We start from the raw sequence: 63,022 nt of genomic DNA, 5'->3' as shown, positions 1-63,022 counted from the left end.
ACGAAGGGTGAAGGAAGAAAGTCGGGGCAAAATGGCAGGTCAGCAAAACTCCCCTTCTTGGAGCAGAGTGCTCCCACACCTTAGACACCCTTACTTCATTCTTTCTTTTTAATTTTAAAACATTTTTATTATAAAAGTAATACAGATAAAAAAAATTGAGAAAAGACAAAGTCATCCATTTACTGCCTACCATCCCACTATAACCACAGTTAGTAATTTGATTTACTTTGTCATCTTGTTATCAAATGTTTGATGTGTTATTTCAGCCATGATTACACCCACTCATACACTTTTGCATCTTGCAATTTTTACTTAATGTATACGTTCATGTTTTTAATAATATTAATTACTAATTTTATTATTATTATTTTTTTCTGAGACAGAGTCTTGTTCTGTCACCAGGCTGGAGTGCAGTGACGTGATCTCTGCTCACCGCAACCTCCGCCTCCCAGGTTCAAGTGATTCTCCTGCCTCAGCCTCCCAAGTAGCTGGGACTGCAGGTGCCCGCCACCACGCTCGGCTAATTTTTGTATTTTTAGTAGAGATGGGGTTTCTCCATGTTGGCCAGATGGTCTCAATCTCTTGACCTCGTGATCCGTCCACTTCGGCATCCCAAAGTGCTGGGATTACAGGTGTGAGCCACCGTGCCCGGCCCTGATTTTTAATAAGTACATTATGTATCATTTGTATACATCTGTTTATCAACTATTTCCTAGACCCAGGGATGGCAAACTATGGCACCACATTTGTAAATGAAGTTTTACTGGAACAAAGTCGTGCCCATGTTGTTTATGTATTGTGTATAGCTACTTTTATGCTTCACACAGCAGTGTTGACAAGTTATGACAGCGACAGTAGGTTTCCAAACCTAAAATAGCTGGGCGAGGTGGCTCATGCCTGTAATCCCAGCACTTTGGGAGGCCGAGGCGGGCAGATCCCAAGGTCAGAAGTTTGAGACCAGCCTGGCCAATATGGTGAAACCCTGTCTCTACAAATACAGATTAGCCTGGTGTGGTGGCAGGCACCTGTAGTCCCAGCTACTAGGGAGGCTGAGGCAGGAGAATCGCTTGAACCCAGGAGGTGGAGGTTACAGTGAGCCGAGATTGCGCCACTGCACTCCAGCCTGGGCAACAGAGCGAGACTCTGTCTCCAAAAAGAAAAAAGAAAACACCTAAAATGTTTACTTTCTGGCCCTTTGTAGAAAAAGTTTGCCAATCTTTACCCCAAACTTTTAAGTGGTTTATAATTTGGGCTACTAAAAGTAATGTCACTCACAACATCTCTGTGCATATAATTTTTCATACTTTGTACAATTTGAGAGACATTAACAAAAGTGGAATAACCGGGGCTAATTAATGAAAATATTTTAAAAACTGATACTATCCCACACTATCTCTCTTGTAATATTCAAGCTATGATATAATAAGGATGGTGGTGATAAGAATGAAAAGGAAGGTCCAGAACTCTTGTGGGTAGCATGTCTCCTGTCCCTGCTACTCAAGACATGTAAGTTTATACTCTGGATGAACATATTTTGAATTTTGATTTAAAGTTAACCAAAAAAGAGAAATAACAGTCATTGCAACAGGAAGACCAACTGAAAGAAATCTTTTACTTTCTACTGGAGAGGAAAAAGCAGACAGAAGTAGATGACAAGGTATGTATAAAATGCCATTCCAAGATAGCTGCAGTGGCCAAAAGGCACTGGGAGAGTTGTGCAAGAGAAAGAGATAGCAGTTTCAACAATGAGCTAGCAGTGGGAGCAATAAACAGAAGCAACTATGAGTGTGGGATGACAAAAGCAGCACACAGGTTCCACCTGTCTGAACACATCCTAGGCGTAAACCTGTATACAACTGTAATTAAACTGTCTCTAGATAAGAAAGTTTTTAAAGAAACCACCCTATATTTTTTAAGAAAGGAAAAATCTTCTACCTGGGGAGGTTTTTTTTTTTTTTTTTTTTTTTTTTCCCGGCATCTCACTCTGTCACCCAGGCTGGAGTGCAGTGGTGTGATCTTGGCTCACTGCACCCTCCACCTCTCGGGTTCAAGCGATTCTCCTGCTTCAGCCTCCTGAGTAGCTGGGATTACAGGTGTGCACCACCACACCCAGCTAATTTTTTGGTATTTTTAATAGAGACGGGGTTTTACCATGTTGGTCAGACTGGTCTCGAACTCCTGACCTGGTGATCCGCCTGCCTCGGCCTCCCAAAGTGCTTGGATTACAGGCGTGAGCCACCGCCCCCAGCCCTGGGGAAGTTTTATTCTTCAGAATGAAAACCTTATGGAATAGGGAAGTCAGCCCTCACTAAGTCAACCCTGACTATCTCTGAGATAAAAGATGAAGCAGTCTGGTGAGTCTCAAATCCAATCTTGTATGAATAAAACAAGCATCAGGACACATAGATGTCATCTTCTAAGAGAAATATTCTGAGGGTCTGGCAGCATAAGTCCATCAGTAAGTTTATAAAAGACTATTGTAGAATCAGACTCCACTATGGCCAAAGTAAAAGACATCTTTTACAAATCTGGATCACCTAGCAATTTTCAAGATGCCTTCAAGATCTCCCTTATCCTGTTATGGCTGAGGGAAGCAGTGATGGGGGTGGGCACCACAGTCTGTAACCCTTCCTCTTCTATCTCATACCAACAAGGCAGATGAGCTGGAGTTCTGGTAATCTGACACAGTTTACTTCATGTCAGTTTTGCTTTCTACGAGGTCCAGGTAAACCAAGAATGCTATATAAACATGGGTGGCATCTTCTATGTCTAATTCCATCATTTCTCTCTTTTTAAATTTAATTTAATTTTATTTTTTTTGAGACAGAGTCTCGCTCTTGTCCCCCAGGATGGAGTGCAGTGGTGTGATCTTGGCTCACTGCAACATCTGCATCCTGGGTTCAAGCGATTCTCCTGCCTCAGCCGCCTGAGTAGCTGGGATTACAGGCACCTGCCACCACACCCGGCTAACTTTTATATTTTTAGTAGGGATGAGGTTTTACCATGTTGGTCAGGCTGGTTTCGAACTCCTGACCTCGTGATCCACCTGCTTCGGCCTCCCAAAGTGCTAGGATTACAGGCATGAGCCACCCCGCCTGGCCTAATTCCATCATTTCTAAATATTTAGTTAGGGTGGGTGCCCATCCAGGCGTCCTTGGGGGCCCACAAGGGAGCTCTGCCGCCGTCGCCAAAGGGGCGAACGCTGGCTGGACCCAGGCTGCTGCAGCCAGGGGTCAGCTTGAAATCGCCATGCTCCTCCACGCCAGCTGGTACGGCGCTCCTCCACGCCAGCCAGTGCAGCGCTCCCGTGGTGCACACTTCATTGTAAGACTATTCTTGCTGGTGCTGTTTAAGAAGTCCTGTTCTCTTCTCTGTTTCTCTCCACACTGTCTCTCCCACATGAGCCTCAGGAATGGAGGTGCTGGCGGGGAAGGTCTGAGGTGATGACAGGAGGGAGAGAGTTGATAATCCTTCTGCAGCGGCCCCCTGGGACATGAGGACAACGCTGCCCTGCTGGGGTGAGCAGCCTGTCTAAGCATCAAGATCATAGAACTGAGACAACGGACATCCCTCTCTGTGCAAGAAGCCTTCCCCAGTATCTAAATCCAATTTTTTTTTTTTTTCCTGATAAAGTAAGCTTAAAAAAATAAGCCTCAACCTAAATACATTTTAATGAGCTACTCGGTGGACTTGGCTTGGCAGGGTTTTTACATTTGTTGTTCAAAGCTTTCTTTGAACACAACAGTCAAGGTATCCTTGAAGACAGAACCCTCAGGGTTTTACTAGCCAGACTGACATCCTCAGAACTGGTTTCCTGGCTTCTCTCATAAGGGATCTATAGATGAGAATGAGATAGAGAACATTCTTTTAAAAAATGTCAAGAGTAGCTGGGCGCAGTGGCTCACACCTGTAATCCCAGCACTTTGGGAGGCCGAGCTGGGCAGATAACCTGAGGTCGGGAGTTCGAGACCAGCCTGACCAACATAGAGAAACCCCATCTCTATTAAAAATACAAAATTAGCTGGGCATGGTGGTGCATGCCTGTAATCCCAGCTACTTGGGAGGCTAAGGCAGGAGAATTACTTGAACCCGGGAGGCAGAGATTGTGGTAAGCTGAGATTGTATCATTGCACTCCAGCCTGGGCAACCAGAGTGAAACTCCATCACACACACACACACAAAAAGTCAAAGAGTATCTTAAACTAAAATGAAAGCACAGTACTAGTGCCAGCTCTGCATGGCCTCCTCTGGCCCACTGATGGTCTTGCAGGCTCTGGTCTTGCAGGATGGACCTCGCAGAGCACCTGGTGCTGTGTCCAGCCTGGACCCTGACCAGCTGTGGCCATGCAGTATGTGACCGAGTGGAGGCAGCACCAGGGCCTCCACTGTGAAACGGCTGCTCAAAGGGAAGGCCCAGAGCCAACAGCGACAGGTAGAAGCTGTGGAAGGGCAGGTGCAAAATGCCAGAGGTGACAGAGGAGACTGCTGACCGAGGTGCAACTCCATGCCCTTCTCCAAGGAGAATAGCTCCAGTGTCCACAACTGTGTGTCTCCTGCAGCTCCGACTATATTTATAACCTTCTGCTCCTAACACCTGCCACCTCACACATTAGTGGCACTTATTTGAATACTGCAAATTACTATATTAATCTGTAAGCTTCTTGGGTATCAAAATCTCTCACATAACACCTGCTCCAGGTACTTAGGGATCCTGGGACTCCAGGTACCACTCCACACACCTGCTCCAGGTACACAGAGATTCCAGAGACTCCAGGTACCATGCTACACACCTGCTCCAGGTACCACTTCACACACCTGCCCCAGGTACCACTCCACACACCTGCCCCAGGTACTTAGAGATTCCAGGGACTCCCGGTACCACGCCACACACCTGCCCCAGGTACTTAGAGATTCCAGGGACTCCAGGTACCACGCCACACACCTGCCCCAGGTACTTAGAGATTCCAGGGACTCCAGGTACCATGCCACACACCTGCTCCAGGTACCACTCCACACACCTGTTCCAGGTACTTAGGAATTCCAGGGAGTCTGGATACTGCTCCACACACCTACTCCAGATACTTAGGGATTCTGGGACTCCAGGTACCTCTCCACGCACCTGCTCCAGGTACTTAGAGATTCCAGGGACTCTGGGTACCACCCCACACACCTGCTCCAGGTACTCAGGGACCCCAGGGACTCCAGGTACTGCTTCAGGTTCTTAGATAATGCTAAATGCCCTAATTTCTTAACAGTTCACTTTCTCCTTTGCTCCCCAAGCCAAACTCCCAATCAACATATCTCCATCTCTGCTAGGTACAAGACACTGTTCTGGACACAGGAGATGCAGGTGTGAACAAGACAGACAAGGTCTCTGCCCTCATGGAGCTGGTGCTCCTATGGAGAAGAGAGATAAAAACAAGCCAACCAATGCATCAGATTATCTCATGGGACTAAGAACTCAGAAAGACACAGGGCAGGGCACCACGGCAAGTACTGATTGGACACCTTTTCCTCGACAAGGTGACATGTGAGCCACGGAGCAAATGTTGAGAAGCCAAATTCAAGGAAAGAGGAAGATGGAGGTGAGGTACCCATGGGGAGCAGCCCGCGGAGTGAGGGGAGAGGCCCCGGAGCTCACAGCTCAGAGGTCATTGTCAATGGGACGCAGCTGCAAGGTGCAGGGCGTTGAAGGCACAATATTACTGTAGCTGTTGGATTGCTTTGCTCTTCATTAGGGACCTCCACAAACGTTACCTCATTTGAAATTCATTTTGCTTCTCACAATAGCCCTGGGAGGTCGAACAAATGAGATTCAGGAATTGACGCAGTCCACATTATCAGTAAATAAAATGAACCCTTATAGCCCTCTCGAGCTGTAGTTTTTAAATGAGGACACTTCTTTCAAAAGATTTGCTTCACTCTAAAAAATCCTGTGAAATTAGTGTTTATCTGTAATTAGGGCAGTTGCAACTGAACAACACAGCATCAGCTGTTGTCTGTTTCCCAGCTCAACAAAAGACTGTTCGGATTTGAATAAGGCCCACTTGCCTTGGTCCAAACGGCAAGATTTACGTTAAATTGGATTTCGGAGGCTGCATTCGTGTGTGACACTTGACAGGGAAAAGCGGCCAACACAAACAGCCCTCCTGGCTCCATCCAGCCTGACCCAGTTACGCAACACAGGGGCAACCGCAAACCTGAACACTGGCAACAAGGCGGAGGCGGCACGCAATGGTCCGTAAGTAAGGGCACCAAGTCCCTGGAACCCAGGAAGGTTGCACCTACAAAGGAAAAGCTCAAATGACAAACACTAGGATAGACATCCCATCACAGCAGCCTGAGCCCAGCTTTGTTCTCAAGGCCTACTTCCAGGCTTGTACAAGAAACGAGGAGATGACTTCTCTCCCAATGTAGTTGCTTTCCTGAGCTGTAGCTTGCATTCTCCAGACCCAATCAAACAGCACTGATTTTTTTTCTTTTTTCTTTTCTTTTCTTTTCTTTCTTTCTTTTTCTTTCTTTCTTTCTTTCTTTCTTTCTTTCTTTCTTTCTTTCTTTCTTTCTTTCTTTCTTTCTTTGAGAGAGAGTCCTGCTTTGTTAACCAGGTTGGAGTACAGTGGCTCAAATTCGGCTCACTGCAACCTCCACCCCCCGGGTTCAAGCGATTCTTTTGCCTCAGCCTCCTAAGCAGCTAGGGACTGCAGGTATGTGCTACCACACTTGGCTAATTTTTTTGTTTGTTTTTTGGTGGAGACTGGGTTTCACCATGTTGGCTAGGCTGGTCTCGAACTCCTGACCTCAAGTGATCCACCCACCTCAGCCTTCCAGAGTGCGGAGATTATGGGAGTGAGCCACTGTGCCCGGCCAGCACTGATTATTCTTAAAGTCCAATGAAACGACCAGGATTTGTGTGCCAGTCTGTGCATGCAGGCAGGGGGCGGCAGTGGGATTGAGAGTCTAAGAGGTAAAACTTTCCAGGGGCCTCGCTAGGAAGGACTGTGTTAAATACGTAGCAGCAACCACATTCTGAGTGCCTTCCATGTGCCAGACTCTGAACAAGCTTCTCTTACATTAGGTATTTAATTTAATTTTTAAAGTTCTATATTCAATAGCAAATAGCAGCAAAGGAGAAGGAGAAGTCTTCCAAGAAGGCTTGCTTTTGGTGGAACTTCTAAAAGAGGAAGATAAAGACAACACTTAAACAAAAACATAACTTCAGATGGTGAAATTAGAAGTCCTGGGTTGATTCTCAGATACACCCTTGCGGCAGAGGCTGCCTAGTTGTCCTCCAATATCGAGGCTCTTCTAGAGCAGCAGAACCCAAAGTTTTACCTGTGTGCATGGTCACTTAGGATGAGACTTCCTTCTCCCAGCCTCTCTTTCCGCTAGGTGAAGCAATTGACTAAATTGCGGCCAATGAGATGTAAGATGAAGCCATATATACAATTTTAGGAAGTGTCGCCTACAGGGACAGGGTGGGACCTTCCTCCTTTTACTTGTTTTGTTTGTTTGTTTCTGTTTTTGTTTTGAGACAGAGTCTCACTCTGTCGACCAGTCTGGAGCTCAGTGGTACGATCTCAGCTCACTGCAACCTGTGTCTCCTGGGTTCCAGGGATTCTCCTGCCTCAGCCCCCTGAGTAGCTGGGATTACAGGTGCATGCCACTACGCCCAGCTAGTTTGGTATTTTTTGTAGAGATGGGGTTTCACCGTGTTGGCCAGGCTGATCTCGAACTCCTGACCTCCTGCCTCATCCTCCCAAAGTGTTGGGATTACAGGCGTGAGCTGCTGCACCCAGCCCTTTCCCTCCTTTTTACTGCCTAGAATGTGGACACAATGGCTGGAGCTTCAGCAGTTATCTTGGACCATGAAGGAAAAATAAACAATTTTTTTAAAAGTTGTTTTGTTTTTGTTTAGTTCATGGTCTCTGGAGTTCAATTTCTGTTATTCACAGCTGCACCTAATTTTGTTAAGTCTTTCCTATTAATTGCGTAACTTGGAGTAAAACTGGCTCAGACCTTCTGTTTCCTCATCTGTGAGACGGGATTGCATCTTCATATTGCATTATGCTGGTGGCTTTCAAACTTGAGCATGTGTTAGAATCCCCTTGGCATATTAAAACAGAGTGCTGGCCCCCACCTGCAGAATTTCCGATTAAGTAGCAACCTGAAAACCGGTAAGTCTAACAAGTTCCTAGATGCTGCTGCAGCTGCTGCAGGTCAGAACCACACTGAGGCCTGCAGCCCCCGCAGGGAATGACCTAGGAAGGTCTAAATTGCCATACTCAGCCAGCGTGTTTGGCTTCTCTCCCATTTAACAAGATTTATGCATCCTGTCAAACATGCTGCCAGTCACCTCTGGCCTCTTCTATGCCTTCTCCTTGGCTTCAGGGACCCTGATCCCCACTTTCTGGAGCAGTGAATCTGATGCAAATGCTGTTTACAGAGGGATCTGGCGGTGGTCCATCCCCAGGAGGGACTCCCATGTGACAAGCCCGGCCTCTGACCCACTCCTCCACTGCAAGGAAATGATCCCCACTCCAATGCGTCACGGAGCAGCCCATCACATGGGTCATTCCACGGAAGAACTACCTTCTGGACCCTTCCTTCTGCCACCATATGCCATTCTGCTATTTGCAGAGGTGAGTGGGTAGGGACAGCTCCTCACCAGAGGCTGCCAGACGGTCAGTCAGAAGCATCGTTTTCATACTTAGGATTCCCGTGGGAGACAGTGGGTGAATCTCAAGGCTGGGATCCCTGTCTCCACTGGCCGCTTCAGCAATGCCCAGACCACCGCTCTGCCCAGTCAAGGAACCTGCCCTCTCCTCCAAAAGGAAGCTCCCCTGCCCTCAGGGAGGAGCCTCCCTCGGGAAGGGCTGATGCCAGGCACAGTGGCAGCCCAGGAGGCTTCCCCCTCCCTCATAGCCCTCTTGGAAGGGACTGATCCTCCTCTCAGGGCTCCTGCGCACTGGCAACATCCCAAGCCCTGCCCAGGACAGCACCATCAGTGCAGCTCTCAGTCCCCCGCCCCAGCCATTTCCATCAAGGGGTGGGTATTACCTGTTAAACCACTGTACGGCATGAGGCAGGTCTAAGGGGCGGAGATGAACTTGTGTGCTTTAACTAGTGGTTAAGAGGGCAGCTCTGATCAAATCCCGGCTCTGCTACTTTTTAGTGACATGGCCTTATAACTAAGGCCTGGCCTGTGGCTGAACCTCTCTCTGAACCTCAGTTTCCTCCTCTGTAAAGTGGGAACAATAGTATTGCTTATAAATGGCATCAACCAAGGTGCTTGGCTGTAAGCAACAGAGACCAACTCTGCTCAATTCAGCAAAAAAAGCATTTCTTAAGAGAGTATTGGGTGCACACTGGTGCCAAAAGACAGGCACAAGAATAGAATATTCCTAGCAGCACCATTCAAACATCAAATGCCCATTCACAATAGAACAGGTAAGCCGGCTATGGCCCTTCACACCAGACAACATGGAGGATGGAGAAACCTCAGCTACGTACCGCAGCATGGATGACTCTCACCCACACTGAATCAAAGAAGCCAGACACGAAAAGAGTGTGCTCTCACTATATCATGCTGTTACTACAAAGCTCAAAAACAGGCAGAACCAGTCAAGAGACCCTGAGAGAGTCTCCAGGGTGCTGGCCCTGTTCTGTTTCTTGGTCTGGGTTCTGATTACAAATGAGTGGGTTTGCTTTGTCAAAATTCATTGAGCTCCACACTTAGGATCTGTGATCTTTTCTGATGTATCTGATACTTCAATGACAAAGTTAACTTTGAAAAAAAGCAGGAGGCGTGTTTGGTTGTTCATGGATGCGCTGGGAGAGTCAGAGAGCTAGGCCTGAGAGCCAGAGTCCAGAATACTGCCCCTAATTCTTTTTCTTTCCTTTTCTTTTCTTTTCTTTTTTTTTTTTTTTTGAGACGGAGTTTCTCTCTTGTCACCGAGGCTAGAGTGCCATGGCACCATCTCAGCTGACTGCACCTTCCACCTCCTGGGTTCAAGCGATTCTCCTGCCTCAGCTTCCCGGGTAGCTGGGATTACAGGCGCCTGTCACCACACCCAGCTAATTTTTGTATTTTTGGTAGAGATGGGGTTTCACCATGTTGTCCAGGCTGATCTCGAACTCCTGACCTCAGGTGATCCGCCCGCTTCAGGCTCCCAAAGTGCTGGGATTACAGGCATGAACCACCGCGCCCCGCCAACACTGCCCCTAATTAAGGCACAGAGCTGGTTCAAGGGAGGAAAGGTGGCAGGCGTTGCAGCCAGAGGGGCTGGACTCAAATCCCAGCTCTGCCAGTCCTTAGTTATGGGACTTTGGACAACTCTCTGGGTCCCTCTGAGTTGTGTCCTCATCTGTACAATGGGGTGCCAGCCCACAGCTATCCCACCACTGTCCACACCAGCACTGCCTGGGAGCCCTGACCACACCTGGCAGAATGGATCCCGGATGGTGCCTGCCCCTTCACAGGTGAGCTCAGGGTGAGCACATCTGATTGGCCAGCCCTGGGCACGTGACCACACTACACCCTGCAGCATGTGGGAGTCAGTGTGGAGTTGCGTGCAGGGTCTGGCTGGGGGGTTCCATGGAGCCCCAGGGTGGGCTCTACCCCGCAAGATTCTGATTTCCCTGATCTGGGGAGAGTCTGGAATGTGGCTGTTCTTTTTAAGCTCCCCAAATTATTCTAGTGTGAGTCAAAGTTGAGAACCACTCCCCTGAATCTTTATCTTTGAATCCTAAAAACTTTCTAAAAGGAAAATGACCCCAGAAACTTCGAGTTTCTGTCCATTTGAATCTGGTACTAGGATACCTCCTTTTAAATTAACCTTATCTAGCGCCATCTAAGCTCAGAAAATGAAGCCATTGTGGGATCATTTGCCAAAGGACTTGTTGACATCTGTTTTTATTCTTTTTTCTTTTGTTTCTTTTCTTTTCTTTTTTCTTTTGTTTCCTTCTTCTGTTTCTTGATCCAAGTGAAATCATAAAGTCTGTTTTTAAGTGGTACTTAAGCAGTTAAAATATGACTCAGTTTCACTCCACTGAAACTGCTTTAAATAATTTCCAAACAAGGTGAAGTTAGGAGTAAATAAAATAGTCATGTTTGGGAGCATGAAGGAGCCGGCAGCTTTTGACGGTCTGGTGATCAGCCAGCCATGCAGGACCAGGTCTCAACTGTCTTTGGGTTTAACGGAGCATTAAAAAGGAGTAAGGAAATGGGGTGGAGGAAGTCAGCTAATTCTGGGAACAAAGCTAAGATTGCTGTGACTGGGGACTGGTGAGTTCATCAAATCTTTCTTGGGTAACTTTGGCCATGCTTTTTTTTCCTCTGCAGAGTCTGAAAAGGCTACCTGCTTTAGTTTCCTGTGGTTGCTGTAATCATTACCACAAACTTGCTGGCTCACAACAACACAAATGTAATGTCTCACTGTTCTGGAAGCCAGAAGTCCAAAACCAAGGTTTCTGCAGGGGTATGCACTCTAAAAGCTTGAGGGGAGGATCTTTCCTGCCTCCTCCAGCTTCTGGTGGCTCCAGGCGTTTCTTGGCTTGTGGCCGCATCACTCCAATCTCTGTCTCTGTCTTCACGTGACCTTCTTGCCTGTGTCTCTATGTCTTCTCCTCTTCTCTTACAAGGACACTTGTCATTGGATTTGGGACCCACTTGGATAATTCAGGGTGATTTCACCTCAAGATTTTTCATTGTATCTACAAAGACCCTGTTTCCAAATAAGGTCACATTCTGCGTTTCTGAGATATAGACATCTTTTGAGAGGGTCATACTTCAGCCCACTCCACTACTTTTGCTCAAAGGATGCTTCTGCATTCAACTTAGATTCAGCATCCTGATTCCACAAGTGTACTTTGGCCTAGCTCTGGATTTCAGATTTGGCAGGGCCGAGGTCCTCGAACCCCAGTGCCCAGGTCAGCGGGGATCATTTACCATGCACATTCTGATGGAGTAAGTCTGGGCAGAGCTCAAGATTCTGCATTTTCAATAAGCTCCCAGGTGATGCCAACAGAGCTGCTGGCCAGGAACCTCCCTCTGAGCAACATGTCTGGTGACTGTGGGAAATATTCAGGTCCCATCCTGGTGATCCTGATCCAGACGCCCGTTCTCTCCAGGCAGCCTTCAGATCCCGTTCTGAACCAGGGCCAGCAGCCCCTGCCCTGTGCTCAGGAGCAAGGCCTGTAGGCCAGGGATGAGCCAAGCTGGCCTGAGCCTCTAGCCTCTTCCTAAGAAGGGTGCGTCCCAATCCTGAAGTTTGGTTGGGAATTCCAGTAGAATCCATGACCTTTTAAGAAGCATGTACACTCTCCTAGCGCCCTCCCTCTTACATGTCACCCCTCAGTCCCCTCTCTCCCTTGTCGTCTGATAAGTTCCCCCTTGGGTCCTCAGACAAGCCACGGGGCCCTGCCAGCTGCCTCCTGGCTGGATGTAACCCAACCTCACCAGATGGTGGGGATGGCCCAGGTGAGGCACAGAAGGCCCACCTCCCTCTAGCCAGGCCCCAAGTCAGCAGGGCCACCAGCACAGGGACAGTGAGACCAGCTGGGGAACTGGTAATTTTAAGTGGCTGCCAACAAATCTTGTCACTTCCTCAGCTGTGAAGTCTGAGAGCCCTCGGCACTGTGGCAAACACAAGCCACTGTTTCCAATGGTCGGCGTGAGAGGAAGAAAGGGAGACCCCGTGGGGGAGAAGAGGCCTCCCCTGCCGGCCTGCGTGGGGCTGAGGAGTGGGGCAGCGACGGGGGTGATGCAACCACAGCTGAGTGACTCAGCCAGGGTCCGCTCTCTCACATATGGTGGCCAGGACCCAAGATCCCACCTGCGGCAGGTGTCCCTGAGGGCAGCTGACACCTCAAAATAAAACTTCAGATTGCTCATGCAACCATGAAAAGGAAACAATTTATTACCATAAAAGAGCGATTTCATGTGACCCCAGCAGCCTCTGGCTGTCTGTCATCCTGATCTGACGTGAAATGGATTTGCTATTATCTGCAAACAACCACACATTCCTTTAGAAGAAAGTCAACTCCACCGAGGATACATGACTTGTTTGTTTGTGGTTGGCTGTGGCTTTGACTTTCCCCACCACGCTGTTTGCCTCGGTTAATGACCAGCCGGAAATGCCCTGCCTCCTGTTTGGCTGATGAAAACGCTGACCTTTCCAGGAATGATTCCAAACCAGGCATCTGTGGACAACTTACCTCATCCCTTTCATTGCTCCCCACCACGCTGCATTCCCCAAAAAGGAAGTAGCTATTTTAGGCAAGGGAAAATGAGATGGCGGGACTTTCCCCAAAAGTAGGCATGTGCCTGATGCAGGGTGGAGGAGCTTCATGCCCTGTGGAAGGAAGACACAGCGTCATCCATAGACGTTACCCATGGGTCCAGTCCATCCATCGGTGACTTATGGGCAAAAGGGAAGGAAGAAGATTGATGAACAGCGTTCTTTGCTATTAGGCAGAACTGGCCCAATGGGTGGCAGTCACAGAGGGGCGGAGACCAACTCCACAAAAAGAATTACTTCTGCAAGTAGTGAGCGTCCTGTCACAGAGGTTATACGAGCAGAGACAGGATGAGGGGACTGTTTCTATTTATACTCTATTAGGAGGAGTAGAAGTGGACCCTGACCTTGAGGAGCCTAAAATTTTTCTGCAGAGGCAGGTGGGACCTGATACGGCAAGTGAGTATAAAGGCCTGCCTTGCCTCACAGGGCAGCTGGGGACCAACCCAAACAAATCCAGCATGCGGAGGAAGCAGAGACCTGAGGATGGTCTGGAGCCTGTGTGCGGGACTTTCTGTCACTTGCAAAGTCCTGGCTGGTACACTGAGGAGCACTGGTTTGTATGGCTTTCTTTCCGTGATTGGAGTTCAACGATGGGAGAGCAGGGAGATGTAGTTTGAGCTTCTGGGGAATGATAACATCTGGATCCTGGCAGGGGAAGAAAAGCACATGCCATAGGATCAGAAAGGTGCCCAGCACAAGGCTCTCTGTGGGAGGGGCCCAGGTGCTGGCACCTACGTGACTGAGGGCTTGTAGGAGAGGAGGGAAACTGCTTTGCAACAGCAGGGGACCCAGGTGGCGTATGTGTGGGGTATGTCCCAGTCACCTTAGGGGAGGGGAGCATTGAAGGGTGTGCTCAGGAGCCATCTCTTCCCTGAGTCCTCACTTGATGCAAACAGCCTAGGATCAGACTTCCTTGAATTCTAGCTCATCTCCCAGGGAGGCGCTACTACAGCCAGAAGACTGCCTGCAGGACCTGGTGGGGCTTCAGAACCCAGGGCACCCCTACCACATGTTATCAATGACTTTGCAGTACTGTGATAGTATGTCATACCACGTCATACACAGTAACAAGGAGGGAGACTGGCAGAATTTTGAAGGCATCCTTCCTGTTAGAATTTCAACTACCTCCATACCCAGTACGAGAGAGGGAAGTAAATGCAGTGGAAACCTGATTTTTTTGTTTTTTCACTCTGTTGCCCAGGCTGGAGTGCAGTAGCATGATCTCGGCTCACCGCAACCTCTGCTGCCCGGGTTCAAACGATTCTCCTGCCTCAGCCTCCTGAGTAGCTGGGATTACAGGCATGCGCCACCATGTCTGGCTAATTTTGTATTTTTAGTAGAGATGAGGTTTCTCCATGTTGGTCGGGCTGGTCTCGAACTCCTGACCTCAGGTGATCTGCCCGTCTTGGCCTCCCAAAGTGCTGGGATTACAGACATGAGCCGCTGCACCCAGTCCCTGATTTTTGTTTTGTCAGCAAACTCACTGTTGAGGGTGGGAGCAGCCTGTGATATCAGTAGGAGTCCATTTGTGAAACTGAAACTTTGTAACAAGAACTAAGAGAGTTATTGAGAAGTGCTTTGAAAATGATCCAAGGAAGCTTTCCAAAGTGACTCTGTCCCTGGGAAGGGAGGAAGGGACCATAGTATGCCTGTATCAGATGTCTACTGCTGTGTAACAAATGACCCCAAAACTTAGTGGCTTGAAATGACAATGAACATTTATTATTTCATAGTTTCTGTGGGTCAGGAATTCAGGAGTGGCTTAGCTGGGTGGTTCTAGCTCAGGGATTTCATGGGGTTGCAAGTCAGGATGTCAGCTGGGGCTGTGTCATTGGAGGCTCAACTGGGGCTGGAGGATTTACCTCTGAGGTGGTGCACCCACCTGCCTGGCAGGTTGGTGCTAGCTGTTGGTGGGAGGCCTCAGTTTCCCACCACATGGACTCCTCCACAGAGCTGCTTGAGTGTCCTTACAATATGGCAGCTGGCTGCTCCCGAGTAAGTGATTCAAGGAGAGCAAGGCAGGAACCATGTCTTTTATGGCCTAACCTTGGACATCATTTCTGCAGTCCTACTGGTTGCCAGATGGGTCCTAGTCAGTGAAGAGGGGACTCTCCAGGATGTGACCACTGGGGCTCACTGGGCGGCATCTCAGAGCTGCCACCATGCTTCTGCGTGGTTGGCCCATCTGGAACACTTAGTCTTCACTCACTGGGTTTGATTCAAGAACAAAGAGTTAGAAATTCTTCACCTTTTGAATGTAAGGAAGTAGGCTGACCCCTCAAAGTGTGCCAGACAAGCCATTTTAAGCACAGTTGGGTGAGATGCAAGGAGGAAGTCTGCGTTCGCTGCTTACCTGGAATGTTTGGTGCCTACTCATGCTTTCTATCCACAGAGTCTCACTGACAGTGTGTCAGCCTTGCATCCCATCTGCTCCATGTGGGTCCTGTGGAGATGCTGGTCAACCTATCCCCTGGCTTTGGGGGCGTGTGACCCATGTCTGGCCAACTGTGGTGCCCCATTTCCCTGCCTACAGTCGTTGATCCAAGAGGAGGCTCTCTCTTACTCTGAAATCATGAGCTGAGGGTTTACCGTGTATGCCTGAAGCTATCAGACAATGAAGAAAGAAGACAGAGAAAGAGAGAGATTTGAGTACCTAGGTCCAGCTATGACTGAAGCTAGCAAGATACCCATCTTTGTTCTCTGAAATTATGTAAGAAAGTAAACTCCCTATTTGGAATTTTGCTTGTTTACTTGTGCTTAAGTTAACTTGAGCTGGAATTTCATCATCACAATTAAAAACATCCTAACAACTTATCCCTTGAAAATCATGTGCTTTGTAGCAGTAACAAACAAATGAAGAGCAGATTTCACTTGATTAAAGCCTGACTAGACCAATGATCCATACCCTGCTGTCTGCAGCCTACAGAAACCGTCCTTCCTCCACCACCAAAGGAAAAAAGCTAACAAAAATTAGAAGAAACAAACGGACCCGAAGCAAGCCACAGCCGTCTCCTGGTTGCTGCCAAACGCGCCAGCACTGAGCTGACCCTGCCCGGATGGTTTTCTTATCACCCTGGTTGTCCTCAAGCTCTGTGAGCGTAAAGACTGTGTTTTCTGTGTTTTCACAGCCAGCTTCATATGGGAGTTTACAAGCAGATATTCAAAAGTGACTCCTTAAATGGACTAAAACGCATAACGCTTGTTTTTAAACTAATAGCCAATGTTTAATGAGTCCTAACTATGTACCAAGCCTGAGGCTGAGTGCTTTACCTGCGACAGCTCACTCAATCACCATGAATGGAAGGTGGTTTCTATTATTATCCTCATTTTACAGATGAGAAGACCGAGGCCCCAGCAGTCGGTGATTTTCCCAACGTCACAGGCTCCTGGAGCTCATCTGAATGCTCCCACATTTTACTTGTTTATTTCACCCTGAAATATTGGCATTGCTGACACGCTATAGGACTTCAATTCCTTTATGATGGAAAAATGGAAATAGATATCACCCACTACCATCACTACACACACACACACACACACACACACACACCCCTCTCTCACCGTCCTGGCCAAAGGCCTGACACCAAAACATGGTGTTCTCTCTGTGTTATTAGCCATTACCACCCATAAGGAGCCCTAGCGATGTTCTTTCCGAGAAGGCCCAGGGTACAGGGGGTGGCATTCATGGAGAGCTCAAGTGCCCGGCGTGGCATTTCACAGGCCACTTGTGCATGTCTAATTGTGTTTTCTGTGTCAGAAGGGCGGGCTGTGTTTGTCAGAGGCTCATTAGGACCCTGGCCAAGGGGTTGTTTGTGATTTCAGGGCTGGGTGAGGAAAGCGCAGGGTGAGGGTTTCTGTTCCGAATGGACCTCCTGCCGAGCGCTGAGTCAAGGTTGCCAGCCAGCACCAGCCTCCCCTCCCCCCTTTTTCAGTTTGTTTTCCCCAAGCGTCTGTTTGTTTTACTCCTGCAAACAAAAGTCAAAGAGAATATATGGCTCCCAGTGGGTGAAGGAAGCAGATTTTTCTAGTCCTTCCAAAAGCCCTTTGCACAGGGAGATTGAGCTGAGTCAGAGCAAAGAAACCCTTCACCTCACATCTCTGGGCCGGCGATGCCAGCCAAGAAGCCGGGAGATCCTTGTGCACTCCTGTCACAGCTTACCACAAGGCCACCACGTCCCACTTGGGTCCATGGGTGGTATTGTAAGAAGTCCTGGTGCTTTGCCTGCAGTGAGGGCATCCAGCCAGTAGGTGGACTGCAGCAGTTTGCACAAGACCAAAATAGCAAGGCCCTTGAGCCCTATCTTAAGCCCGAGTAAATGTCAGCAAGATTGATCTTTTCCAGTCATACTTTGTGTCATGTTGAACAATCTACATAGAGCAGCACCAAAACAAGGTGACATTGAGAGATTACCAGGCTAAAATTAATTACAATTAATGTATGCTTTCAATTGTGGTGAAATATGTATAACACAATATTTACCATTTTAATCCCTTTTATGTGTACAGTTCAGTGCCATTAAGTGCATTAACATTGTTGTGGGACCATCACCACCATGCATTTCCAGAACATTTTTCATCTTCCCAAATGGAAACTGTACCCATTAAACAGTAACTCCCTTTCCCGTCCTCCCCCAGCCCCTGACAGTTACTGTTTTACTCTCTGTCTCCATCAATCTGACTACTTTAGGTACCTCGTATAAGTGAAATGACACATTTACCATTTGTTCTTTTGTGACTGGCTTATTTCACTTAGCACAAAGTCCTTAAGGTTCAGCCATATTGTAGCACGTGTCAAAATTTTGTTCCTTTTTCTTTTTTCTTCCTTTAAAAATTTCTTCCTTTATAAAGTGGAATGATATTCCATTGTATGTGTAAACCCTAAGTATCTGAGACAAGTCTCAATCAGTTTAGAAGTCCATTTTGCCAGGGTTAAGGACATGCCCATGATTACAGCCTCAGGAGGCTTCCAGGTCATAGGTGGATTCAAAGATTTTCTGACTGGCAGTTGGTTGAAAGAGTTTAATCTAAAGATCTGGAATCCATAGAAGGGGAGTGCATGGGTTAAAATTAGGGGTTGTGGGTTGTGGAGACCAAGGATTTTATTATGCAGATGAAGCCTCCACGTAGCAGGCTTCAGAAAGCATAAATTCTCTTAAGGTCTCTGTTTTAATGTTAATATTGGTCAGTTATGCGTGAATTTCAAAGTGGGGAGGGTAAAAGGAGGCATGCCTGACCCCTTATTCCCATCATGGCTGGACCGCCAAACAAAAATTTTGTTTTTGTTGTTGTTTTTTGAGACAGAGTCTCACTCTGTTGCCCAGGCTGGAGTGCAGTGGTGCAATCTCGGCTCACTGCAACCTCTGCCTCCCAGGTTCAAGCGATTCTCCTGCCTCAGCCTCTCAAGTAGCTGGGATTACAGGTGCCTGCCACCATGCCCAGCTAATGTTTGTATTTTTTAGTAGAGACGGGGTTTTACTGTGTTGGCTAGGCTGGTCTCGAACTCCTGACCTCAGGTGATCCACCCGCCTTGAATTCCCAAAGTGTTTGGATTACTGGTGTAAGCCACTGCGCCTGGCCTCAGATTAACTTTGGAATGCCCTTGGCCAAGAGGAGGTCCATTCAGTTGGTTAGGGGGCTTAGAATTTTATTCCTGGTTTATGTATGGGTATACTGCATCTTGTTTACATATTTAACTGTTAATGAACATTTGGCTTGTCCCATCTTTTTGCTATTTTGAATAATACAGCTATGAATATTGGTGTACAAATGTCTGTTCAAGTCCCTGCTTTCAATTCTTTTGGGCATATACCCAGAAGTGGAATTGTTGGGTCATGTTGTGATTCTATGTTTACTTTTTTAAGGAACTGCCATACTATACCTGACTAACAATTTTGATTGATACATAATCATATTATGGGGTCCACATGATATTTGGATACATGCATACAATGGGTAATGATTGTGTCAGGGTAACTGGGATTTCCATCACCTCAAACATGTATCATTCCTTTGTGTTGAGGACATTCCAAATTTTCTGTTCTAGGTAATTGTGAAATATACAATGCATTATTACTGATAACTGTAGTCACCGACTGTGCTGTCAAACACTAGAGCTTATTCCTTCTATCTAACTGTATGCTTGTATCCATGAACCAACCTCTCCATCCCTTCTCCCTCCTACCCTTCCCAGCCTCTGGTAGCCAGCACTCCATTCACTTCCTCTGTGAGATCCACCTTCTGAGCCCCCATATAGGAGTGAGAACATGCAGTATTTGTCTTTCTGGGCATTATACCTGGCTGAATTTAATGTCAATTCAACACATATGTATTACACATCGACCGTGTTGCCCAGTGAGACCCGGAGCCCCCACGGAGTCCACAACATAGACAGAGAAACCCTAGATGTGTGGGACTCTAAAGGCATGGGAAACCCAGCCCTCCTGCCACCTGTAGCTGGAACAACAGCAGGGCCCTATGAGCCCTGGGCCCTGGGCTTAGCTGGGAGTCTCCCACAAGGGTGGAGCCCAGACATCAGAAGAAGACTCAAAAAGGAGTTCTTGGCCAGGTATAGTGGCTCATGTCTGTAATCCCAGCACTTTGGGAGGCCAAGGTGGGTGGATCACCTGAAGTCAGCAGTTCACAACCAGCCTGATCTTCATGGTGAAACCCCGTCTCTACTAAATAGAAAAAACTTAGCCAGGCTGAGGCAGGAGAATCACTTAAACCCGGGAGACAGAGGTTTCAGTGAGCCAAGATTGCACCACTGCACTCCAGCCTCGGCAACAAAAGCAAAACTCCGTTTCCAAAAAAAAAAAAAAAGAAAGCAGTTCCTTTCTTTCCCACTGGCCTGGGCTTGGGGCCTAAGAGAGACCCTTGAGGGAGCTCACGCCAAGCCCCAGGAGGACACTGCTGCGTGCCTAATAGTACCAGAACTTCCTCCGTGGGTGGGGTCGCAGGCAGCCCTGAATGACCCTGGGTTACAGAGCCCCACTGACAAGCCCCAGTCCCATCAGGTCTATAGAAACCACTCCACACACCTTAGCTTACCTGTGTGGCAGGCAGGTATCACTGGGCCACAGAGGGAAGGGTCAGCGCTGAAGGAGAGTGGCCAGCTGCCCTAAAGGGGGGTCCTCTACAGCCAGGTAAAGTGTTTTGCTGGACTTAGCCAAGGGCAGAGGGTCAAATGGTCCCATACACAAAGCAGTTCGTAAAATGAGTCAGACAGAAACCAGGACTCCAGTGCTCACTGTTCTTCTGGGACTCAAGCGAGACACGGTCGCACCAGCTGTCTAGTGATGCTGAAGGAAGGAAGATCACTCCCCCTGCTTACTCCCTCCAGTAACTGGGCTAGGCATGGTGGCTCACGCCTCTAATCCCAGCACTTTGGGAGGCTAAGGTGAGTGGATCACCTGAGGTCAGGAGTTCGAGACCAGCCTGGTTAACCTGGTGAAACCCCGTCTCTATTAAAAATACAAAAAACTTAGCTGGGCATGGTGGCGGGTGCCTGTAATCCCAGCTACTTGGGAGGCTGAGGCAGGAGTGTCACTTGAACCCAGGAGGCAGAAGTTGCAGTGAGCCAGGACTGCCTCATTGTACTCCAGCCTGGGCAACAAAGCAAGACTCTGTCTCAAAAAAAAACAAAAAACAAAAAACAAAAAAAACCCCTCCAGTTACTGGCACCCCACAAGCAGCCCTGGCTGCGTTGCATTTCATTTTAGTGTTTGTTTATTTATTTATTTATTTATTTATTTATTTATTTATTTATTTTTGAGGCGGAGTCTTACTCTGTTGCCCAGGCTGGAGTGCAATGGCGCAATCTTGGCTCGCTGCAATCTCCACTCCCTCTGGGTTCAAGTGATTCTCCTGCATCAGCCTCCCAAGTAGCTGGGATTATAGGCGCCTGCCACCGTGCCAGGCTAATTTTTGTATTTTTAGTAGAGACAGGGTTTTACCATGTTGGCCAGGCTAGTCTGGAACTCCTGACCAAGTGATTCACCCGCCTCGGCCTTCCAAAGTGCTGGGATTGCAGGCATGAGACACCACACCCAGTGTGTTTATTGTATTTTATTATGCTTTGATATCCTGAGTGTTGGCCACTTGTAATGTGGCCACCAGCTATACTCCACTCCCCAAAATGAATCACCCACTGCTGCCCACTTCCTGATTCTTAAGAATGAAAGGGAGGGGGACCACGGCCAAATGGACCCTTTCATCCCTCCATCTGTATCTTCACTTCGTTCATTGTCCCCTGGCCAGCGTCATTTGCAACTGAGACACAGACACTGAGCCTGGCCACCCCACCAGCCACCTCATTTACCACCTTGAGGGGATGCAGCACTATTTGATGTGATAAAGGCTTCTTAAGCAGCTGGGAGTTTGGAGGTCAAGGTAGTAACTTCACTGCCAGCTCACATCCCAACAGCACTCTTGGGAGGTGGGGCAGGCTCAGCTCCTGCAGCCGGGGAGCTGTCCATTGATCCAGCCTCTGAAAAGTGACTCACTCACATGCCGATTGGACTCTGGTGCCTCCCAGAAGCAATAAACAGCCTGGTCTCTCTCATCTGCAGGCAGCGTGCTCATGATACAATCAGAGCTTTGCAGGCAAAATTTCCTTTTCTCCAAGTACGTCTGACAGGTGACTCATCCTCCATGATCCAGTTAACCTAAACACACACAGGCATGGAGATAAAATCCTAGGGTTCCCTAAGAGGGTATAGGAGATAAGTACAAGAAAGAGGAATGGGAGAGAGATGAGGGAGGGGTTTGATTTTCACTGTCACAGCCACAATAAGACACTCAAAGCCCCTGGGGGTGGGAGTATAAGGTGCGCATCTTAGGGCCGTGTCACTGGCACACAGATAACTCAGATTTCCCAGGGAGCTTCTTGAATCAGAATCCTTGTCTGCTAGAATCAGATGGTGTCTTTGAGATTGTCCATTCATCCCTAGAGTCACAAATGCTGGCTGAGCTCTTACTGTGTACAGATGCTGTGCTTGGCACTTGGGGGCATATGGACATACTTGGAAATGGATTCAAGCCCACAGTTTAGCAAAGGAAATAGAACTATAATAAAAGGTAGAAAACTATCATTGTCCAAAGAGAGGTACAGGAGCCTGACTTTGAATGTCTGAATGTGGCAGACACCACGGTGACCTTCCCAGGCATTCTTCCCTTCCTGCTGACAGAACTCAGAATCCTGATCCTACTCGGGCAGGAAGTTGAGATCTCTAGATTTCAGAGAAGGAAGTCCCAGTCTTGGAGAGGGGAGCTTGAGATCCAGTTCTAGATGCTGGAAATGTCCCAGAGGGTTTTTGGGAAAGACATTATTGCAGCCATCCCTGCCTCCTGGCTTTGAAAGTTGTATAATAATGGCTGGAGCCGCAGAAGCCACATTGTAATTAAAAGGTAACAGTTTTAAAGACCAATAAGCAACACTATGAGGATGATGGAGGAGAAGGCATTGGTCTTCAATGACTCCATGGGCAGTTGAATCAATGCCTGTAGCTGCCCATCTCCCAACTTCTTAATATATGAGGGAAATAACTCCAGACATTATGAAGCCACTGTTGGGCAGGTTTTCTGTTACTTGCAGCCAAAAAATTCCTGGCTGTTCCATTTGGATACTGCAGGGGTATGGAAAAAGGAGAAATTAATTTTCCGTTGAATGGATTAGGGAGAAATGGGTTGAGAAGCATGTAACTTAGGCCTTAACAATGATTTGTATTTTGAAGGCTGGAGAAGGCATTCAAAGGAAAAGGTCATCAGATGATGATGATGATGATGATGATGATGATGATAGCATCATTTATTTGGCATCTACTATGGTCCCAGTGGTGTTCTAAGACTATACACATGTATTATCTCATATAATCCTCAAAGCAACCCAATGGGAGAGATGTTATCATGTGCATTTTCCAGAGAGAAAATAGCTTCAGAGGAGTGAAGTAATTTTCCTCTTAAGTTGAAGAGACAAGGGTCAAGCTCCACCCTGACTCTGCAGTCTTTATTTATTTATTTCAAAACAGGGTCTTGATTGTCACCCAGGCTGGAGTGCAATGGTGCAATGGTTCAATGGAGTGCAATGGTACAAAGCCTGGATCTCCTGGGCTCAGGTGATCTTCCCACCTCAGCCTTCTGAGTAGCTGGGACTACAGGTGTGTGCCACCATGCCCGGCTAATTTTTGTACCATGCCCAGCTAATTTTTGTATTTTTTGTAGAGACTGGGGTCTATGTGTTGCCCAGGTTGGTCTCAAACTCCTGGGCTCAAGCTATCTGCCCACCTTGGCCTCCCAAAGTGCTGAAATTACAGGTGTGAGCCACTGCGCCCAGCCTGGAGCTTTGTTCTTAACATCCACCTCTTTATCGCCAATCTGAGAATGTGTCCCAGATAAAGTGGTATCTAATTCAAGACCTGAAGGGTAAATAGGAATTGGAGGGGCAAAAGTTGGTGGGGGAGGGGCAGTAGGTGGGGGGAGTTAAAGAGAAAGCACCAGAAACGATGTGAGCACGTGGTTGTTCCTTACAGCACTGTTGGAAAGAAGGATTGGCCGTGACCTAACTGCCCATCGACGGGAGAGGGGGTAAATGCAACACAGTGCAGCCACACGACGCAATGTTGTGCAACTGCATAAGAGGTCTGTATCAGTCCGTTCTCACACTGCTCTGACGAATACCTGACACTGGGTAATTTACAAAGAAAGCAGGTTTAATTGACTCACAGTTCTGCATGGCTGGGGAGGCCTCAGGAAACTTACAATAATGAAGAAAGGCTCTTCTTCACAGGGCAGCAGGAGAGAGAATGAGTGCCAGCAGGGGAAATGCCAGATGCTTATAAAAACCATCATACCTCGTGAGACTCACTCACTATCACAAGAACAGCATGGGGGAGACCGCACCCATGATCTGATTACCTCCACCTGGTCCTGCCCTTGACACACAGGGATTACAATTCAAGATGAGATTTTGGGTGGGGACATAGCCAAACCATATCAAGGTCTCACAGAGACCTCTCTTAGGAGATCCCTACATAAGAGGTTTCATCTTCTCTGCATAAGAAGATGTTCACAGTGGACAAATCCGGAAAGCTTTCCAGAATATAGCGAGAAAGTGAGGCGCAGAGTAGCGTGTCATCAAGCTACTTTTTGTGTAAAACGGGAGGGGGAGACAGAGAATGAGGGTCTATTTCTGTTTGCTCACATATGCGTAAAATCTCTAGAAGGAGAAACAAGAAACAAAGACTCTACATGTTGGGGACGAGGAGGAAGGGAGAGTCGTTACTGTGCAGTGCTGCGTTCTGAGCCATGTGAATGCTTGCCTATTGGAAAGATAACAATAAATAAAGGTTAAAGGGAGAAAGCACAAGGCAGTGGGGGGAGCTGCCCAGAAGCTCTCAGCAATCCTAGAGAGTAGGAAGTAGAGGTGCATGGAGGGAGCTGGCACAGCTGCAGGGAGAAAGTGACACACCCACATTACAAGCGTGGACTTTATACAGAGGGCTGGGGAACCAGGATGCTCTTTTATTTATTTGTTTTACTTCTTATTGAGGAAAATTTCAAACATGCACAGAAGTAAAAATAATAGGATAATGAACCTCCACATGCCCATCATTGAGCTTCAGCAATTATCTGCAAATGATCAATATTATTTCATTTATTCCACTTGCCCTCCCCCTACAAAAAAATGAATTTTTTTAAAGCAAATTCCAGACACCACATAATTTCATCTATGAATTTTTGTGTATGTACCTCTGCAAGAGCTCTTTTTCAGATATAAGCTCAAAACCATAACCACATCTGAAAAAATTCCAGTAATTTATTAATATTGTGAGGTATCCAGTCAGTATTTGCATTTCCATGATTGCCTCCTAAGTGAGTGTTTCCTGGTTGGTTTGTTCATTTCAGGCCAGTTCAGGACCCAAACAGGCCCACGCCTTACAGTTGGTAGACATGGCCCTGAAGCCTCTTTGGGTCTGCAGGTTCCTCACCCTCTTTGTTCTTTCCTCCAGGAAGAAGTCAGGTAATTTGGTTTCAGTCCCCTGCATTTCGTGTGTTCTCTTGTCCCACATGCTCTCCATAAACTGGGAGATCCAGAGGCATGGCCCCAGGTTCCCAGTTTTGTCTTTCTTCTTTTGCAAGACAACTTCATGGATGGCGCTGAGCATCTGGCACCAGGCACCTCCTCCTGGTTCCACCCTGAGTGCATGATGTCTGGCGCCTCTCTTTATGGTACTGAGATCCATCTGTGGTTTCCCATGTGGCTGGCCTCAGGGTTTTGGCAAAAGAGAGTGTGAGCAGATTTGGATTTGAGAAGGTCCTTTGTTGCTACCACTTGGAGAACTCAGATTCCACCTCATTCTCAGGACTTGGGGGCAGGGGCCACCCTTCTAGGCCTGGCCTGAGGAAGTGGCTGCAGGGGTCACTTTTTTTTTTTCCCCTGTTGTTTTGATTAATGACTACTTTTCTTTGTTCTTTTGAGATTTGACTGAGAACTTCCAATCATATCTATATGATGGAGCTAAGCAGAGACCAAAGAAGGGAAACAGTCCAGCAGCCTCATTTATATTTAGTCAGTTTTAAATAACAAAGGCTATCTCTTATAGCTGGAAGGGGGAGTCCAGGAGCGTTACACTGTGACTTCCTGCAGAGCAAGCATCTTCCTTTGTGTTCAGCCTGTAATTGGCTCTTTTCTTTCCAAAATCCACTACTGTTATGAGACTTGGGATGTCACTTTTCTGGCCGGAAACATCTGTGGCTTGTGGCATCTTTTGCCCAAGTTTTGCTCAAACCCACTGGGCTCTTTCTGCTCACTCTCTGCAGTCAGAAATCACTGGTTGGTTCATCCCCACAATTGTCAAAGGCAACAAATAACTCAAAAGAAAAACTTCCATGATTCTGAAAAACAAAACAAAGGATCAGCAGTGTTCCAAGCAAAAAGTCAAAAAAAGATTACTTCAGTCTTCCATAAGTTCAGTCCACCCAGTCAACTCTTGTGTACCATCTTTAAAGTTATCAGAAATCTGCACTTGAGGACTATAATCCATCTTTTGAAGAGGATCAAAACAAGACAGTCTGTGAATATCAAAGTGTCCTAGGGTAGTCACAATCAAAAACATGATTGATAAAGAAATTTGATCACCTCTGTGGTCTACATAACCTAACACAATAACCCTAATTATGATTGAAAGCACATACTCAGACATCAGGATTTTAGAAATCCATACCATTTTGAAACACATATTAACATTATTCACTAAAATATAACTTGAAGAAGACAAAGACCACTTTATTTTGACAATTTCATGTGACTAAATATGTCAAATAATACTGTTTACCTTTCCTTTGGATGCTCCAGGGGTCAGAAAAGACAATTTTGAAGCTAAAATTTGATTTTTGGAAGCCTATCAAATGTGTTAAAGGTTTACAACACTTGACATTATGAAATAGAATTCCAGATTACCATAAGTCACTTATTTAGCCAAAATGATGGCTCAAGAAAAGAAGGCAAAAACCTTTACACATTAAGAGAGAAGACTTAGCTTTCCAAACAATCTATCTCTTGTCTTTCCCTTCTTTTTTTGGTAGTTTATTTGCAAGGCAAACAAAAATCTTTCATCATCATTTAACATTACCTGAAAATCTTAATCAGTATGACCATGAGCTGAGATTCTCCTAATCCTTTTATAATCCATTACCAGTCTGTTAAAGAGGAGGTCAGTGCCCTGAGAAACTTGTGCTTTTATTCCAATGTTCAATTTACAGAAAAACCAAATAATGCCCTTTTGAATTTAGTCAATATGTTCACACACAGAATTTCTTTTTCAAGATTAGTCTTTAAACACCTCCCATAACTTGTTTAAACCTTTAGCTTTATCTTATCTAATTGAAAACAATCCTTTAACCCTCTAGACTAGGCAAAAATTTACATTCCCGTGCTGCCTTATGTTCTTTTACTAAAGACACATTTTACTTTCCTTACACTCTTTGCATGTAAATCTTCTTTTAAGCAGTCTCAAATTACGTGTTATAATGGTAACTCTTGGCAATTTTTAATTTTGGTGTAAAGCCTCGTAAGTTATTTTAATTATTTCCTAGGTGCAGATAAGGTCTGACTCTTTCCAGTATGGACGTGGTTAACTCTGTACATCCCTAGGCCCTACCAAACTGGAAAGCAGGAAAGTTAAATAATTTTCAAAAATGAAAGAAGCAGTTTATAACCTTTAAAGCATTTAGCAAACCTAATATCTGACCTGCATAATTTGGACCATATGGCTACATTTTGAAGATATTTTATTTTTCAAAGATCAAAGTCACTTGAACTAAAAGATATTACAGCTTTATCTTTCTTTCAAAATATTTGATCTAGGCACTTATGTTTCTTTAAGCCAGTCAATTAGAGCTCTTTTTTTTTTTTTTTTTTTTTTTTTAATGTGTCACACCTGACAAGAAAAATGCAGAGGCTCTAATAGCCACCTTGCAGGCTCACAAACCTCAGAGTCCCCAAGATACATGACAATGATGGGCATCTCAGGTCTTTCCTCCACCATGTCAAGAGTCAGGGTAAAGGCCGGGCGCGGTGGCTCAAGACTGTAATCCCAGCACTTTGGGAGGCCGATCACTTTGGGCAGATCACGAGGTTGGGAGATCAAGACCATCCTGGATAGCCTGGTGAAACCCCGTCTCTACTAAAAAAATACAAAAAAGTAGCCGGGTGAGGTGCTGGGCGCCTGTAGTCCCAGCTACTCAGGAGGCTGAGGCAGGAGAATGGCGTAAACCCAGGAGGTGGAGCTTGCAGTGAGCTGAGATCCAGCCACTGCACTCCAGCCTGGGTGACAGAGCAAGACTCCGTCTCAAAAAAAAAAAAAAAAAAAAAAAAGAGTCATGGTAAAAATCATCATATTCTCTGCTCCTCCATGAGTTCAAAAGCTAGAAGTATTGAAGTATTGTCCATTTGGTGTGGCCAAGGTCAGGTAATAAGAGATTTAAAAGGATTTCTTAAAGAGGAGGGCTATGGTTAAAAGTTAACTTTTGGGAGTCACTTTCATCTTTGAAAAATAAAATAGCTTCAAAATGTAGACATATGATCCAAATTATGCAGATCAGATATTAGGTTTTATATAACTACACAAACAGACAGAAGAAGATCCAGTAGTTGTAAAATTTTTCATTTGCCAGTCTCCTAGTTGGATTACTGGCCTTGGGGTGGAGTCCTTCAAGAACCAGGGCTAGGAAAACATGTGGTTTCTAAACCCTAATAAATAGGCCTAGCTGGAAGACAAAAACAAATTTTGAGAGGGATGCATCTGCCTCTAATCCCTGGAGTTCTGTGAAGAAAACAGAGGTTTTTCCCAAAACAGGCTCCGTGGCACCTCATCCATTTTCCCAAGGAGTCCCAGCCATCAGAAGTTCTTGTGGGGCCTCTCATGTGTGCATTAAGAGTGGTAAGACAAAAATGAAGAAAAATCGTTCAGTCGACTGACAAGAATAAAACCTTTTTCCAGAAAAACAAGATCCATGAAGAGAAAAGACATTAAGGCCTTTTAAATATACCTATAGCATGGACATCCATCTTTAATTAACGTGAACTATAGCTTGGAGCTTGGATACCCATTTTTAATTAAGTTGACTTTTTTTTTTTTTTTTTTTTTTTTGAGATAGAGTCTTGCTCTGTCACCCAGGCTGGAATACAGTGGTGCAATCTTGGCTCTCTGCAACCTCCGCCTCCTGGGTTCAAGCGATTCTCCTGCCTCAGCCTCCTGATTATCTGGAATTACAGGTGTGCACCACCACACCTGGCTAATTTTTTTTTTTTTTTTTGAGATGGAATCTCGCTCTGTCGCCCAGGCTGGAGTGCAGTGGTATGATCTCAGCTCACCTCATGCTCCGCCTCCCAGGTTCACACCATTCTCCTGTCTCAGCCTCCCAAGTAGCTGGGACTACAGGTGCCCACCACCATGCCCGGCTAATTTTTTGTATTTTTAGTAGAGACGGGGTTTCACTGTGTTAGCCAGGATGGTCTGTATCTCCTGACCTCGTGATCCACCCACCTTGGCCTCCCGAAGTGCTGGGATTACAGGCGTGAGCCACCGTGCCTGGCCTAAGTTTTATATTTTTAGTAGAGACAGGGTTTCAATATGTTGGACAGAATGGTCTCAATCTCTTGACCTCGTGATCCGCCTGCCTCAGCCTCCCAAAAGTTGACTTTTAACCATAGGCCTCCTCTTTAAGAAGTCCTTTTAAATCTCTTATTACCTGACCTTGGCCACACCAAATGGACAATACTTTAATACTTCTAGCTTTTGAACTCATGGAGGAGCAGAGAATACGGTGATTTTCACCATGACTCTTGACATGGTGGAGGAAAGACCTGAGATGCCCCTCACTGTCATGTATCTTGGGGACTCTGAGGTTTGTGAGCTTGCAAGGTGGCTATTAGAGCCTCTGCCTTCTTCTTGTATTTCCTTTCTCTTTTTTGGACTTCCTCCTGGTCCCTATTGTAAAAGACTGAGGTGGCCACTTTTAGGAGGTTCTCTAAAGTACTGTCTCGTCCTATAACCAGTTTCTGTAGCTTCCTCCTGATATCAGGGGCCACCTGTGTGATAAACTTATCCTTTAGGATTAGCTGTCCCTCGACTGAATCAGGAGCTAGAGAGATGTGTTTTACCAAGGCCCGTCTTAGCCTTTTCAGGAAGGCAGTGGGATTCTCATCTAATACCTGGTCTATCATGGCAATCTTGGAGGAATTGAGAGGCTTAGTCCTGGTTTTTCATAAGCCCTCCAGTATGCACACCTGAACGTGTTTCCTCTTCCATTCTCCCATTTCATCATTAGGGCCCCTTCAGGGTCCTCCAGTGGTGCTGCTATTTTTCCAATCATATAAATCTCATTCTCTTGCCTGACCCTATATAAGATACAAAGTTCATCCCCCAAATTCTCTACCACTTGCAGGGTGGCCTGCTTTTCAATGGTGGTCAGGGATTGATTCAAAAGTAACATGACATCCTTCCAGGACAGCTCAAATATTTTGATTAAGTTCTGGAAAGCCTCTATATCCCTGTCAGGGCTGCCTGAAAACTTGCCAAGATCCCCCTTAATTCGCCTTAAGTCTTGTAGAGAAAAGGGGACCTGTACCTTTAAGTCTTGTAGAGAAAAGGGGCCATATTCACCAGGCATCTGTTGTAGGGGCATTTGAGACTGGGACCTGCCTAAAATGAGGATTCCTAGGCTGCGGCAAGCTTCAGAGAGAACCTGGATAGGGAGGAGCAGAGGCGGTTGATTCTCCTGCTGGAGGTACTTCTGGGGTTTGCTTCCCTGGAATTGCCCCTTGTAGCTTCTCCTGAGATGGCCAGTAGGAGGGCTGAATCAATCCTACAACATCAGAAAAGTCTGGGTTACCCTGCAAGGCAAAGAAGGCCTGCACATATGGGACCATGGACCATTTTCTCCTGCATTTACAGAAAGGCTTCCTTCCTGAGGCCATGCTTCTTTTCTGTGCCTCAAGGTGCTTGGCACTAAGTTGTCACCCAACGAAACAACAAGAACGTTTTTACCACAAATTTATGTACAGATACGAAGGCACACTTGGCTTCTGTGCTACTCTTAACCTTCTATTTTAGACTTTTGATGACTAAGCCAAATGCTCATTCAATCCAGTAATACCTCTGGTTTGCAACAACATCCTTAACTTTTTTTTTTTTTTTTTTTTTTTTTTTTTTTGAGACCGAGTCCTGCTCTGTCACTCGGGCTGGAATGCAGTGCCGCAATCTCAGCTCACTGCAACCTTTGCCTCCCGGGTTCAAGCGATTCTCTTGCCTCAGCCTTCTGAGTAGCTGGGATTACAGGCACCACCATGCTGGGCTAATTTTTTTGTATTTGTAGTAGAGATGGGGTTTTGCCATGCTGGCCAGGCTGGTCTTGAACTCCTGACCTCAGGTGATCCACCCACCTCAGCCTCCCAAAGTGCTGGCACAGATGTGAGCCACTGCAACTGGCAACATTCTTAACATTTAACATTGTACATAAAGAAGAAATAGGAACCTTGACATCCTGAAAGAAAGAACAATAGGAAAGACTGGAGGTCCTAGTGCTGACACTGTAACAGGTGGTCAGGGACTGGAGTTAATCCAGGGGCCTTTGAATTAGGCCAAGGGATAGCCTTGGTCAGATACCCTCAGTTGCCTCAAGACCTCCTTCTGTTCCCACACAACGGCTAGATCTCTGTGAAAGAAAACTGGGTTGGAACAAAGCCAACATTCCCAACATCCAAGAATAATGGAGGACTGACAGTGTACTCTCCAGCAAGCCTGTCCTCTGTGTCCTAAGTCTGGCAGCCACACTAGTTGCTTTTAAGTGGCTGATAGAGGCCTGGTATTTTTCTTTCATTTTGACTATTGTGGAGTTTAGAGACTTTGAAAAAAGGATAGAAAGATTATATCTGCTTTTACTCACCCTTCTGCAGATCCTGGACAAGCCCTCCAAAATGTTATGGGATCCCTGAGGTGTTGCTTTTCTGGTCAGAAACCTCTGTGGCCAGTGGCACCTTTTGCTTGAGTTTTGCTTGGACCCTCTGGGCTCATTCTGCCCACTTGGCCTGGCAGGCTGTGCCAGCTCACATTACTAGCCTGGATCCCATGCCTGGCAAGGGCTAGCCAGGCATGGAGCAGTGAGGGGTGTGTGAGTGAATGAGCATGGGATCTGGTCACTGTGTACAGTCAGGCATGCTGGCTGCTGCAGCAAGGTGGGCAGCTCCAGGTGCCAGCATGGGTACAGGCTCTCTGTGAGGCTCCAGCTGGACCAGGTGCAATGCAAGCAGCTTCCATGGCTGCCACTGGGGGACATGGTGGTCCCTGGAAGCTTGGAGACTCCAGGAACTGCAGGGTCCCAAAGAGCGAGTCACAGCCTGGCTCAGGGAGCTCCCAGGTCTGGGATCACTGAAGGATTACAGCTCTTCTCTCCTTCTCCTCACCTGCAATGTCTCAAACAAGGGGCGATGTTCAGCTCTGTTTGTGTTATAGCCCTTTCAGATCTGCCATTCAGCAGGTCTCAAGTTCTTGTCCCACATCCAGGAAGAATAAGGTATGTGGACAAGTGGAGGGTGAGCAAGGTGAAGAGGAGCTTTATTGAGTGATAGAATAGCTCAGAGGAGGCCCTGGAGTGAGTAGCTCCTTCTGCAGGCAGGTCCTCCCATCGTTCTCTGAAGTTCTCAGCAGAGAGGAGACCCTGGAGTGGGTATCTCCTCTCTGTAGCTGGTTCTCCCAACATCTACTCAGCTCTGGCTGATCCTGGGGTTTTTATGGGCCTCAGAGGGAGGAAGTGTGTGCCAATTGGTCCATGGGCAGCCATGGGTGGGTCTGGAAAAGGCACCACAAGTTCCCACTCTGGTCCATGGAACTGGTAGCCTGGTCCCTAGCCTCCCGGCCCTCCCTGGCCTGAAGGTAGGGTGTCACCAGAGACTCACCCTCTTCCACCCAGGAACCTATTTGCCTCCTGCTGCCATTCATGGTGGCCAAGTTGTAGGTGCCAAGGGGGAACCTGCAGGCCAGCACTGAGTCGCCCTTTGCACCCCATTGGCTTCTCTCCTATGCTTGTTGGTGCCCAACGTTTGGAGATGGCTGAGGCAGCAGGGGACTGGCATGTCAGCATTGCACTGAGTGTGTGCACACCTGGTCAGGCCTTGACAGTGCCCAGGCTTGGCCCCAACTTTGCTCCAAGATCAAAGTGGGCACCAACAGCAGGGAGAAGCCAGGTACTTCTGAGCCTGCTAGGGCAGGGGGAGCCTTCCTGGGCCCCCAAGAGTGCAGGGATACCTGGGTCCACAGCAGTGGTTTGGATGGACTGCAACTGCACCTGGGTGGGGGGATCCCTGCCTGCTCCATGGCCCAGGAGGCCCAGGTCTGCAGCCATGGTTTGGGCAGTTGTGGCTGCACCCAGGGAGCTCCTGCCCCACCAACTTAGAAGGGACGGGGCTTCCACTAGTCTCAGGCTCCCACTAGCTCCAGGGAGTGTGCAGTCCCAGCTGTGCCTCCCTGCTGTAGTCGGAGTGAGGGCAGCAGCTGCTCCAGACAGCCCACCACTGCCATCGCTATGACTGATAAAAACTGCTGGTACTATCAGGATGCAACATAGGCCAGCAACTTCCCAGAGCAGAGATGTGGGAATCAAACATGCCACCACGTAAGGAGCAGCATTTTTCAGAGCTGGACACTGGGTCATAGTGCAGCTTTCTACCTTCTTGGCATTGCATGAGTCCATACAGTGGCGAAGAGGGCCAGCAATACCTGAATCAGATAAGCAGCACTTTCTGGGCTGCCATACTGAAGGTCATGTCCATTGATGGCTAACACAAATCATTCTCCTCCAGCTGACCATGTCAATCAGCCACACCACCATCTAGCACATTGAAGATAAACACCCCAGGCTCATCCACCTTGCACACCAATTTCATTCCAAGCTGTTCCTTGGGGCTACTTTTGTTGCAAATCACATGACAGCTGTCATCCTGGGGTCTGTAGGCACCCAGGGTCTGTCCACTGTTCCTGCTGCAGAACTTCTGGTTGTGCAGCGTGGTCAGTCACGGCACCTGGTAGGGCTGCTGCAGGAGAGGCAGGGCATAGTTGTGAGAGACATTGCTAATGTCCATCCTGTGGACGTTTAGGATGATGTCTTCTGGCAGTAGTTGGCCATCTCTGGCATTTACCCCATCATGATAAATGTGTTGGATGATACGGACCAGCGAGGTTTCACTGCCTCCCATCAGCATAATGGAGAGGCTTTCATTGGGATCCACTTGATTGATCTTGATGCTGGTAATTTCACCATCTGGGATCAGGTGGTACAACCTTGGAAAGACTTCAGGGGTGGTGACGTTTTCAGAATTTTCCTTGCCCTGGTTAGCTCAGTTGGCAACTGCACTCCCACTCTTTGTCCTTTGAAGAACACTCAAAGCTCGATTATTTTTTAAAAAGATCTGTTTCTAATTGTCCTGTGATGACCGATGCTGCTGGACAGCTTTCCTATGTGGTTGTACCGGTTGCTGGATTGCTCAAAGGGCTGTGCCGTAGTTTGGTTACTCTGGCCAGAGTCCCCTGGGCTGATTGGTGGCTGACTGTGCTCTGCCAGGCACATAGGCAGGGTTGTCTAAGCCAAGCTTGCCTGTCATTAAGGTGGTGGTGGCAGCTGCAGAAACCTCTGGGGAGGGTGCCGTGGCTGTGAGGTTCACACAGCCGTCTGATCAGCCATCTTGTGAGCACCTCTTCCCGTCTTTTTTCAGGCCATAGTGGGAGGCCCTTTTATGGTGAGTAGAAGTTCCTGACAATGTACAGCATTGGGGGACACAGAGAGAGGAGTGATAATTTTCAACAGGGAGTCAGAGTGGCTTCAGGGGTAGACAGAAGAGGAAATATTTGTGAAATTAGAGAGAAAGAATGGACATCATGTGGCCAGGGACCAGCTGAGCCACAGAGGGAGGACTGGCATGCCCAGCGTGGTGGCCCTCCAGCCCCCTCTAAGGTCACAAGGCAGGCATAGAGGAGGGTGAGGTTGAGAGGCACATGGCAGGTCCTGCTCCGGATGCAGGGAGTCTGAGAGCCCAGGGTGTGGCCAGGAGGGATGTCTAGTGGAAGCTGGGTGGCCAGGGCTGACCTTCAGAAAAGAGGGTCTCATGACGGGGAGGCATTGATACAGCCATGACCAAAGCTTGGGGAGTGAGTAAGATCACCTGTGTCTATGGGAAGTAAGAAGGGGAGGGCCCACACTGAGGAGCTGACAATGGATATGAGGCTTGATGTGCCCTGGCAGAAATGCACCCAGGAGGGGGTGAGGCTGCAGGAGCAGAGAGGAGGGTCTCACTACCCAGAGAGGCCAATGTCATATGCTGCCCATGGGTCAGGGAAGTGGCCAACCACATGTGTGCGGGATCCACTTACTATGTGGTGGGCGGGGTCCTGGAGAGGCCCATGGTGATGGCAGAGAGCAGACACTGGGGTCCAGGGAACAGAGAACAGGATGGCTGCTCATCAGTTAAAACCCTTCCACATGGGCCGGGCACGGTGGCTCACGCCTGTAATCCCAGCACTTTGGGAGGCCGAGGTGGGTGGATCACAAGGTCAGATCGAGACCATCCTGGCTAACATGGAGAAACCCTGTCTCTACTAAAAATACAAAAAATTAGCTGGGCATGGTGGCGGGTGCCTGTAGTCCCAGCTACTCACGAGGCTGAGGCAGGAGAATGGCGTGAACCCGGGAGGCGGAGCTTGCAGTGAGCCGAGATCGTGCCACTGCACTGCAGCCTGGGCAACAGAGCAAGACTCCGTCTAAAAGAAAAAAAAAAGAAAGAAAGAAAACAAACAAACAGACAGACAAAAACCCTTCCACATGAACTGGTACAACCATGTAGGAAAACTAGCAACATAGATCATCACAGAACGAACATCTACCCCAGGTCCCAGGCGTTCCAGGGCAGGCAGACACCCAACAGACGTGCAAGAAGGGACAGGATGCAAGAAGGGCCAGAGCAGCTCTCGTGAGAGCCCCATCTGGACAACAACCCAAATGAGTCCCTCTATTCATCCCATCATAGAGGAACAAATAGAGGGTCTGTGGTCCAGCGGACAGCGGCACACTGCTCAGTGACCCTCCACAGAGAGAATCCCAAAGAGAGACCCGAAGGGCACACACCAAAACAGCCCACCTCAGGCAAAACCACCATATGGGAGCAGATCAGAGTAGTGACCTTGAGAGGAGGCCCAAGGAGCCCTGGGGGCCTAGCTGTGATGATTCTTGACCCAGGTGCAGGAGGCACAGGTGTATCCAGTGTGAGCACATCCTGTGTTCTGTGATCTCCAGGAGAAAAAAGAAATAAAAGATTAAAGAAAAGCTTGAAAAAGGACTGTACTGTCCTCTGTATGCATGTTTCACTTTAATAAAAACTTTAAAAATATAGCCCACTTCTGGGGCCAAGTGCAGTGGTGCACACCTGTAATCCCAGCACTCTGGGCAGCTGAGGTGGGAAGATTGCTTGAGTCTGGGAGGTAGAGGCTGCAGCGAGCCATGATTGTGCCACTACACTTCAGCCTGGACAATGGAGTGAGACCCTGTCTCTTAAAGAAAGAAAAGCCAACTTCACAAGCGCCCAGTGGCCTCTAAGATAAGCTCCACAACCTGGGCAACCCCTTCCTGCTCTGCCCCCACCTCCCACCCCAGCCCTCCTCTACACCTTCATTCCTTCTGCCTGGGATACCTCCCTCAGCCTAGGCTGTGTTGGCCTGACAGGCTCCTACACATCCCCCAGGGCCCTGCCAAGCCTAACCCGAGCAGAGGGAGGCCCAGGCCTCAGTGTCAGCTGACTCCAAGGAATCGTGAGGGCAAAGATAGATCCCTCCTGCTTCTCTACACACCCTGCCTCCTCTCCACCCTAGCCCCAAAAGGGGAGGGGCCTGCGTCTGTGCTCACCCATAGAGGTTTGTCATGCTTTGGCCACAGGTCAGGCTGAAAAATGTGGAAAGAGCAGGGGCCTGGGAGTTTCTGAAGACGGCGATCTCTAGGGAGCAGGGCTGTGGCTTGGCTCATGGCTCCAGGTCCTCCAGGTCTCAACGTCAATGTCACTTCCTCTGGGAGCCCCGATGGCCATCACCAGACCAGGCTGTTGACTCCAAAGGAATCAACAGGGATTTGGAAACTGGGGTCAGGCCCTGCCTCTCCACTGTCTGCTCCCGTCAAGCCTCAGGAAGTTCTGTCACCTTTCTGAGCTATTTTCGCATCCAATAAATGTGCCTTCCTATAGGGTTGTTGTGGGAATTAAAGAAGTTCAATCACCGAAATCCCGTCTTCAACACAGATCCAAGATCTGAGCACCTCTGCCCCTTCTCCTCTGATCCAAGCCACCTTCCCACTCCGTGGACCATCAGGGGTCTCCCTGCTTCCACCTTGCACACAGCAGCTGGAAGGATCAGATCATGACCCTCCTCGGCTCAGAGCCCACCAGTGACTTCCTGTGTCCTCTGGAGCAAAGCCCAGGTCCTCAGCGTCTCCCAAAGGCCCTACCCAGATGGTATCCTGTTGCCTCTCATCTCCTCCCACTGTGCCTCTCTCCCTCCACAGTAGCCACACCCAGCCCCTTGCTATTCTTGGAATGTGCCTGGCACACCACTGCCTCAGGACTTTGCACATGCTCATCCCTCTGTTCCCCCAGATGTCTGGGGGGCTCCACTCTCTCCACATCTTTGCTCAAATGTCACCTTCATGAGCTTTCCCATGACCACCTACTCAAAGTGCAGCCACCATTGCCCAGAACTTGTGGTTCCCCTTACCCCGTTTTGATTTCCTCTGTGACTCTTACTGCCATCTGCTGCCATGGATTTCATTTAATCAGTTGTTTATCATCTGCTCCTTTCCACTAGAACAACAGCTTCTCGTGGTGAGGATTTGGACTTTTTTCCACTGGCACATCCCCAGCACACAGAACAGAGCTTGGCATACAGTAGGTGCTTGATGAGGGCCCTGGCTGGGTGTATTCCAATGGCTGAAGGCCTGTGCCATGCCAGTTACTAAGGATCTGAAAATCACTTCTAGTTGGGAACCTCTATTTGGACCGAGGCAGCCTCAGGTTTGCAGAGCTGAGAGGAGTCAGTGCATTTGGGGATCAGAGACGGAGAAGGGTCCCTTGCCTCTAAAACAGTGGTCCCCAACCTTTTTGGCATCAAAAACTGATTTCACGGAAGACAATTTTTCCACAGACAAGAGGTGGGAGGGGGATGGTTTTGGGATGAAATTCTCCCACCTCAGATCATCAAGCATTAGATTCTCATACAGAGTGTGCAACCCACAACAGGGTTCACGGTCCTAAGAGAATCTAGTGCCATGCTGACCTGACAGGAGGCGGAGCTCAGGCGGAAATGCTCACCTGCCCGCTGCTCACCTCCTGCTGTGCAGCCCGGTTCCCAACAGGTCATGGGGGTTGCCTGCCCTAAAAGACCTTCTTATGTAGTTGCCACATGGCTTCAAATCCCACTGCTCTCACTCTTTGGAGTTTAATTTATTCCTCATGGTTCTCTTTTCTTTTTTTTCTTTTTTTTTTTTGAGACCAAATCTCACTGTCACCCAGGTTGGAGTGCCGTGGCCCGATCTCGGCTCACTGCGACCTCTGCCTCCTGGGTTCAAGTGGTTTTCCTGCCTCAGTCTGTCTAGTGGCTGGGATTACAGACACGTGCCACCACACCCAGCTAATTTTTTTTTTTTTTTTTTTTTTTTTTTTGTATTTTCAGTAGAGGCGGGATTTCACCGTATTTGGCAGGCTGGTCTCGAACTCCTGACCTCAGGTGATCCACCCACCTCAACCTCCCATAGTGCTAGAGACATGAGCCACCGTGCCTGGCTGCTTCTCTTTTCAAATGAAAATATTACGACACTGCTGGCATCCGGCAGCTTAACCGGGAGATTCTGCTGATCTGGCCTGGGCTTGGCTGGGCAGTTGTGGCCTCCAACAGGCTCACTCACATGTCTGCCATTGGCTGAGGTCAGTAGCCCCTGGCTCCTCTAGGAGCCTGGTCCTCCAGCAGGCTAGGCTGGGCATATCCTTATGCCAATCACAGGGGCCAGGGGTGTGGGAAGGGTGGGGAGAGACAGAGAGGGAAGCTGAAAAACCTCTTGAGGACTAGGCTTGGAATTAACAAACCATCACTTCTGGCACCTTCTATGGGCCATAGATAAGGCCTGAGTCAGATGGTAGGGAAATATACTGTACCTTTTGGTGGGAGGAATTGCAAAGTCACACTTACCATGAGTGGTTCAAGGCCAGAGATAAGCAGGTCTCCCACATACATGTTTGTGTCTTCCCACAATGTCAGGCCTTTTTTTTTTTTTTTTTTTTTGATGCTACTTTGATCACAAAAGCCACCAGCTCTATGGAGTTCCCAAGAAGGAGGCGACAATTTTTAGGACTTGGCATTCACACGGGCTCAAGCCACTCCACAGATCAGTCAGTATTGCAAACCATACATAGCATACTTACCAATATATAAACATTATAGATTGAAAATTACACATCAAACAAAGTAACATGGCATGAGAAAAGGGATAGGAAAAAGAGTTAGCAAGCCAGTACAGGGAGAGCGATGTGAACAAAAAGAGTATTCTGGCCTGGCTTGGGCAGCTCAGCAGCGTCACAGTTTTGCAAGGAAGAGTCTTTGATGTGGGCAGAGTCTTCAGTGGCAGATGCCAGGCGCTTATCAAGGCAGCTGTTATGAGTGGTAGAAGTCCGGCTCTTTTTATGACTACAGCGTCCTCTGGTGAGGACTGACAGTGGCAGGGTATGTTTGGTTATGTCCTTATCTGGCTGGTTGCAGTCTTTATTGATCAGGCAAAACATCTGTTCCCTGTTGGCAAACGGCCTTATGAAATGTAAAATTCGAACTTCTTCTAAGATGGAATTACTTAGGTCAAGGCTGCTCCATATGACATTCAAAGGAAATGGATACAGGTTGGGGGTGGAAAATTGGGGCCATTTTGGGGTATGAATCTTTAACACTGCCTCCAGTGTTTCTTTTAAATTGAGGGTGAGTAAGACAGCAGTGGACTCAGAATCCATCTCTGGGTCCATTTCCCATCTTTTGGAGCTTTGAGCTGCCATGTCAGAAGTCCAGTTACTGGGCTGAGAAGGCCACGTGGAGAGGCCCAGAGGAGCCCAGTCTTCCAGCCACCAGGTACCCTCTAGACCCATGCCAGTGGCTAGGTAAGTACCCCTGAATGAGCCCCAACCACAGCCATGTGGAACCAAAAGATCTCCTGATGGAGGACCACCTACCCAAATTCATGTCTAATCAAATGGTACTGTTTCAAGCCACTGCATTTTGAGATACAATAAATAACTGGAGCTGTATATTGAGCCAGGCTTGTCTAACTCCAAGATCTGCCACCATGAAAGCACCTGCCTCCTAGAAGATGAGAGGCTTGGTTTGACAACAAGGGAGATAGCCCAAAAAGAAGTTTCGCACAGCCTCATCTTTTGAAAATGAGAAAAGAAAGTCACTCCGCGAGCTCATGGCAATGCTGGAACATCTATGGCTTGTCTTGGGCTGGCCCAGCGCTCCCTGACCCTCTGGGCATGCACACTTGAGCCTTCCTGCACCTGGGGAGTAGGCACGATGCATCCGAGAGCGTCATGCCACCCCACTCAAGGCCCTCTTCCTCTCCCCCATGGGCTTTCTCAGCAACTTAGAGCAGCCTGCGGAACCCACTGCAGTAAAGGTCCATGGGTTTCCTGCCTATCAAAAAATACAGCTTTCTGGCCAAGGCTTATTATGCGATCTTCCCAGGAGACGTCATTAGTAGCGTGAACGGCTCTTGCCTTGCCGGAAGTGAAGGTGAGGCAGTGACAGGGTCATGTCCAGAGTGAGTAATTGTTGGCTTTTTGTCCTTGTTCCTTCATGTCCAAATTACATCTATAGTTTGTAATGCTTTTGGTTTACAGTAAAAGCAAATGCAAACGCAGAACACAATAGGAAGGGTGCCATGACTCAGATTGCCGTGCCCCTTCCTGTCTGCTCAGCAGCCTGGATGCTGTGGAGGCTTTGTGCAGAGCCCAGAGCTTTTGTCTGAGCCATGCGGTGGCAGAACCACACTGTGACTTCGTATGGTTTGTGCTCCCTGTGTTTGCCAAGCACTTGTGTGTTCCCTCTCTCCACCACCTCACAGTGACTCAGCACTGTCCTTATTTTAACTATAGCTGTTTTCAAACCAGTGACACCTGCAAAGCCATAGTGGACAAGCTTTCCCACTCCTGTCTCCCCACAGAGCCACAGCCAATCCAGCAGGCCTACCTGCAGTGAGTCCAAATTGCAGGTGTGTTCAGTCTGTTCTGCAAGGTATTTTTTAAAAGGGGGGGTCAAATTACCAATCAGAATTTCACCTAAAAACAGTGGCAGGCGCTGATGTTTACCAAGCCAGAGTCTGTTTTCCCTGCTTCTTTAATTGCAAATCCTGATTTTTAGACAGGGCAGCAATGTGCCCAACTAAAAGACTACATTCCCCAGCCTCCCTTGTGGCAAGGTGAGACCATGTGACTCAGTTTTGGCCAATGAGATGAAAGAAGCAGCTGGCGCAAGGGTTGCGGGGGTGGCTTTCATTCTTCCCCCCTTTCTTCTTCCTGCTGCCTGGATAAAAACAAGTGGCCATTTTGAACTCTGAATTGGCCTTGACAATGGAAGCCCCTGGCTGAGAATCGCACAGGAGAAAGAGAGAAGAACCCTAAGTCCCTGTAGACTCTAGGAAACCCCCAAACCAACCCTGAACTACCTACCTCCTGACTTCTCCATAAGTAAAAATGCACTGCTTTCTTACTTAAGCCACTGTAATGGTGGAGTTACTGTTATACGTAGCTAATCTAATCCTGAAACACTACTTCTCTCGAAAACTCAAAATATCTAGTGATCTGAGCATATGCTCTTTTCTTCTTTATAACAGTTTTGTTGACATATAATTCACAGACCATACAATTCATTGATTTAAAGTGTGCCATTGGCCAGGTGCAGTGGCTCAAACCTGTAATCCCAGCACTTTGGGAGCTGAGGCACAAGGAACACTTGAGTCCAGGAGTTCAAGACCAGTCTGTACAACATAAAGAGACCCCATCTTTAAAAATAACTTAAAAATTATCTGAGTGTACTGATGCGCACCTGTGATCCCAGTTGCTTGGGAGGCTGAAGTGGAAGGATCACCTGAGCCTAAGAGGTTGAGGCTGCAGTGAGCCATGATCATGCTACTGTACTCCAACCTGGGTGATGGAGGGAGACCCTGTCTCAAAATAATAATAATAATAAATGAAACAAAAATAAGGTGTACCATTCAATGGTTTCTAGTATATTCACTCCTATCCCCACTATATATGGCACCACTGTCTACTTTCAGAATATTTTCATCAACTCCAGAAGGGAACACTACACCCATGAACTGTCACTCACCAATCCCCGCTAACCACACTCTCACCAGCCCCTGGCAAGCACTAGTCTACTTTCTGTCTCTATGAATTTGTCTATTCTGGACATTTCATATAAATGGAATCACGCAACATGTGATCTTTTGTGCCTGGCTTCTTTCACTTAGCTTCATATTTTCAAGTTTCATCCATGTTGTGCCATGTTTCATGATTCAAGAAGTCTTAAGACTGGGAACCACCCCTACCACAGAGTGCTTTAATGCTGTCTCATTTTGATCCACAGAAGAAAACAGTGAAATGGAGAAAGTAAGTGCTGTCTTCTCCACTTTACAAAGGAGAAACAGGCTCTGCTCAATTGAATAATTTGTCTAAAGTATCCAGTGCACCCTCCCTTCAACAGCCTCCCACCATTCTGCCTCTGGAATGTCTGTTGCACAAAATAATTGGAGATTCACATTTTGTCAAAATCCTCAAGGTCTAGAAAGTTCTAGATCAACAATAAAGTGGCAGATGGGGAGACTTAATCCTTTCCTACGGCCTTTCCCCTCCACAGTCTGCAGGGCCCGGAGACAGAAGAGCGGGGTGGGGCGGGGGAAGCAGAGCCCGACGCACAGATCCCGTGAGGATGCCTGGGCTCTGGTTCACACTGGGCTGTTTGGAGGCTGAGCCAAAAATCTGAGCCAAAATCTCTGTCTTGCTTTGTAGTGCATGGGGGGAAAATGAAAATTTTGGTTCCATCTGAAGTTTGCAAATCAGCGTGCATTGTTTCAGGGCATTCGGTTTCATTGAAACCTCTGGAACACGGCAGCTGCCAATCCCACAGCCCCAGGGAGAGCTGTATCTCGAGGTGGAATCATCTTTCTTTGGCAGAGGTGCAGCCTTCTCTGAGTTTTTATAATTTCTGGTTTTTCGCAGGCAGATAAACACCGTACACTGAGTCAGAGCCAGGGAACGGTCGCCCGTTTCTAAGGCTATGGGTGAGCCTGGGAGGGTGGAGATGAGCAGGGACGAAAAGTTGAGGCGGTCCCGCTACTGGGGTGTTCCCAGGACAAGCCGATGGATGGGCATGTTCATCCTTCCCTACGACAGGCACAGAAAATGTGAGCAGAGTGCCTACCGGCTTTCCTCTGGAGGTGGCAGGGGTGAAAAGCCCTGCCCGATTTCTCTGGCAAGTCACTGTGGGGATGAGGGTGGGGGCAATGCTTTGGGTTATTGGTTCACATTGACACTGTAATCCATAATTGTGCCCATCCTGTTGTCACAAGCATGGGGTAAACCCAAAGTAGGAGGGAGGGAAACAGAAACCATTTTGAGCCTATTCTGTGAGGAGTCACCTGATCAACCTGGCTGGGGTAGGAAGGAGAGAGAGGAAACATAATTAGAACTTAGTCCTCAGGGATTTCGCAGTGCTGGTCCTTGGGAACCACGAGGAGTTGCCCCTTACAGGGAAATCAAAGGAGGCTTCCTGGAGGAGGTGCCATCAGGACCAGGTGTGGAAGTGTGGGCAGAAAATTTCCTTGGGGCATTTGAAGACAGAAGGAAGAGCTTAAACAAAGAAGAGTGGCTGACTTCTATGTGAGAAAGGACAGTGGGAGAGGAATCGGGAAGAAATAACTTCGCAGGAAATCTGAGTGGTGAGTGATAAACATACATATTAATCAGGAAAATGCAAATGAACACTAGGGTGAGCTACCTTCTTACACCCAGCAAATTGGCAAAAGGTAAGAAATCTGACATTACCGTGGTTTGGTGAAAACTCCCCACAGTTGGTGGATGTGTCAATTGTTATAAGCACTTTGGGGAACAATGGACTATTGTCTTGCCAAGTTGAATGTTGCATTCCATTTCATTCCCAGGTGTACACATGCTTTGGGCAATGTATACAAGAATGTTCTTAGCAATTCTCAGCAGCACCATCCGTAACTGGAAAGACCAGAAATCACCCAAATGTTTACCAGCAGGTGAAGGGGTACATAAAGCCAGACTTAGTCACACAGTGGAGTGCTATACAGCAGTGAAAAATGAACCAAGTACTGCTCTCCCCAGACAGTTGCTGGGTTGACTTCCGCTGGCACAGACTGTGTTGTGGATTCAGCTCTAAATCAGTCATGGCCAGCGGGATAGAATGTTCTAATTGCTTGAGCCAGACAGGGCTCTCTCTTGAGGCTCCACTGAAACCCAAAATGCTGGGCTGGGGTAAGGGAGGAGTGGATCCCCAAAGAGAATGGGGGTACAGTAGAGGACAATGTTGGTGTCTTTCCCAGACTTCCTCACATCGCTTTTTAACATGTCCTTGTGTCCAGCTACTATGCACTTTAATGCCTCGCTCCTGAGCCCCTGGTCGCCTCAGAGGAGACCCTCCCACAGAGCCTAGGTTCCTGTTCTGTACTCCCTGGGGCTGCCTGTGTCAGCCTGAGCTGTGAGGAAGCAGGCCCGTTCCGCTTCCTTGCCTCCACGCAGGACAGCTGAGGTGCAATGCACAACTGAGAGCTGCCCTCAGGTTCAGGCCTGAGCTAGGACTTTCCCTAAAATCTCAACCAGAGCTTCTTCCCGCTACTGGTTCTGCTTCCTTCATTCCCTAACGAGGTTCCTCCTCTAGGAGAATTTGAACGTTTGACTCTGTGTCTGTTTGTGGGGGAATCAAACCTAAGACAGGTATTATTTTACTAAAAGAGAAGTGAATGGAGACTGAGCCACCAACATGACAGATGGCAAGAGGAACAGTGGGGAGAACTGGAGTTTACAAACTTGGATAAATCTCCAAACCTCTCTGGACCTCAGCTTCCTCATTCAAAAACAAAAGATGTGATGAGGCAGTTCACAGAAGAGAAGACCATGAATGGCCAGGAAACACTGGGACACGCAGACAACATTATGAATCATTGAAGAAATTTAAAACAGGCCAGGCGCGGTGGCTCATGCCTGTAATCCCAGCAGTTTGAGAGGCCAAGGCAGGAAGATCGCTTAAGTCCAGGAGTTCGAGACCAGCCTAGGCAACATGGTAAAACCCTGTCTCTACAAAAAAATACAAAAATTAGCTAGGCAGGGTGGTGTGTGCCTGTGGTCACAGCTACTGAGGAGGCTGAGGTGGGAGGATCACCTGAGCCCAGGAGGTTAAGGCTGCAGTAAGCCAAGCTGTGGTTGAGCCACTGTACTCCAACCTGGGTGATGGAGTGAAACCCTGTCTCAGGAAAGAAAAAAAAACAAAACATTTTTCTTCTGTTACAGGTCAGGGAGCAGTGAGAATGTCATCCCCAACATTGACTGGGTGTGGAGAGAGGGCCCTCTCCTCCTTTATGGGATGGGAGTATAAATTGGTACAATCTCTTTGGGGGGCAGTTTGCCAGTACCTATAAAAATGTTAAATGGGAAAACCCTTTGACTCAGCAATTCCACTTCTATGAATTTATCCTGCAGCAAAACTCAAGAATTCAAAGAAGTATGTACGAATATGTTAATTACAGCACTGTTTGTGATAGCAACAACTTGGAAACAACCTAAATATGTTTCAGCTGGGAACTGGTTAAAAGTGACAGAAAGGTCCTGTGATGGAATGCTCCACAGTCATGAAGAGGAGCGTGGTCAGGCTCTGGAACAGGTGAAGAAACGCCCATGAGATATTACTAAGTGAAAAAAGCAAATTACAAAGCAGAATGGAGAGTGAAATATCCTTTTGCAAAAAGTGTTTCTGAACATATATATTACAAATTTGCAAATGTGTAGAAGAACAGTCTGGAAGAACATATACCAAACTGTTTTACCTGTAGTTACTCTTGGGAGTATGGCTGGAAATGTTTTCTCCTTTTTTTTTTTTTCTTGGAGACGGAGTCTTACTCTGTCACCCAGGCCGGAGTGCCGTGGCATGATCTCAGCTCACTGCAAGCTCTGCCTCCCAGGTTCGAGTGATTCTCCTGCTTCAACCTCCCGAGTAGCTGGGACTACAGGCATGTGCCACCACTCCCGGCTAATTTTTTTTTTTTTTTTTTTTTTTTTTTTGTATTTTTAGTAGGGAAGGCGGTTCCCCATGTTGGCCAGACTGGTCTCGAACTCCCGACCTCAAGGTGATCCACCTGCCTCAGCCTCCCAAAGTGCTGGGATTATAGGCATGAGCCACCATGCCCGGCCAAAATTTTCTAAAATGGTTTTTGGATTCTCTTGTGTTTGAGTGTTCTTAAGAACAGGTATCACCTCTTTCTCTTTTTTTATTTAAAATTTGTAAATAGGAGTGATTTAGTGCCTACTTATCAGGCCTTGGTAAGTGTCTGCTACAGGTTATGCTGTCCAGCCCTCACCAAAGCCCTGTTGAAGCAGTCATTGCTACGAGCCCGTTTTACAAATGAGGAAGCTGAGATCTGGAGAGTTAAATACATTGGAAGTTGCAGAGCCAAGATCCAGCTCAGGCAGCCTGATGCCAGGTCTGGACTCTTACCCAGATGCCACCTTACCTCACAAGAGTAAAATGAGGAGTTACCCAACTTTGTTTTTTAGCACCAGAATCCCTTTCTACAAATAAAATCCCAAACAGAAGTCCTGTTCGTGAAAAGGGGTTGCTCTGGTAGAAGGGAAGCTGAGGAGTGGTCACTTTCCCTTCACAGTGCTCCCCCTCCGCCTGCCCAAGGACCCAGGGGGTTCCTAGGACCCTGGTTTGAAAACCGCTCAGCTAGATGTCCTTGAAGGCTCCTCCTGTATTTTTGACATGCCAGGTTTCTAAGCACTTCCATTCAAAGGGGCTGAAAGGGAAGAAAATGAAAATATGTCCTGGGGCTGTTGAGACCCAAGTGAAGGAAGTATCCTCATGCTGAATAAAGCCGTTTTAAGTTGCAGCTGATTTAACCTCAGCAAGCAGCTGGATCCATTGCCCCCGAGAGAAAGCTGTGAATGCTCTTTTGACCAAAAATTTTAGACCCTCAACATCACCAGCCTGGAATAGCTCCCACTGCATGCACGTACGCGCGCGTGCGCGCGCGTGCGCGCGCACACACACACACACACACACACACACTTTATTTTGTCTCTCCCTATTAGAACTGGTAGCAATTTCTGCCTATTTTGTTCATGGCTGTACCTCCAATTAGAATAGTTCTTGGCCAGGCGCGGTGGCTCAAGCCTGTAATCCCAGCACTTTGGGAGGCTGAGACGGGCAGATCACGAGGTCAGGAGATTGAGCCCATCCTCGCTAACACGGTGAAACCCCGTCTCTACTAAAAAATACAAAAAACTAGTCGGGCGAGGTGGTGGGCGCCTGTAGTCCCAGCTACTTGGGAGGCTGAGGCAGGAGAATGGCGTAAACTCGGGAGGCGGAGCTTGCAGTGAGCTGAGATCCGGCCACTGCACTCCAACCTGGGCGACAGAGCGAGACTCCGTCTCAAAAAAAAAAAAAAAAAAAAAAAAGAATAGTTCTTGACACATAGTAGGTGCCTCAATACCTGTCGAATGAATGAATGGTGAATTAATGAGTGAACAAACTAAAAGAAGTTTGACTAATGTCCTTCAGGCACAAGAAGTGGTCGTTAGCCACACTGGCATGGAGACCATAGAGGAAGGGAGGAGTGAAGAGAGCTCCGAAGTCGCTTCAGTTTCCGTGTGGCTGGGAGCTCCTGCCAGCAGGCTCACCTCTGAGCCCACACCACCAATGTCTGGCACCCTCCATCCATGAACTGCGGCCCTGGCCGCCTCTCAGTTCCTACCTGTTAGCGATGTGCACCCATGAGTGATGTTGCTATGTGGTTTTCAGCCAGGCTTTCCTGGAGGTGACATCTCAGGCTATGAGGACAGCAGCTTGTCCCCAATATTTGAGGGGAAGCCCAGCGGTCAGCTTAGGGGCCTCAGAAGCATGCCTTGGAGATAGCCACAGACCCATGAGGTGGGTGATAGTTGCCGTTGAACTGGGACCAGCCAGGCAAGCAGCTGGAGCTATGATGGGTGGGGAGGAAGAGCAGGCATGACCAGGGGAGGAGGCTGTGTGGAGGAGGTAGGTCTGCACATTGGAGGAGGGAGCAAAGAGGCGGTGGCCACCGGGAGGGAGGCAGAGTACCCTGGAGGAAGAAGGAGGAGTTGGCTGACCTGTAATCCCAGCATTTTAGGAGGCCAAGGCAGGCGGATCACGAGGTCAAGAGATTGAGATCATCCCAACACGGTGATGGTCCCAACCCCGTCTCTACTAAAAAATACAAAATATTAGCTGGGGTGGTGGCGTGTGCCTGTGGTCCCAGCTACTCGGGAGGCTGAAGCAGGAGAATCACTTGAACCCGGAAGGCAGAGGTTGTAGTGAGCCGAGATCACGCCACTGCACTCCAGCCTGGCGATGGAGCGAGACTCCATCTCAAAAAAGAAAAAAAGAAGGAGGAGTCAGGGCAAGAGTGCCTGCACCTTCCTGAGAAGCATCCGAGCCCAGGGCTGGCGCAGGGAAGGTACCAGATGAGCCTGGAGCATCAAGTGGTGCCAGAAAGTCAGGACATGCTCAAAAGAGGGGACCGTGGAGAGGATGTGGGAGCCAGCCGGAAGTAACTCCGAGGAATCAAAATTGGAACAGTCGACAACACATCCAGGTACATTACACTATTATCAAATAAAATATGTATATTATGCATCATCAAATAAAATAAATATCCATGAATCCATACCGATCTAAATAAATGATTGCATAAGTAAATGGGGAAGAAGGGACTATTTTTCCTTGGAGAGGAGTTCCCCTTAATGAATGTGGAAGGAACCAGGGTAACAGCAAATCACCATCTGAACACCACAGAAACAATCGCTGCAGGCAAGACCCACCGATGGATGCTCAGACTCGTAGGAGAAAGTTTAAGGAGAAACAAGAGTTGCACAGTCGCAAAGTATTTTCCCCAATATCTATCAGTTACAAAGGGAAAAATAATAACTTTATAATGGAGAAAGCTGGCAAACACCAGTGTAACCAATAGATCAAGGTCAATGTTACCGGTAATAAGCCACACTGACATCATGTACTTCCTGATATGATGTACTGAGAATGACACATCGTCACTTCTGGGGTAGTTTTTCCAATAATGCATAACCTCAATCTAATTATGAGAAAATATCAGACCCAAATTGAGCAACATATTGCACAATACCTGACCAGGACTGTTCACAGATATCAAGGTCATGAAAGACAAAGAAAGACCGAGGAACTGATGACTAAAGGCAATGTGATACCTGGAAATGAAAAAGAACATTGATCAGGGATCAGCAAATGACAGTCTATGGGCCAACTCTGGCCCTCTGCCAGCTCTTGTAAATAAAGTTTTATTGGAATGCAGCCATGCTCATTTGTCTGTATGTCCTTCCTTCCTTCCTTTTTTTCTTTCTTTCTTTCCTTCCTTCCTTCTTTCTTTCTTTCTCTTTTCTTTCTTTCATCTTTCTCTTTTTTCTTTTCTCTTTCTTTCTTTCCTTCTTTCTTCTTTCTTTCTCGTTCTTTCTTTCTTCTTTCCTTCTTTCTTCCTCTCCTTCCTTCCTTCCCTCCCTTCCTCCCTCCCTTCATTTTCTTTCTTTCTTTCTTTCTTTCTTTCTTTCTTTCTTTCTTTCTTTCTTTCTTTCTTTCTTTCTTTCTTCTTTCTTTCCTTCCTTCCTTCCTTTCTTCCTTCCTTCCTTCCTTCCTTCCTTCCTTCCTTCCTTCCTTCCTTCTTTCTGACAGAGTCTCACTCTGTCACCCAGGCTGGAGTGCAGTGGTACAACCACAGCTCACTATAGCCTTGACCTCCCTGGCTCGTGATCCTACTGCCTCAGCATCCCAAGTAGGTAGGACCACAGGCATACACCACCACACCCAGCTGATTTTTTTAAATTTTGTTTTTAGTAGAGACAAGGTCGTACTATGTTATCCAGGCTGGTATTTACGTATTTTCAGTGGTTGCTTTTGTGTAGCCATATGGCTTGCAAAGCTGAAAATATTTACTATCTGGCCTTCACAGAAAGAGTGTTCTGACTCTTGTATTAGTGAAAAGCAGGTGGCAACCTAATAAAGTCTATAGTTTAGTAATGGTATTTTAACAACTTTAACTTACTAGTTTTGAGGATTGTCCCATGGTTCTGTAAGATGTAAACACTAAGTAAACTGAGTGAAAGGTACATGGAAACTCTCTGTACTATCTTTGCAACTCTTTGGTAAATCTGAAATTATTTCAAAACACAAAACTTTCTTCAGTGAAACAAAAAAATTGCCCAGGATGTTTGGGCAGGAGAGATGTGTGAGCAGAGGGGGCCAGGCTCAAAGTGGGCCAAGGGAGCCTGCTGAGTGCTGGAAGAGGGGGTCATCTGACTCAGGATGCTTGGATTACAAGAAACAGAAATCCACTCCAGACAACTCAGGGGCACAAGGTGAAGTGCTTGGAAGCTGAGGGTGCAGGCGTAGTCGTACCTCACTGGAGCCTGGACCCACACCTGAAACCAGGACGACAGTTGCTTTGTGCGTATGCGTGTTTCTCCTGGTGTGTCTCTTTGCTTTTCTTTGTATCTGCCTCTGTGTCTCCCTGTTTCTCTGTGTGTCTCTTTGCTCTCTCTCCTGCCTTTGTTGATCTTTGTGTGTGTCCCTGTCTTTGTGTCTCTCTGGTCTCTCCTCGTCTCTCTCTGGTCTCTTTCTAGCTCTGTGTCTCTCTCTGATCTCTGGTGTGCCCCTGTCTCTCTCCTTTTCTTTCCCAGTCTGTCTTCCGCCATGTTTCACTGTGTGTCCGTCTCTCCCCGGCCCTCTCTATTCCTTTCCCTATCTCCGCATATGTCTTACGTCTCTCCTCCTCCCTCTGTGGTCCCTCCCAGTCTGTTTCTTCCTGTGCACACTGTGGCCCACAGCACCATGGGTGACAATGGGGGTCATGTTAGCTCTTGGAGGCCTTGGTCATGAAGCACACACCCCCATTTACAGAAGAAGAAACTGAGGCTCACTTAGCCCCTTGCTTGTGGTGCAACCTACAGGAGGAAGAAAGGAAATGTTCTGATTCCTCCATGAGCCAGATGCGGTGCTTGGAGCCTAATAGATATTTGCAGGACCCCATGGACTGGATCACACAGGTCAAGTCTCAGCGAACTAAAGTGACATTGCCCAAAATCATGCAAGAAGAAAGGGGTGGAGCTGATTCCCCACGTCCTTCATGATTTTTTCGACAATGTCCAGATGACAATTTTCTTGTACTTTCTTCTACACACAAGACCCTCCCAATTGCTAGAAAAATAGAAGAGCTACTGTTAAACAGGTTATTTCCCTAAGTGCCCAGAGATCTGGGCGGGGGACAGAAGATGGGGGGCTCTCTACTCTCTCCACAGGAGACAGGGGTGTGTATCCCTCTCTCAACTTGGGGATTTTCCACAAGGACCTGTGGCCAAGCTATTTCCGGAAAGGCTTTCTTCATCGGGCACCAGGGAGGTGAACACGTCTCTGTTTATTTTGCTCTTTCTCTCTTCGTCTCCAAAATGTGTTTGGCAACAGCGTGTGAGCCGTGTAATCCTCCCTCCATCCCAGCCTCAGCACAGCGTGTCCCCGCGGATGCCAAAGGTCACCAGACACATGCAGGATGGGTTGAGCTCTGAGCCAGGCTGGACAGTAAACCTCCAGTGACAGCATCAGGGGTGACATGACAGGTAGGTACCCATCAGACAGCAGCAGGCTCGGAAGGGGCCCAGGAAATGCACCTCTGCTGGGGCTCAGCTGCACTCTGTGGGGTTACAGTTGGCCTGTGAAGGAGGCGAGGGCCCCACACGCCCCATCTTTGCTCCCACTTTCTCTTTATGCTGAGATCCCATGGGAGATTCTATTTGAAGAGACAGCTCTGGGAGAAAGGATGCAAGCAACTCAGTTTCCATCCCAGCGCTTCACTCGATGAGGAAGCAGCCCAGGGAGGGGATGGCTTGCCCAGAAGATGGGCCTGGAGGCGGGATGCCTGGGCTGTACATGCTCTCCCACCTGTACACTTGGACACACATGGGGGCGGCCCTCCATGCGCACCTCATTCCCGTTTGACTTGGCCCAGCTGACGTTGGTTCAGGGCAATTTGCCCTCTGCAGAGTGTCTCCCATGGAGACACCAAACTAGGTCAGGGGGCGGGTTAAATGGAGCTGGCTCTGTCTGAGGCAGCCCAACAGTGACTCTTGGGGCCACTCTGAAGGAGACCGGCACCTCCTCCAGCGCCTTGCCTTGTCTTTCCAGAATCCAGATCTCCTGGGTCCTGATTTGCTTCCTCACACGCACATACAGGATAAAACAGTGCCCTATTGGGGCTTAATTTTCCACCACCTCTGAGTCAGTGACTTGGACAGAATCCCTACAATGCTTCCCATTCCCTGGATGCTGCTAACTGAGTCCCAAAGCCGCTTTGTGTCCAGAGTCTCATGGATCCTGAAAAAAAAAGAGGCAACAGAAGCAAGAGGTTGATCCCCTATTAAACTCTTCCCTACATCCCAGACACTCACCCTGCACCCATTGTCTCCATGTTATCCTTGCAACAGCCCCATGAGGGGCTCTGTCTAACCCATTTTCTAGCTGGGAAACAGGCTCGAAGAGCCTAGGTTGCTTGTGGATGCTCAGAACAGAGCCCTGTGATGCCAACACCATCTCACTACTGGGCTTAGTCCATTTTCTGTTGCTTGCAACAGAATACCTAAAACTGGGTAATTTATACAAAATGAAATTTACTTCTTACAACTCTGGAGACTGAGAAATCCCAGATCAGGGGATGCATCTGGTGAGGGCCTTCTTGCTGGTGGAGACTCTCTGCGGAGTCTCAAGGCTGCACAGGGCATCGCATGGTGAGGGGACTGAGCATGCCCATCCCCCAGCTCAGGTCTCTCTTCCTCTCCTTATTAAGCTGCCAGCTCTTGCCCTGTGATAACCCATTAATCCATTAATTGTTGAATTGGATTGATGATGAATTGATGAATGGATTAATACATTCAAGAGGGCAGTCACCTCTTAAAAACTCCACCTTTCAGTACTGCTGCATTGGGGATGGCGCACGAACTTTGGGGGGATATATTTAAACTATGGCACTGCCCAGGTCCCTGGACTCACAGTCGGTGACTCTGCCTTCACTGCGTTTAACTCTGGACTTCCCCAGGGGCAGCTTGGGCAACAACCAGAAGGTGCTGGGATTAGGAGATTGAGATGCAGGCCCCAGCCTGGCTTTGAAGCTTCTCATCTTCCAGGCCCTGGACAAGTTCTGCAGCCTCTCAGACCTTCAGTTTCTTCATCTAGAAAATGGGAATGACAGTGCTCACTTCTCAGGTTGTTGGGAAAGTAAGCCCACATACATAAGGTACCAGACGCATCGGCCCTGGCCCCAGTGTCATTGTCTAGGTTAGTCATTGGTCACTGTCCTCAAAGACTGTATGTGATGAGAGGCAGGCCCAGCACTGCCCAGCCGAACCTGGCAGTAGGGCCGGCGGTAGCTGCTCTCCTTAGGCAGTTACCCACCCAGGCACTATTTGGAGTAGCATCCATTGTTGCGGCAGGAAGCAGCCTGCCTGCCACGGTAACTGCAGGGAGTTCAGTGAAGGATGCCTTGGTATGCACCATCAAAGGAAACCAGCAAGACTCAGCCTGGCAGGGAGAGGGCTGGAGAAACACTCCCACCTCAGTGCATCCTGCCTTCCCTCCTCCCATCGGCAGCTAGAGGGCTGAGGGTCTGTTCAAGCCAGTCTTGGCACAGGGACTGGGACAGAGCCTGCATCTGGGGGTGCACCCAGTGAGGAGAGCACAGAGGCCCAGTGTGTGAGACAGCCTTCTTTCACCCCCTCCTGGCTCTGCGGTCTTCAACTTCCCTGCTATGCTGGAGCAGGTGGTGTGCCCAGCTGTCAACACGGTGGGCTTGTTTTTCTCCGCTGCCGCCCGCCTCCTTCCCCTAGGCCCCCATTTCCAGTCTGCAATGTTAATTGAAGGCGGCAGATGCCAAATTGCCCTCAGAGCAGAGCACAGAGGGAGAGGAGGAAGTGTGTCTGGGCCCCACGGCGGGTGGATCAGGCGCACAGGCAGAGCGGTGGAGGGGGGGGGTGCTTCCTGCCCACCACCACCCACAGCAGCTGCAAACATCCTCCAGACCTCTCGCTGTTTCCCCGTGAATACACCTGAGGTCGAGTGTGAACATAAGGAAGTTGATTTTTCCCGGTTATATTTTTTAAACCTATGTTTGGACGGCCCGGCTTTCTATTCTGAGCACTTGGGCCTTATTTTCCAGCTGCTTCTGAAAAGTAATCAAAGGCAGGCCACCAGACCAGTCAGACACCTGCCCTCCACACCTGCCTGCAGACCCAGGCTCCTCCGTACATTTTCTCCCTCGCCCTCCTGCTGGGTGGGAATCAGTGGCTCCATTTCGCTGGTGAGGAGTCGGAGGTTTGGGAAACTGCAGGATCTGTCCATGCAGCCGGCAGATGGAAGAGCTGGGATTTCATCCTGGACCTGGCCAGACCCAAGTGCTTGCTATTTGACCCTCAAAACCCACCAACCCTCGGCCCTCCTCCCTCTGTCCAGACTTCCTTCAGGAGCCTGCGGCAGAGGGGGAGGGGGCATCTGCAGATATGTTCATACTTAGGGATTTATCGCCCAAGCCCCTAACCTGAGCCACACGGCCCTTCTTCCAAGACCCCAGGCCTCCCCACAGCCCATCAGGGAGAAGTGGGCTCAGACTGTTCTCAATCGGGCCAGCTGGTGACTGTTCTAAACACCAGCCTTGTGTTCCCCAGTCTGCAAGAAGCTCTGCAAACTTTTGTGGCCATTGGTCATCTGCTTTCTTGATCTTTTCTTTTTTCTTTTCTTTTCTTTTTTTTTTTTTTTTTTCTTTTTGAGACAGAGTCTCGCTCTGTCACCCAGGCTGGAGTGCAGTGGTGCAGTCTCAGCTCACTGCAAGCTCCACCTCCTGGGCTCACGCCACTCTCTTGCCTCAGCTGGGACTACAGGCACCCGCCACTACACCCGGCTAATTTTTTATATTTTTAGTAGAGACGGGTTTCACCATATTAGCCAGGATGGTCTCGATCTCCTGACCTGGTGATCCACCTGCCTCAGCCTCTCAAAGTGCTGGGATTACAGGCATGAGCCACCGCGCCCGGCCTCTTTTCTTTTTTTAAGAGAGGGGGGTCTTTCTCTGTTACCCAGGCTGGAGTGCAGCGGCACAGTCACAGCGCACTGCAGCCTCAGCCTCCCAGGCTCAAGTAATCCTTTTGTCTCAGCCTCAGCCTCCCAGTAGCTGGGACTACAGGTGCATGACAGCACACCCAGCTAATTTTTCAAAATTTTTTTTGGAGACGAAATCTTGCTGTGTTACCGAGGCTCATCTTGAACTCCTGGGCTCAAGCAATTCTCCCACCTCCGCCTCCCAAAGTGTTGGGATTTCAGGCATGAGATTTTTAAAAATTGAGGTAAAATCCACACAGTATAAAATTAACAGTTTTAGAGAGAACAATTTCACGGCATTCCATACATTCGCAGTGCTGTGCAGTCATCACCTCTATCTAGCTCCCGAGCACTTCATCCCCCGACAGGAACTGCATTCCCATGAGCTGTCACTCCCCACTCCTCCCTTCCTCTGGCCCCTGGCACCCAGCAGTCTGCTTCCTGTCTCTGTTGGTTTACCTATTCTGGATATTTCACATAAATGGAACCGTACGTGATTTCTTATGACTACCGTCCCCCCTCTGCATGGTGTTTTCAAGGTCCACTTGTCTTGTACCTTTTTGTGGCTGAATAATATCCCATCGTACAGGTATATTGTACATCCACGAGGACCTACAGGGCATCTGACACCTTATGCATGTAGGCTTGGTTTTCCCAACCACCCAAGAAGTGGGCACTGTCACTTCTATTTTTTAGTTGAAGAAACTGAGGGCCCAAGAGGCTGCAGAACTTGTCCAGGGTCTGGAAGGTAAGAAGCTTCCGGCCGGGCGCGGTGGCTCACACCTGTAATCCCAGCACTTTGGGAGGCCGAGGTTGGCAGATCACAAGTTCAGGAGATCGAGACCACCCTGGCTAACATGGTGAAACCCCCTCTCTACTAAAAAAATACAAAAAATTAGCCAGGCGTGGTGGTGGGTACCTGTAGTCCCAGCTACTCAGGAGGCTGAAGCAGGAGAATGGCGTGAACCTGGGAGGTGCAGCTTGCAGTGAGCTGAGATCGCGCCGCTGCACTCCAGCCTGGGCGACAGAGCAAGACTGTCTCAAAAAAAAAAGATATATGCAGTTGTCATCACTCATGGATGGGCCATTGGGCTGCTTTCACCCTTTGGCTGTTACGAACAGTGCTGCTGTAAACACTTGTGTACAAGTTTTTGTTCGAATATTTGTTTTCAATTCTTTTGTGCAGATACCTCGGAGTGGAATTGCTGGACCGTGTGGTGGCTCTAGGTTTAACTTGTGAAGAACATTTTTAAAAGTGATCCGTGTGGGTGAATATTTTCTCTTTAACTGGAGGGCAGGGCTGTCTTGTTCTTTGGCCCTCTCTACCGTGGCCAGTCCTGGCTCAGCAAGCAGACAAGAGGCCCCCCGAGCTGTGGTGGCACCACAGGAGTGAGTGTGTGGACCCCACTCCACCCCAAGTGCTGGGATGTTGATTCATGGTCTTGCCAGTCACTCACGTGACTGCTGGTGGGGACCCAGCCCACATATCCTCTGGGCCTTTCCTGGATGCCTCTCCACCTCTTGCTGCCCTCGGGTTCCCTCAATTCCCACATTCACACTGGAGCTGACCTCGGTCTGATGTGTCTCCACAAGTCCCACCTCCCCCACGGATGCCCTGTACAGCGGTACAGGCTGTGCACTGCCCAAGGGCATCCTGCCAAGGGCGCAGTGCTCATTGATATTCAGTCCATGCTCCGCTAGCCAAGCCCTGCACCCTTGGGACTGCAGCCACCGTTAGAGGGCGCTTTCTTCCTTCACACAACGCACCACGTGGACTAATGGCAGCCCCCAAGCCCTCGGTGGACCCGGCACTGACAGGATGTGCCCCTCGCTCACTCCCCTGAAAGGGGCAACTCTGCCCACTTTAGGTTCACTGATGACCTTCCTTCTCCCTGGGGATGTTCATACCTTCGACCTAGGCTCCAGATATTTTCCATGCCACCTGAGGGGGTAGGTCCACGCCACCAGTGGGGGTGCCCTGGTGGCCCACTGTAAAGGACTTTCTGCCCCTTACCCCAGGCTCGCTCCTGGGAGTTCCAGCCCCGGATGTTCAGGACATGCATGTGTGCCCTCTCACTGGACAGAGGTTCTTGTGTAAACACTGCCATCGGGACCCCAGACACACACTCCCTGTGCACAGACACGCGCTCACGTAGGTGTGTGGGTCAGACATTACACACAGGGATCTGGCCTTCCCTTGTATTGAAACCGAGTTGGCGGGTTGGGAGGGTATGTGGTTAAATCCGAGCAAGAGACACAGACCCCACGAGCGTAATCACATGCCTAAACCAGGCCAGGAGACTGGGGCACACGATGTGGGTTTGTCTGCCATGTGGGCACTGCACTCTGGGAAGCCCGAGCCCCTTGGGGCCCCCGCTGGTGGGACAGGCTGGAGCTAGGAGCTTAGCAACTCTGGTTCCTGGAGGGTAGAGAAACATCAAAGCAAGTCAGGAGACAAGGGGAGGCCAGGAAAACTGGAGGGCAAGAGGCCCCTGGAAGCCCCTCTAAACCCAATTTCCCAGTGTTGACAAAGAAAACAAAATCAAGCTTTCAAAGAATTAAAGTTCATTTCATTCAGGAGTCTGAGGACTCCAGACCATGTCTGCTGTCTGGGAGCAGTTCTGTCGGAGTTCACCGCTTACATACGGGTGGTGGAGGTTCAGCAATTGCAAAATCATATCGGACTTGCTCAGAAGTTATATTGAAGCAGCATCCCATCAAAGTGTGGGGGAAGAGCACCTCTGGTTATAGATGGCAGAGGCATCGTCACTAAGCCTGTCAGAAAGGCAAGGACTAGAGCTCTTCTCTTTTAAGGAATCAAGTGACTCAGGCAAGAGACGTGCGGGGCTGTGAGCTCCATCCTGTTTCGTCTTCAAAGCATCTTTCCAGAGAGCTGCACGTTGTCACAGAGTCAGGGGTTCAAACAGAAATGAGCCAACGTGACTTCTTACGCATGCTGCTTTGTCTTCCTGTGGGAAGGATAAAAATGCTTCATCCTCATCCCTGGGTGCTACAGCCTTCGCAGGCTCCTTGTTGGAGTGGGAATGGTGGTCAGGGGCCAGCACATCTGAGAGCAGGGCATGCCCTGACACAGCGTAGGATCAGAGCAGCATAAGGTCACATCTTGAGGCCCTGACTGGGGCCCCAGGCTGGCTGCTTTTCTTCCCACCCTAAAGTGTATTTCTGTACCCCTCCACCACAGGGCACTCAAGGAAGGCTCACTGAGAAGGTTGCAGTGGAACAAAGTCTGAAGGAGATGAGGGAGCAAGTTCTGTTGGTGTCATGTGGAAAAGCATTGCAGGAGAGGGAACAGCCAATGCGAAGGCCCTGAGGCAGTACCATGAGTGGCCAGAATGAAATGAGCAGGAAGCAAGGGAAGCAGGCATGCCACCAGGCCAGAGCGCTCACGGGGGCCAGTGGGAGGACTCTGGCCTCATCCTGAGGGAGGTGGGAGCCCTGGAGGGTTTGTGGGGAGGAGGGAAGACAGCTTTAGACAGCATCCCTCTAACTGCTGGAAAGAAAACAAGCCATGTGTGGGTGGGGGCAGGGGTAGGAGCGGGAGACCAGTGAGCCGCCATTCAACTCCATGGTCCACGCATAGCTGGGCCAGGCCAGAGCCCACAGGCTCAAGACCCAGCATCAGGCTGGGTAATAGGCAGCCTGGAAAGGTTGAGAGTGGTGGGCAGGCTGGAAGGGGTGAGTCAGGGCTGCAGCAGGGAGTAGCAGTGAGGGACGTGGGCTCCAGCATTAGGCATCAAGTCTCACAGAGTCCCAGACAGCCTTGGGACCTGTTTGTGCATCTTCCTGGGTCTCCATTTTCCCATCCAAAATAAATAAAGAAATAAAAGAATGAGAGATAAGATACGGTGTCAGCCCCTAGGAGCGGGTGGGCAGCTGTGTGCAGGTCTCCTTCTAATTTAAGGCAAATATGTAACAGTGACGGAAGCCAGGACCAGACCTGGGTGGGGCCAGGCAGGGCCCAGGGCACAGCCTTTAACAGGGGGCCTCAGAGTGAGGCTGTGGTTTTCTCTGCTCCATGTTGCAAGCCTTTGGCCTCTTGAGCCTTTCCTCCAGGTCCTCACCTCAAGTGCTCAAGGCATTTTTGTTGTCTCTGGAAACGGTGGGGTGTACATTAAGAAGAGCTTCGCTTATCCCCACACATTCTGTTCCCAATTTGAGCCCTGCCTGCTTGTTTTTCTTAAATAACACTTAGTGAAACCTTCCTTTTTATCTTACCAACTTGAATTTATCTTGTGGTCCACTGAGATACTCGGATTTGGGAGTTTTGTTTTTCTACTTCTGATTGCACCACTGGATTTCTAACTTCCTGTGTGCTTTTTGGAAAATGTGGCTTATGCTCCCATTTGGACCGGCTGCTCACCACTGCAGGGAGGGTGGCAGTGAGCTGGCCTGGCACCCTCCCCAGGACCACACGGAGGAACAGAGGAGACGTTCTCTGAAGGAAGGGGGTGGTCAGTGGTGCTGATACCAGATCCTGGGCAGAGAGGACACCACCCTTTCACAGTGTCTGAGGGGGACTCATCCCCTCCCCAAAGGCCATCTGACACTCCTCTTGGCAGGGCAGGGGGTTCATTTACCCTCTCTCAACCTCTGTTCCTTCTGGAAAAGGAAAGAGCAGATTGCTGCCCCCAGCCTCTCTGAAGGGCTTTGTGCTGATGGGACCTGTCAAGTGTCCAAGCAGTTCGTGGAACAGCAGGACACTAAACACCAACCGGTGTCCTCACAATGATCATAATGATTGCCCCTAAAAGGGGGATAATCGCTGTGACCTACTTAGGGCACAATTGTCACTAATGGCCTTGGAGAGCTGTGAAAATACCAAGTGCCAAGGGGGAAGCTGAGGTGAATCTCGGCAGAGCGATTGCTGCGTATCTGTGTTTGCATCTCTGCTCCCTTTTTCCTGTGTCTTGGTCAAAGGTCTAAGCAGCATTTCTTGGGAGGAACGACCCAAAGGCCCCGGGCCCGTCCTTGCCAAGACCACTGCTCTGTGCCTGGTGAGGGGGTTAGCAGCTGAAACCCATTCTCTCAGGCATAAGCAAACGGGACATTTTTACAATACATGGTATTTTGTGGTTCTGAACACAAGGGCAAGAATGAGGTCAGGCATCTTTCTGGTGGAAAAGTATCGCAGGGGATGGAACAGCCAATGCAAAGTCACTGAGGCAGGACCATGAGTGATACCTTTTGGGAAGTGCTCTGGAAGGCCACAGAACCAGCGGCTGAAATGGAATCAGACCTCCAAGTTCCCTTTGTATGTTTCATCCCTCATTTAAAAAAATATTAAATGTGGCCGGGTGCAGTGGCTCACACCTGTAATACCAGTACTTTGGGAGGCTGAGGCAGGTAGATCACGAGGTCAAGAGATCGAGACCATCCTGGTCAACATGGTGAAACCCCATCTCTACTAAAAATACAAAAATTAGCTGGGTGTGGTGGCTCATGCCTGTAATCCCAAATATTTGAGTGGCTGAGGCAGGAGAATTGTTTGACCCTGGGAGGCGGAAGTTGCAGTGAGCCGAGATCGTGCCACTGCACTCCAGCCTGGCGACAGAGCAAGAATCCATCTAAAAAAAAAAAAAATTAAATGCAACAGTGGATATGCAGCCAGGCACAAAAAATTATATAACACACAGCTGTGCACTCACCAATAAGCTTCATCTTCAGATCTGCTTCAATTCTCCACCAAGGATTCCAATACATGGTGCTCCTGGGTCCCTTTCCCAGCCCATCTCTCCTCTCTTTGTATCCCCAGAAATGGCCATTACTCTGATTCTGGCATTTGTTTGTCTCCCAAACACTTTTGTGCTTTTACCACTACATACATGTGTGCCCATAAGCGTTAGTGCAAACAATGGAACTGTGTGTTTGGAAACTTTTTATTGAGAGTTTCACTGTGGGTGTCCTTCCTTTTCTTGCTTCTCATTTTTTTTCATTTCATATTAGGTGCTAGGGACCTCCCCTAGCTGATTGAGGTAGTTCTTGGTCACTCATGTTCACTGCTGTTTGGGAGTCAGTGGAATGACAATACCACACTTTATCAAGTATCTTGTGGATGGACGTTACCTTGACCCTAAGTTTTCACTGTGACTGTGTTGGTTTGAATTCCCCTGAAAGCAGAGCTGAGACAAAGGCTTGGGTGCAGGCAGTTGGTCTGGGAGGTGCTCTCAGGAAGCAAGACTGAGGAAGCAGGAGAGTAAAAGTCTCACTATTATATACCACCATGCACCAAATTAGTCCACAACCTGATGGCTTAAAGCAACAATTATCTTTTATTTATCTCTTGTAGCTTCTGTGGGTCTTGGCTGGGTGGTCCTGGCTCAGCTCTTCGTGAGTTTGCTGTCAGTCATTGGCCATGGCTGCCATCATCTGAAGGCTCGCCTGGGGCTGGAAGGTCTGTCTCCAGGCTCATCTGCATGGCTATTAGTGGGAGGTCTCAGTTCCTCTCAACAGGGTGCTTGAATGTCCTCACAACATGTCAGCTGGCATTCTCCAGGGCAAGAATCCAAAACATGCAGGAGAGCACTGCAATGCTTTTGGTGACCTGGCCTCAGGAGTCACACACCATCACCTCCGCCTTACTCCACTAGGTAAACAGACCACAGACATCACGGGGCATGAAAACTTGAGGTGAGGCCCATCAGAGATCATCTCAGAAGCTGGCCACAACAGGGGAAGAGTCCAAAAACAATGCAGGGTGCCCGGCAAAGGTGTTCACTGCTATGGGCACCGGCAGCTTGACCCTACCAAGGACCGTATGAAGAACTATGTAGAATGCATAGGACGGAGGTCAGGGACTCATCTACAGACTCACATTCCTGTCAGTTCAAGGTTGCCCCTGAGAATATCAACTCCCTCACAAACCCAGCCTGTGCCTGCAGGGGCTGAGGAAGCCCAGAGGCAGAAGAGGACAGGGCAGGCAGAGTGGAGGCAGTGCCGCAGCACAGCATTGCTGGGCCAGGAGGGCTGGAGGGATGCGCCGTGGTGCACAAAGCCTCTGCCTTGTGGCAGTGCTGTGATGAGTGTTCGCACATAGGGCCCTGCGTCCACGAGCCCATATTTCTGTAGGAAGCATGGGCTAGGGCCCCTCCTGGTACTCACAACCTTGTGCAGTCCTCTCACCTTGTGTGTGGGCCAAACCTAGGGACTTGATTCGAATGAACTGAATACCACAAAAGCCATGGGATGTCTTTTCTTTTTTTTTTTTTTTTGAGACAGGGTTTCACTCAGTTGCCTAGGCCGGGTGTGCAGTGTGCAATCTCAGCTCACTGCAGCCTCAACCTTCCAGGATCAAGTGATCCTCTTGCCTCAACGTTCTGAGTAGCTGAGACTATAGGGGTGTGCACCCACACCCCCCTAATTTTTTTCTTTTTCTTTTTTTTTTTTTTTTAGAGATGGGGTCTGGTTATGTTGCCCAGGCTGCTCTCAAACTCTTGGCCTTAAGAATCCTCCGGCTTCAGCTTCCCAAAGGGCTGGGATTATAGGCTTGAGCCTACTGCTCTGAGCTGGGATGTCACTTCTGAGGTTAGTTCACAAAAGATAGTGACTCCCCTTTCATTTGGACTCCCCTTACCCAACACCCCACCCTACTCACTCTGGCAAAGCCACTGCCGTGTTGTAAGCTGCCCTCCGGAGAGACCCACTTGGCAAAGGACTGAGGGAGGCCTC

General features: G+C 48.5%; 2 pseudogenes; both read right to left on the bottom strand.

The window, feature by feature from the left end:
• Positions 1 to 2,393: 2,393 nt before the first annotated feature.
• LOC119620352 (tRNA-splicing endonuclease subunit Sen15-like) lies at positions 2,394 to 33,197 on the bottom strand (annotated as a pseudogene).
• Positions 33,198 to 33,511: 314 nt separating this feature from the next.
• LOC140708748 (E3 ubiquitin-protein ligase LNX-like) lies at positions 33,512 to 34,532 on the bottom strand (annotated as a pseudogene).
• Between the last annotated feature and the right edge of the window lie 28,490 nt (positions 34,533 to 63,022).

This window comes from Chlorocebus sabaeus, chromosome 16 (genome assembly GCF_047675955.1).
Source record: "Chlorocebus sabaeus isolate Y175 chromosome 16, mChlSab1.0.hap1, whole genome shotgun sequence".
Lineage (NCBI taxonomy): Eukaryota > Metazoa > Chordata > Mammalia > Primates > Cercopithecidae > Chlorocebus > Chlorocebus sabaeus.
The sequence above is the reverse complement of the archived record's forward strand: the minus strand, read 5'-3'. Positions and strand labels throughout refer to the sequence as shown.